General features: G+C 45.3%; 3 protein-coding genes and 2 non-coding genes across 6 annotated transcripts; 3 read left to right on the top strand and 2 right to left on the bottom strand.

Annotated features, from left to right (window-relative positions):
* Nucleotides 1-15,069: 15,069 nt before the first annotated feature.
* On the top strand, nt 15,070-15,143 carry TRNAE-UUC. The gene has a single exon. It is a non-coding gene; the product is annotated as a tRNA-Glu (tRNA).
* Nucleotides 15,144-16,274: 1,131 nt separating this feature from the next.
* On the top strand, nt 16,275-16,346 carry TRNAE-UUC. Its single transcript has one exon. It is a non-coding gene; the product is annotated as a tRNA-Glu (tRNA).
* Nucleotides 16,347-17,448: 1,102 nt separating this feature from the next.
* On the bottom strand, nt 17,449-22,184 carry LOC123428184 (3-oxoacyl-[acyl-carrier-protein] synthase 3 B, chloroplastic). The gene is made up of 8 exons (XM_045112368.1): nt 21,697-22,184; nt 20,723-20,871; nt 19,976-20,112; nt 18,895-18,997; nt 18,693-18,811; nt 18,457-18,521; nt 18,161-18,377; nt 17,449-18,078 (listed from the first exon to the last, which is right to left on the bottom strand). The coding sequence occupies exons 1-8, from the start codon at nt 21,891-21,893 to the stop codon at nt 17,857-17,859; spliced, it is 1,209 nt and encodes a 402-aa protein (XP_044968303.1). The 5' UTR covers nt 21,894-22,184; the 3' UTR covers nt 17,449-17,856.
* A 16,089-nt stretch (nt 22,185-38,273) lies between these two features.
* LOC123428185 (glutamyl-tRNA(Gln) amidotransferase subunit A, chloroplastic/mitochondrial) lies at nt 38,274-42,637 on the top strand. The gene is made up of 10 exons (XM_045112369.1): nt 38,274-38,894; nt 39,297-39,608; nt 40,222-40,401; nt 40,492-40,586; nt 40,659-40,734; nt 41,206-41,283; nt 41,374-41,467; nt 41,559-41,608; nt 41,984-42,097; nt 42,242-42,637. Exons 1-10 carry the CDS (start codon nt 38,352-38,354, stop codon nt 42,323-42,325), a joined length of 1,626 nt encoding a protein of 541 aa, XP_044968304.1. The 5' UTR covers nt 38,274-38,351; the 3' UTR covers nt 42,326-42,637.
* Nucleotides 42,638-43,085: 448 nt separating this feature from the next.
* LOC123428186 (V-type proton ATPase subunit D) lies at nt 43,086-48,861 on the bottom strand. 2 transcript variants are annotated; one of them, XR_006622508.1, is made up of 3 exons: nt 47,866-48,861; nt 43,442-43,572; nt 43,086-43,345 (listed from the first exon to the last, which is right to left on the bottom strand). XR_006622508.1 is itself a non-coding variant. In XM_045112370.1 (2 exons), exon 1 carries the CDS (start codon nt 48,699-48,701, stop codon nt 47,910-47,912), a length of 792 nt encoding a protein of 263 aa, XP_044968305.1. In that variant the 5' UTR covers nt 48,702-48,857; the 3' UTR covers nt 43,086-43,345; nt 47,866-47,909. The 2 variants fall into 2 exon arrangements, 1 of the variants encoding a protein (XP_044968305.1); XM_045112370.1 differs by lacking the exon at nt 43,442-43,572 and having other exon boundaries at nt 47,866-48,857.
* Nucleotides 48,862-52,944: the final 4,083 nt, after the last annotated feature.

Below are 52,944 nucleotides of genomic sequence, written 5' to 3' on the forward strand. Positions count from 1 at the left end.
CATTTTGGGGATACGCATTAGAAACTGCAGCATTCACTTTAAATAGGGCACCGTCTAAATCCGTTGAGACGACACCGTATGAACTGTGGTTTGGCAAGAAACCTAAGTTGTCGTTTCTTAAAGTTTGGGGCTGCGATGCTTATGTGAAGAAACTTCAACCAGAAAAGCTCGAACCCAAAGCGGAGAAATGCGTATTCATAGGATACCCTAAGGAAACTATTGGGTATACCTTCTATCTTAGATCCGAAGGTAAAACCTTTGTTGCCAAGAACGGATCCTTTCTAGAGAAAGAGTTTCTCTCGAAAGAAGTAAGTGGGAGGAAGGTAGAACTTGATGAGGTAATTACACCCCCTCTCGAACAGGAAAGTAGCGCAGCGCGGGAAGTTGTTCCTGTGGCGCCTACACCGACTGAATAGGAAGTTAATGATGATGATCATGAAGCTTCGGATCAAGTTACTACTGAACCGCGAAGGTCCACAAGGGCACGCTCCGCACTAGAGTGGTACGGCAACCCTGTGATAGAAATCATGTTGTTAGACAACGGTGAACCTTCGAACTATGAAGAAGCGATGGCGGGCCCGGATTCCAACAAATGGCTTGAGGCCATGAAATCCGAGATAGGAGCCATGTATGAGAACAAAGTATGGACTTTGGTGGACTTTCCCGATGACCGGCGAGCCATAGAAAATAAATGGATCTTCAAGAAGAAGACTGATGCAAACGGTAATGTACCCGTTTACAAAGCTCGACTTGTCGCAAAGGGTTTTCGACAAATTCAAGGAGTTGACTACGAAGAGACTTCCTCTCCCGTAGCGAAGCTGAAATCAGTCCGAATCATGTTAGCAATTGCCGCCTTTTATGATTATGAAATTTGGCAAATGGACGTCAAAACAGCGTTCCTTAACAGGAACCTTAAGGAAGAGTTGTATATGATGCAACGAGAAGGTTTTGTCGACCCTAAGGGTGCTAACAAAGTATGCAAGCTCCAGCGCTCCATCTATGGGCTGGTGCAAGCATCTCGGAGTTGGAACATTCGCTTTAATGAGGTGATTAAAGCGTTTGGGTTCATACAGGTTTACGGAGAAGCCTGTCTGTACAAGAAAGTGAGTGGGAGCTCTGTAGCTTTCCTCATACTATATGTGGATGACATATTATTGATGGGGAATAATATAGAGATGTTGGAGAGCATAAAGGCCTATTTGAACAAGAGTTTTTCAATGAAGGACCTTGGAGAAGCTGCCATGCTGTCCTCATACTATATGTGGGCTCTCTAATGTATGCCATGCTGTGTACCAGACCTGATATAAACCTTGCCATAAGTTTGGTAGGGAGGTACCAAAGTGATCCCGGTACGGAACACTGGACAGCGGTCAAGAATATCCTTAAGTACCTGAAAAGGACTAAGGAAATGTTTCTCATTTATGGAGGTGACGAAGAGCTGGTCGTAAAGGGTTACGTCGACGCTAGCTTCGACACAGATCCGGATGACTCTAAGTCACAGACCGGATACGTATATGTGTTGAATGGTGGGGCAGTGAGCTGGTGCAGGAGCAAGCAAGAAGTCGTGGCAGCATCTACATGTGAAGCGGAGTACATAGCTGCTTCAGAAGCGGCTCATGAAGGAATTTGGATGAAGGAGCTCATCACCGACCTTGGAGTGGTTCCAAGCGCGTCGGGTCCTATGACACTCTTCTGTGATAACACTGGAGCCACTGCCATAGCCAAGGAGCCCAGGTTTCACCGGAAAACGAAGCACATCAAGCGCCGCTACAACTCCATCCAGGACCATGTCTAGAGTGGAGTGATAGATATTTGTAAAGTACACACGGATCTGAATATTACAGGCCCGTTGACTAAACCTCTTCCACGATTAAAACATGATCAACACCATAATGCTATGGGTGTTCGATACATCACAATGTAACTAGATTATTGACTCTAGTGCAAGTGGGAGACTGTTGGAAATATGCCCTAGAGGCAATAATAAAATGGTTATTATCATATTTCCTTGTTCATGATAATCGTCTATTGTTCATGCTATAATTGTATTAACAGGAAACAGTAATACATGTGTGAATAAATAGATCATGATGTGTCCCTAGCAAGCCTCTAGTTGGCTAGCTCGTTAGTCAATAGATGATCATGGTTTCCTGATCATGGGCATTGGATGTCATTGATAACGGGATCACATCATTGGGAGAATGATGTGATGGACAAGACCCAATCCTAAGCCTAGCACTAGATCGTATTGTTCGTATGCTAATGCTTTTCTAATGTCAAGTATCTTTTCCTTCGACCGTGAGATTGTGCAACTCCCAGATACCGTAGGAGTGCTTCGGGTGTATCAAACGTCACAACGTAACTGGGTGATTATAAAGGTGCACTACGGGTACCTCCGAAAGTGTCTGTTGGGTTGGTACGAATCGAGATCGGGATTTGTCACTCCGTGTGACGGAGAGGTATCTCTGGGCCCACTCGGTAGAACATCATCATGAGCTCAATGTGACTAAGGAGTTAGTCACACGATGACGTGCTACGGAACGAGTAAAGAGACTTGCCGGTAACGAGATTGAACAAGGTATAGGTATACCGACGATCGAATCTCGGGCAAGTTCTATACCGACAGACAAAGGGAATCGTGTACGGGATTGATTGAATCCTTGACATCGTGGTTCATCCGATGAGTTAATCGTGGAGCAAGTGGGATCCACCATGGGTATCTAGACCCCGCTGATGGTTATTGGCCAGAGAGGTGTCTCGGTCATGTCTACCTGTCTCCCGAACCCGTAGGGTCTACACACTTAAGGTTCGATGACGCTAGGGTTATAGGGAATTGCTATACGAGGTTACCCAAAGTTGTTCGGAGTCCCGGATGAGATCCCGGACGTCACGAGGAGCTCTGGAATGGTCCGGAGGTAAAGATTGATATATAGGACGGATGGTTTCGGATACCGGAAGTGTTTCGGGCATCACCGGTAACGTACCGGGACCACCGGGACCACCGAAGGGGGGCAACGACCCCGGGACTTAAGGTGGGCCAAGTGGGGGTGGGAACCAGCCCCTAGGTGGGCTGGTGCGCCTCCCCACTCTGCCCATAGCGCAAGGGAGAGAAAAGGGGGGCAAACCCTAGGCCAGGTGGGCCTAAGGCCCACCAGATGGTGCGCCACCCCCTCCTCCCCCTTCTGGCCGCCGCACCCCCTAGGGTGGGAACCCTAGGGGTGGCACCCCCTCTCCCCTCCCCCTATATATATCGGGCACTTTTGGCCAGTGAGACACACGGTTTTTCCCTGTCTCTCGACGCAGCCCTGCTCTTCTTCCTCCTCCTCTCCGCCGGTGCTTGGCGAAGCCCTGCCGGGAGACCTCGTCTCTCCATCGACACCACGCCGTCGTGTTGCTGGAGTTCTTCCCCAACCTCTCCCTCCTCCTTGCTGGATCAAGGTGCGGGAGACGTCACCGGGGTGCACGTGTGTTGAACGCGGAGGTGCCGTTGTTCGGCACTAGATCGGAATCGCTACGAGTACGACTCCATCAACCGCATTCGAGCAACGCTTCCGCTTAGCGATCTTCAAAGTTATGAAGATGCTCTTACCCCTCTCTCGTTGCTGGTCTCTCCATAGGAAGATCTGAATATGCGTAGGAAAGTTTTGAATTTATGCTACGTTACCCAACAGCTCTTTTGGGTCTATTATGTTGTTCTATCAAGATCATGGTGTTCCCTTGTTCTATTTACTTGTTTGTTGTGAATATTGTCTATTTTTTCCATCTTATCGATTTTTTTGTCCCATTTTCCTACCGAAGTGCTGCCGAAATTTTCCGTGAATTCATGCTTCTTTCTCATATCATTCCTCATCGCCTTGCAACTTTCAAGGATCGTTGGTTTCACTCGTTTGTCAAAGAAGCGACTAAGTTTTTACCTCTTGTTCTTTCTCATCCTCTCCCCCTTTCATTCTTGGATCTCGGGGCGAGATCCTCTTATAGTGTAGGAGAGTTGTGACAGCCCGAGACCGACGTTCCAGAAGATTCCCCCTTTATTCCGTTTTCGTCGTGTGACTTATTTAATTTGTCGCATCATCATCGTATCATTCGCATCATCTGCATTGCATCGGCATCTCCGTTGCCGCCAGTTTTCAAACTTGCATCCGTTAGTAGTTGCCGGTTCTCGTCATTGTCCGTTCTGAGTCCGACCGCACTCGCACGCGCCCGCGGCATCGTTCGAAACCCTGTTTTAAAAGTGTGCGTAAAACTTTCTCTGATCGGGTGAAACTTGGCATGCGGTCGTAATTTGTTTTAGTTAGGTCGGCTGTCGAATTTCGTCGCGATCGGAGTTCGTCTGGTACCCGAACGGTCGACCGTAGCGGCACCGTATTCGGTCTACTGTTGGACGTTTGCCGGTGTCCTAAAAATCGTTGCCGCGCCGCCCATTTTCCCTCTCGTCTCCGGATGCCTACACTACACGGCCACGTACCCGTTCCCGCGTGCGGATTCGTTCGAATCCGACCGCACGGATGGATCTGGAACGAAAAACCGCTAAACCTAGCCTCCCTTTGCCTATTTAAGCATCCTAATCTGCCCCTAAAGGAAACCCTAGCCCCCTTTTTCCTATTTAAACAACCCCCTGCCTAATTTGGGCCTTCTCTAACCTCCCACCTCGCACTTCGTGCCTCCCCAGCCGGCCGCCGCCACTTGGCGCTCCCGGGCCACCCTGAGCCGCCGCCAGCCCAAGCGCGCGGCCTACCCGCGCCAGCGACCTGTCCAGCCTCTCCTCGCGCCGCCACAGCCGGCAGAGCCCGCAGGAGGCCCGCCCGGGCCCGAGCGCTCCACCTCCGCCCGTGCCCCGCAGCCAGCCATGTTGGATCGAGGGGAGTATCCTCTCGAGCGACCGTAGCCGCCGTGCTCGCCGGAGCACCGCCCGCCGGCCGAGGGCTGCGCCGCCCTCCTCCCTCCGGCCGTCTTCAACGTCGCCGGTCCCCGCAGCTCCAACCATCCTCGAGCTCGCCACCGCGCCTCCTGCTGCTAGATCCGGCGAAGACGCGTGCCGCCCCGTGCCCGTTTCGCGCCGTCGTCGCATGGATCCGAAGCGGGCAGGCCGGAGCTGCCCGTTCCCGTAGTCCCGCCGGCCGAAGCTCGCAGTTCCCTGCCGGAGCTGTGCCTGCCGTTGCCGCCAGCCGTCCTTGGTCGGGAGGACGAGGGCACGAGGACTGTGCGCCTGGGCCTCGCCCCGCGTGGGCCTGCTCCTCCCACCGGGCGGCCTCGCGGCCCAAGCCGGCCCCAACCGGCCGGCTCCTTCCAATCAGACCGGCCCAAGAGGCCCCATGGTTAGCCCCTCCCTTTTCCCTAATCCTCGCCCCCAGGCACACTTTAGTTTCAGGGCGACCACCATTCCGGCCCACTAGTATTCTATTTAGGGTTTTCTTTTAGATTAGTTATTTTCAGGAAATAGACATACATATAAACGCCCGTAACTTTTTAACCGTAATTCGGATCGCGATGAATTAGATATGGATTTCGTGTAGTTTTTCGTGTAGATTACGTTGGAGCAACTTGCATATTTGTTTGATTTAGTTTAGCGTGCCTAATGCCTAGTTTTGCGTGCTGTCTCGATAGGTTTATTGCCCGTAGTTATTTTTCGCGCGTGTCCGGGTTGCTCGTATGCCGTATTAGAAATGTCCATGTTTTAGGAACTCCATGCATTCTAGAGTAGTCATTTATATTTTTTGCGTGTAGGGATTGCCGCTAGTTTATTCTCCCGTGTATAGGTTATTTTCTCGCATTTAAGTGTCGCGATATTTTTGTGTTGCAACCCCACTTGTTTTACATGTTTTCGGGGCAATTAGTTTTAGCATTAGAGCAAGTTAGTTCGCGCGATATTTTGCCGTGTTGCCCTTTTTTTTAATTCGTAGGATTTAATCCGTTCTTCGTTTGACGGAGTTGTCAACTAGGTAGTTGTTCTTGGGTGTTTAGACTAGCCCCTGGTATTTTTGGTTAAAATAGAAATGCATGTTTAGGTGTGGTTTGATTGCCCTCAAGTTGCTAGAAATAGTGCTGATTTGGAGGTGCTGAAATATTTCTCAGTCTGGAATCTGTTATTATTTTGTTGCTGTTTTGTTTTTCTTCTATCTTTTGATCTGTAGCTATTTTGAGGTTGGTTCAATGGAGTTAGTTGTAACCCTCGTGTTTCTCTAGCATGCTGTAAATTTTCATGCCATTTGGAGTCCTGTAGCTATAGGTTTTTCTACTGTCAATATTGCTTCAGATCGAAAACTGCCCTTTCATGAGGTGTAATTTTCACTAAGTCTGAAATAGTGAGTGGGATGCCTTTTGTGACTTCTTTCCCTAGTGATCCATGATGCCATGCTAGTTGTTGTTAGTTGTTTGTAGTAGTGATTCTTGCCCTCTTCCGTGCCATGCCTTGCTTGAGCATATCGGAGTTGTGTAGCCGTAGTTGTGGGGCGTAGAAAATGCTATGTGGTTGATTTTGGCAGATTGTAGTGATTTCTTGATTTGCTCGTATCTTTTGAACCGTAGCTCTGTTTTGATCGTGCCCTACATGAAACTTGCTTAGAATCACGTGTAGTTTCATTTTCTCTTGCTGTTTGTATGTTTTGAAGTGCTCGTGACCGTCGTTGCACACATCTTGCATTCATGCCATCATATCTTGTGGTGCTTGTATCTTTTGATCCGTAACTCCGTTGGAGATGTTCTTTATGTCTAGATTGCTTGCCATGACGCGTAGAATCACGTGAACCTATTTGTTTTGCTGTTTAACAACCAATTAAATGCATTAGTTCAGATCTGGACAGAATTGTAAATTTACATGTGAGGTCGTTTCGGAAGTGCTATATGACATTTACGACCTCATTTAAAATGCCTAGATAGGTAGTTTAATTGCGCTTCACCTCTTGCCATGTTTAACCACATTTATTATTGCCGTGTATCTAATCGGGATAGAACTAAATAAATAAACGTGGAGTTTCGTCAATATGCAACTCGTTGCATATTGAACTTCACTTAATGTGTAGTGTTTGATTGTGTGAATTGTCATGCCGTGACTTGCATGTATTCAGCTATTCATGCATCATTTGTGTTGTGCATCGTGTGGTGAATTCCGTGTGTTGATTTGTGTTTCCGGTTTGCTTCGTCTCGATAGAGTTCCGCAAGCGTGTCGGATGTGAGGACTCGTTCGACTACGTCGGTTCGTCTGCTTCACGGAGGCATTCTTCTTCCAAGCGGGATCTCAGGCAAGATGATCATTTCCTCAAATACCATGATCATGGAGGCATTCTTCTGTCGTTATGTCTCGTTGCCTACCACATGTTAAATATCAGCCTCTCAACAATGCCATGAAACCTTCAACATGTTCGACCTAGCAAACCACTGATTGGCTATGTTACTGCTTGCTTAACCGTGTTGAGCGTTGCTAGTTGCAGGTGCAGATGCTTCCATGCGAAAGCATGGGTTCCTTGTTATATCACCATATTAATGCTATTTAACTTAATGGACCTATATACTTGGTAAAAGGTGGAAGGCTCGGCCTTTCTAGCCTGGTGTTTTGTTCCACCTTTGCCACCTTAGTTTCCGGCTACCGGTGTTATGTTCCATAAATGAACGCTCTAACACGATCGGGGTTGTTATGGGGACCCCCTTGATAATTCGTTTTAGATTAAGACTGGTCTGGCAAGGCCCACCTTTGGTACTACATTTGCCTAACACCTAATAAAATTGCATAGGGACTTTCCGGACCCCGAGGATAATTTAATCAACCCCCGGGCCAGTGCTCCTCATGAGTGTTGGTCCCACCTGAGCGATGTCCGGCGCCCCTCTGGTCACCCGGAGGTTTAGCGATCCCGACGTCTAGCTCATCCGCCGTGTCCTGAGAAAGAGGTACGCGACTCCTATCGGGATCGTCGACACATCGGGCGGCCTTGCTAGATTAGTTTTACCTTTGACGAGATATCTTGTGCATCGGGATTCCGGTGATGCTTTGGGTAATCTCAGAGTTGAGGTTTTCCACTAGGGAATCCGACGAGATCGCGAGCTTCGTGATTGAGGATTTCTATGCGGCTTGTGGTAATTTGTGATGGACTAGTTGGAGCACCCCTGCAGGGTTAAATCTTTCGGAAAGTCGTGGCCGCGGTTATGTGGCAACGTGGAAACTTTGTTTAACACTGGTTCTAGATAACTTGAAGTTAACTTAATTTAAAACATGCCAACTGTGTGCGTAACCGGGACTGTCTCTTTCGTGAGTTCTTTCTCCGATCGAGGACACAGTGGGGTTATGTCTGACGTAGGTAGGTGTTCAGGATCATTCATTTGATCATCAGTAGTTCACGTCCTTCATGCGTAGATCTTCCCCCTCTTATTTCTTGTACTCGTAAGTTTAGCCACCAAATATATGCTTAGCCGCTGCAGCAACCTCACCACTTAACCATACCTCACCCATTAAGCTTTGCTAGTCTTGATACCTTTGGAAATGAGATTGCTGAGTCCCCTGTGGCTCACAGATTACTACAACACCAGTTGCAGGTACAGGTAAAGGTTACTTGACGCGAGCGTGTTGATTGTACATTTGGAGTTGCTTCTTCTTCTTCTTCTTCTTCATCGATCTAGGATGGGTTCCAGGCCGGCAGCCTGGGATAGCAAGGATGGACGTCGTTCTTATTTTCTCGTTTGTTTTCGTCCGTACTCGGACCCTGCTCTTACTCTTGATGTTTATGTAATGTACTGTTGTAACTCTGATGTAGCTTGTGGCAAGTGTAAGCCAACTCTTTATGTATAACTCTTCTTTTCAGTACATGTACTTGTAATGATATTCAATCTTGCGACACGACGAGATGCGCTTCTATCCCTGACGAGGCCTTCGTGCCAAATTGAGGATAGGGTCGCATCTTGGGCGTGACAGCTGGTTAGTGAGGTTTTTCCGACCTTCCTTTTCCTCTCCGAAACGAAGATGAAGGATTCTAGGGTGCAAAATTTCATGTGGTCGCTTGGATATTCTGGTAGCTTTGCTGTTAGCAGTGCTGGTCTTAGTGGTGGTATAGCTTTGTTTGGGCAACAGCCATATACTGTATCTCTTAAGGGTTTTAACTCTCATTGCATTGATGTAATTATATCTACGGAAGAGTGCATTCCCTGGTGTGCACCGTTTGTTATGGTGAGCCTCGCGGTGACTTGCGTCATGATTTCTGGAAGTTGTTATCTCGGCTGCACTCAGCGTGGAAGGGATCGTGGATTTGTTGCGGAGATTTTAACGAGGTTTGATACGTCTCCAACGTATCTATAATTTTTGATGGTTTCATGCTATTATCTTGTCAAACTTTGGATGTTTTGCATGCCTTATATATATATTCTTGTGACTAACTTATTAACTCAGTGCCAAGTGCCAGCTCCTGTTTTTTCCATGTTTTTTACCCCTTTCAGAGGAGGATTTTGAACGGAGTCCAAACGGAATGAAACTGCCAAAAAGATTTTTTTCCGGAACAGAAAAAGATCGGAAAGCCGGAGAATCAGGGCGGGGGGCCACCAGGGACCCCACAAGACCTCATGGCGCGGCCAGGGGGGAGCCCGCGCCCCCTGGCTTGTGGGCTCCCTGAGGCTCCTTTGCCCTAGGTTTTGCGCCTATATATTCCCAAAAATTCCATAAAAATCAGGAGATCATCGAAAGTACTTTTTCCGCCGCCGCAAGCTTCTGTCTCCACAAGATCCCATCTGGGGCACGTTCTGGTGCCCTGCCGGAGGGGGGATTCGGACACAGAGGGCTTCTTCATCAACACCATGACCTCTCCGATGATGCGTGAGTAGTTCACCATAGACCTACGGGTCCATAGCTAGTAGCTAGATGGCTTCTTCTCTCTCTTGGATCTTCAATACAAAGTCCTGCTCGTAGAGCACGGTGTCGATCTCCTCCTCCCTCCGGCGGCGAAGGCGATGGCCGACGCGACACCCTGCTCGTAGAGCACGGTGTCGATCTCCTCCTCCCTCCGACGGCGCTACTGGTCCTCTTCCGCCTCTCGTGCACTCCGCGCCAGCAGCACGGGCAGAAGGCTATCCGCCTCCGTCGGAGGGAGGAAATCCTCCGGTCCGACGACGGCCCCGGCACGTCGCTCCAGCACCGCCTCGTCCTCCGGCTCCATCTTCACCGACGGGAGCTCTTCGAGCTCCATCTTCACCGGTGGGAGGGAGGAGGACGAGCGCGAGCTCGACGTCTCGAATGAGCTGCCGGAGAAGAAGCGGCCGCGCGCTGGTCGTACTCCTCTGTCTCGCGACGGAGGAGCGACGGCGACGGCGTCAAACCCCACTGGGTGTACCAGCGGGCGGCGCGCTTACGGACATCGTCGGATCTGACGCAACGAGCCCTCTCGGGGTCGTCGTTCCTACGGCTACCGGAGCTAGCCATCAAGGACGGTGGATTGGAGCGGCTACGCGGCGGAACGGAGGCGCGCGGCGGCGGATTGGAGGCGCCGGCGGTGAGGTGAGGGGGCTTTTCGTGGCGGCGGAGGGATAGGGTTTCGACCCGCATCCAGCGGTCGAATCCGCAGTTATACCGGTCGAGCGGTCGCGTTTACGGGCCACCGCAAAAAAAATACAGGTCGTGCCTCGTTTGCAGTGTCTGCTCTGGCAGGAAAAACTGCCAAAACCGTATAGTCGCCGGATTTTTTTGCGGACCGGCCGTTTTGCGGGGTCTGCTAGAGTTGCTCTTAAGGACTTCTCATGATTTGCATGTGCTGACTCATGATGTTGCTTTTGAGTATGTATGTAGTTGTGCAACTGTTCTCTAGAGCCGGACTTCGTATAGCACCTCGAATGCAATATTTTGTAGCGACTATTAAATCCCCATGTAGAGCCGCAAAAAACACCTTAAACCTTTATTTTTTTTCTATTTGTCGAATTTGATAATGAAAATAAACATCCGCGGTGACGATTTGATCGCCATGTAGAACCGCAAGATGCCAATTCTTTTTTTTTTTTTTCGGACCACGGAACACCTGCGACGACGATTAAATCGCCATGTAGAGCCGCTAGATGCCGACAAACATTTTTTGTGGATCTCACTGTAAAACGTTCGCGGCGACGATTAGATCGCCACGTAGAGCCGCGAGACGCCCCTGATTCAGTTTGTAGCTCAAGTCATGAAGCGTTCGCGACGATAATTAAATCGCCATGTAGAGCCGTGAAACGCCACGAAAGAAATATAAAAACACAAAAAAAGTAAAGTAAAAAAATCATATGCAACCTTCATATGATTTACTTACCATATGGCTGCACCATGGACGCCGGTCGCGAGGGAAAGATGTCGGACGAGAATTGAAGATGTGTGTGTATGTGAATGCTGGAGTGGAGATGATATGAAGTGTGTGTGTGATATGGTGAATGGCAGTGAGATGAGTGTGTAACGTCGTGTGTGTGGTGAGTAAACTCAACCTCCTCTCAGTCACTAGAACAACCGCTTTTATAGCCTCGTACCCCTCGGTTAGCCATGCGAGCAAATAGAAAGATAAACATGGGAGATTCACTTTGTCGTTGCCGTTAGTAACAAATCAAATCTTATCTCTAAATTCTCGGTGCCGTTGTGCAGGAAAAGCAACGAATTCGGTTCAGGTGCCCGTACTCATCTCTCGTGGATTTAGTCAAACTCAACTGATTGATTTTCCTTTTATCTCCAGCCGCCACACACCTTAATTTTATACCCGTTGGAATACATACACGTCCAGGTCCAGCTAGTATGAGGGATCGCACAGAGTTCATGCATGTTACACCAAACGTTTTGCATGATCGTTTCTTACCTATGGGCCCATGTATGCACACATGATTTATTCCATTGGCAAAACTGATTGATCCAATACTAATCCAATACTAAATTCATTTGATCAACACAAGTGTATTGCATTATCGTAAACTAAGGGTGCAAAATATGTTTCCATTGATGGGATATGGTGATTGTCTGGTTATCTCAAATAAACTAAAATAAAAAATAGTATATATATATATATATAGCACCTCATGGTAAAAAATGGAGTCCAACAACATTCTCCGGTGCAAGACTAATAGATCAGAGAGCATATAGGCACAATAAGTATTTAACAAAGTAGTCAAATGAATCTCAAAAGAATTAAAGAATATATATGATCATAAAGTGACAATTCACACAAAGAATAAGAAAAATCAAATGATAGGCGTGACTTGGTTACTATTCACCATAACAGCTCGGTTCATGGTTGTCGGAAAATTTGCAAAGAAATTTATTACAATATTAACAGTATGATGGTTATTATTTAGTTGATACAGTTAACCACATAGTTTAGATTGTATAATTAACCAATGTTTATTGTTATCAATTGTATTGTATATTAATGATCACTTTATTTATGCTAGCTTTAAATTAAGTGTTGTAACAGAAATGGTCTTCGAAATATTTTTGTGACAAATCCATAAATTATATAGGGAGTATACGTACATATTTGTATGTATGTGCATACATTCATGTATATTTTAGTTTCACTAAATATCATATTAGAGGTTTCTCAAGAATTATATCTAACTAATATCTTAATAGTGATTTGCAGAACCTTGTAGAGTATAAATTGTGTCATTTTGCCAATTGAGATTCGGTACTAAGTTCAACATATGCATGGTATTGAGCACCAATCACCAACGAACGCAAACATATATATCACCAATTCAGTTATGTATACATACAATTTGTTTCTAATGTATGCTCATCTAGATGTTTGATTTTGCCTGGCGTATACAAGAGCTCTTGGTAGTTTCTAAAGTAAAAGGTTGTGTACAGATTAAACATAGAAGTCTAGTTAACATGGATTTTAGTACAACCTACATGATGCCTATCAGAGATAAACTAGCAGTCTAACTAATCTATCGCCTATCAAATTGGTTGTGACTATGATGTGGTGTAGATTTGCTCTTACAAAATTAGGACTTTATTTACATATATATTCACATAGCCGTTCGCAAACAGATGTCGCATGTGTCATCTCGGGAATCATGCTGACTCGCACCGTAATAAACTTGTTATGATTACACAGAGAACTGAAATAATACAAAGGGTTCGCAAGACCTTAATAAAGTGACTAATATTGTGCCATGATAATGGCTTGACAAAAAAATTACAGTGGAAGACTAAGCACGGGCTCCAATGGCTAAAGGATGGAGACCACTCCACACGGACCTGGCTGGACTGCGGCCTAGCAACTCTCTTCTTGACTCCATGCTAGATGTTGGTTCCTCTGCTATAATCTGGCTACAACAACTAGTCAGTGAATAAAAAGTATTCTCAAGACAAACCAAGGATTACAAAACAGAAAACAATGCATACAAGCATGGCCATCCTAAAATCCAACCAACAAGTGCATCCCAGCAGAGGCCACTAGTGTGACTTATACTGACTTTGCCCATAGTGTGGACATGGTTACTCGAATAGTTTTAACTCTATAAAGGTCGCACAATGTACCCATGCGACAAAACATCTCTACAAAGATATCTAGACAAGATAGACCCTAAGCTCATACTTCCCACCAGAATACCGGTAAAGTCTCCAAACCTTATCCCCAGAGAGAAGACTTGGTCATTTCCACTTTGCAAGAGTGGTTATCAAATATCCCCTTGACTCAAGACTCTATCAAGCTCTCAACTTCACGGGGCCAAGCCTAATCCACATGTTCAATTTATGCCTTTGCCCGCACCCAGCCACATTAATGAACGCGCTCATAGTGGTATACCTTTAGTAAGAAAATATGACTTAAGACTCTACCAGGACCCCCCATAGAATTACATGGTCAAACTATTAATAATCGGTTGAGGGGCACTAGGACTTAACCTCATCGGTGAAGGAGTGATAACACATCCAAACTCCAACATCGCAAGATCATATTCCAACTCCAGTATCACAAGATCACTCCATTGGTTTAATATAACAAGTTCCAAGCATTGAGCTTGGCCAACAGTTTTAGCATGTGACATAATAACTTTACTTGCACAATTAAATAGCATGGCATAATTCTCAACCAGCAAACCATTAAAGTGATTAACACCTACTAATTCAATATGTAATGAAGTCATGTCCTTCCAAAATCAAACCATAACCATATCAACATTTATAGAATAAATTGTACCGAGCTTTCTCATAAAGGAAGGCACAAACAACACATGGCATGTGAAGTAAATATCATTGAAATAAATATTGAGTCTTACCACTCCACCACGCAAGATCTAGCATTCTATCATCAGCAAAATAATAACTATAACTTCGCAAGTAATCACATGACCAAAATGCTCTCAAATAAATAACTACGACCAACATGGCATATGCATAAAAGTGCTAAAACTCCAAGTATACATGTTGGTCCTTTCTTGACAATAAAGAAAGAAAGCTTTTGCATTAAATGCTATAAGCTTTTGCATAATATCATACATCGTCTCCTACCTCGCATGCGCAAAGCAGAGGGGACAAAGGCGATGTGCGGTGATGTGCAGCGACGAGCATCAATGATTGAAATCGCTAAAAGAAAATTTGAACAAAAAAAAGAAGAAAATTGGGTTAAGTTGGGATCAAACTTGGGTCGGGGTTTAAGGCTCGAGCAAGTGGGCTGCTTGCAGCCTTGTGGTACATTAGCCGGTCGCTAGGTAATAAATCAAAGTCCAGTGCAACGACTTGTGAAGGAAAAAATGAATCTTTTTTTTTCATTTATGGATGGCATAGTAGGTAATTTGTGATTATTTCAGAGACGAACAGACAAAAGCACTAATCTTTTTCTTAATAGATATAGATTATATTGTTTAAATCATGATTTACGGTATGGATTTGCAGTAGCCAAGTCGGAACAGGTGTGCGGCATTTGTTTCGCTAGACACCACATATGCAAATCCGTTTTAGGGGAAGCCACAAACTGTTTTTTGTAGTCCGGTATTATAGCGGATCTGCTTAGAGTTGTTCTGCAGAGATGTTGGTGTGTGCACGCACGCGTCCATTTACCCAGGTAATAAGGCTGTCAGAGTCAACATTTGTAGTACAGGACCTCTGCAACTTAGGACTTCCAACATCGAACAGATCACTAATCCATTGTCGTCCAGCCCGGTTAGGATACCTGGCTTTCACCCAGGCGACCCGGGTTCAAATCCCGGCAATGGAGTATTCCTTTTTGCATTTTTGTTTCTAAAAATGTTCTTGTTTGTTTCGACTAGCGTGACGGCAGTTAGAAGGACATGGCAGCGGTTTCCAGTAGGCCTACTCTGCTACTCATGAATGGCCCAACATCCACTGCCATTTTGTTCCTTTATTCATTGCCATTTGATGGGAGCCATAGCATGGATCGCAGTTGGACGGAATTACCAGGCAAAGCATCGCCAAGGAGGCCCGTGAACACTTTGCAATCTACTCCCTTCGTTCCTAAACATAAGATTTAAAAAAAAAACTATAGACTATATATAAAGCAAAATAAATGAATCTATACTCTAAAACGTTTATATACATCTACATGTAGTTTATAGTAAAATCTTCAAAAAATATATTTCGTTAGGGTCCTCACATTCTCTTGCCATCGGCGCGCAACGTCGTCGCTCGTCGGCTTGCAGATGCAGTACCGACCCGCAAGGGAGGCGTGGCCGCAACGGAACAGTTTATTTACCTTCTCTTGTTAGGCTCTGTTTGAAACCACAATAGATTATGATAATCTGGATTGTAAAGATAGATTATATAATTTGGTTTATAAAAATAATCTAGGTGGGCATTATTTAGGGACAGATTATATAAACTGTAATCCAGATTTTACATTGCATAATGACATGTCTTTCCTCTGTTTTCCTTTAAAAAAAAGAGGAGGGTGTCGGTGGCAGGAATGTAATTATCTTCAACTTTATAAAGGTAATGGTCATTAGGAATTCATAATCTGATTTTAGCTGGGGTAGAGTAGATTGTGAGTTTTTAATAATCTGTCCATTTGATTTTTATAATCTATACAATAATATGTTCTCTTTGAAGACAAAATAGATTATAAAAATTAGATTATATAATCTAAGTGGTTCCAAACAGGGCCTTACGCTGCTCTGTATTAGAAGATGAAGAAAAACTGTCTCGTTGCTAAAAAGTGCAGCAGATGATACGTGATTGTTTGAATTCACGAAGAGATGTTGGAGGTGAACAAATACCGTTAGGGTGCCCATTTCATTTTGTTTCACAAATTTCAACTGGACTGTGGTGCTGAACCCGCCACAAAGGGTGGTAAACTACAATATGGTAACTTCGACACGCGTGTCACCAGTAATCCATTGTCGTCCAGCGGTTAGGATACCTGGCTTTCACCCAGGCGACCCGGGTTCGATTCCCGGCAATGGAACTTTTTTTTTTTGATTCGTTTTTTTCTAAAACAAGCGTTCGTTTCTTCTTCCACTGTCCTGTGTTCACTGGAGCCCCGGAGTTTTATATCTTGGGATTTTATCATTTATGCCATCAGTTGTATCCTATTGTTTAGTTTTGTCATTGAAAGTACAACTGTTTAAAAATATTATCGCTTGCTCAAAAATGACATTAAATATTTCAAAAATGTCATCGTTTAATTAGTTGCCTACTTAAAAATATCATTAGACATCATTATTGTCCGTTGACCATGTTATATGACAAAAATACCCTAGACTCTATGTCTGCTCTCTCTATCTCATATTGATGAGTGTGAGCATGCGCCTAACAAAGTGATGGTATTTTTAGCATATTAAATTCTTAGTGGCAAAACTGAATAATGAAACATAATCAGTGGAATAAATGATAAAACTTATTTCTTTTGTTTGCAAAAACGATTTACTACCTTTGTTTAGCAATAGCACCCATCCAAATTTCATCAATTATCAACAATTCTGCTCCCTCCATTTCTAAATATGTACTCCCTCCGTTCTTAAATATAAGTCCTTTTAAAATTTTAATTAGAAAACTACATACGAAACAAAATGAGTAAATATACACTCTAAAATATGTCTATATACATCCGTATGTAGTCCCTTAGTGAAACCTTAAAAGACTTATACTCCCTCCTTCCCAAAATAAGCGACTCAAGTTTGTACTAACTTTAGTAACTCAAGTTTGTACTAACTTTAGTACAAAATTAATATAAAATTGAGTCACTTATTTTAAGACGAAGAAAGTATTTAGGAACGGAGGAAGTATCTTCTTAGAGATTTCAATATGAACTACTCCCTCCGTTCTTAAATATAAGTAGTTTTAGAGACCTATATTTAGGAACTGAGGGAGTATATACAAAACAAAATGAGTGAATCCACAACAGCAGTAATAATATGCTGACAGTTAGCACATGACAGCAATCTCCCAGTAGAACTAGCTGATGAGTTTCACGCGCCCCTGGACTCGGCTTTTGCCCAATATTCATTGTTCTTTTGCATTGTTATTATTGACAGGAGCCATAAAACTGATCACAATCCAACGGAATCTCCAGACAAAAAACACCTTGCTAGGAAGGCTCAACAACAACTTACAATGCAGTATCCTCCTTCCAATACCAGCTAAATTTCCAATTTCCACCCCAGATGCAAAATACTCGAGCATGCCACTCAAAAACTACAGAATACAATCCAGACTCGCTGTTGGCTAGTAAGTACAGTAGTGATAGCCACGATGACAGCTGATCTGTGTAACGGGCCAAAGGAATAGATGAATAAGGCAAACTGCCACTGTTCATGTGCAAGAAAATACGACGGACGGTGATATAAAAGAAAAATGCCGGACAGGCTAAGGGTAGATGACCCCGCAGAGGCACGTAGGCCTAGGGCCATATGGAGGCAAAAGCTTTGGAACCGGTGTTTGGTATGCTGTGCTAGTTCGCCGCTCGTGATGACTGATTAGCCCCATTTGACAATAGCCGAACCCCAGGTGAGTCCAGCTCCGAAACCAGATGCTGCAATGATATCGCCCGTCTTCACCTTCCCGCCACGAACAGCCTCGTCCAATGCTAATGGGATGGATGCTGCACTGGTGTTGCCGTAATTAGCAAGGTTTGAGATGACTTTTTCCGATGGGATGGATAACCGGTTGGCAGCAGCATCGATGATCCGCTGGTTAGCCTGGAACGCGGCGAGGGTTGGTTAGATCGATGCTTCAGGTCAAAGAGTTTCCAATTTCAATAGGATAGGATAGGATACTCACTTGGTGTAGCAACAGCCAATCTATACTGGAGGCAGGTAGGCCGGCTTCCTCTAGCGCCTTTTCGATGGACTGTGGCACGCAACGTACAGCAAAGCGGAAAACCTCCTTTCCATTCATTTCAATGCAAGAAAAGTTGGTCTTCTTTGGTGGGAAGCCAGGGACACCATTGGTCTTGGATAAGATGGAGTCAGCGTTCGACGATGAACAATGCAGGTGCCTACATAAGTAATCAGCAAACATAAGAAATTGACCTACTAGAAATGTAACCTCAACACTTCTTTAGAAAGAAGGCATACTTTTGCCCATGGCCATCGCTTTGCACACAGAAACCTAGCAAACCATCTTCATCAGCATTGCAAGACTGCAATATTGAGGATTAAAAATTAGACAAACAAACTTGCAGAAGGATTTTGCAATCCCTGTAATACAATAAACTGCAGCGTCTTACTGAATAGGCTATACAAAAAAAAAAGACTACAGCAAATTGAACCATGGAAAGCAGACCCACATTTCAGCAAGAAAGAACATATACCTGGACCAAAACAGCACCAGCAGCATCACCGAAGAGGATACATGTACCTCTATCTGTCCAATCCACATATTGTGAAAGAGCATCTGCCCCAACTACAAGGACATTTTTAATACCTCCACCTACAATAGTGGCAGATAGTAAATTACTAATCCAACAAGGTGCACAATAACAACCTCTTGTAAATATTTAATAAAGGAATTACCTTTGATAAAACGAGTAGCTGTAATTAAACCAACAATGAACCCACTACAGGCAGCGGTGATATCGAAGCCAAATGCATTTGTGCACCCCACCTCCGCCAGCACCTGTTTTCATTTCATATCCTGATGTTATTTATGCAAAAAATGGGCATATAAAATGCATAAGGCACTAGGGCAGAGTGGCAATGATGATTAGAACAACTAGTTTACTCGTAGTAAAAAACATTAACAGTACTAAACAGAGAAAAAATGAATGAAAATACAAAAATGGAAAGACCATTACATAGTTTATATATTATTTGATGACTACATCATTATCAAATATAGGCTGCTCCACAAAGTATGCCAGTGAAACATTTTTAATTTTGACTATCAAATATAGGTATGTACTAATAACTTACAAGTACGAATATAGTCATCATGAATGAAACATACTATCATATATATTCGTTGTCATGCATTACAGCATACTTCCATAGAAATCACTTTTCTCCGTTCTAAATACATCTCATTCTAGTTTCTGGGTTTTGGTTCCGAAATACATGCCAATTTACAAGTTTGGGGCAACTACTGCGGTACTGCCATTTTTTTCCTTCGCATATCCAACATTCATTAATATACTAGATTAACACATAATACCCAACATTCATAAATGAGCTAATTATGGAGGCAAATGTAGTGTGTTGCGTACATGCCTTAGTTGGAGTGCCTAAATTACAACCATTCAGCAACAGAGATCATACTTTGCTACCATGCCTTAGTTGGAGTGTCATACTCTGGAGACTACGAGTACTGAAGTGAAAAAAATTACAGACAGAGAGTATTATAGTTTAAAAGAAATTCCTCAGATAAACTTAACAATAAGATAGTACCATTTCTACCCAACTTATGATATACAGTAAAAGGAACAGGAAAATATTCTCAAGCATGAGATGACTCGCATTAAAAGCAGGAATATGCAGTCGCTCAAACATAGCATTGTTGTAAATAACATTTGTTTCCACAAGTATGACAACTACTGTATTCTAGAGAAGGCATGGATGACAACTAATAGAATAATTTCATAGATGTGCATAGCCATACCCGACCAGCACCTCCAAAGAGATCGTCTGGAGTAGATGTGCAAAAGAGAACAAGGTCAACATCTTCAGGTCTTACTTGGGCCATCTCAAGTGCCCTTTGTGCTGCCTGTACTGAAAGCCCTCCCAGTGTTTCGCCCCCTAATACATTTGAAAAGAACAAATTACTCATGAAACATAAACAAATGAAATATCTCTCCAAAACAGAATCATTGTGACTCCTAAGCTTTCTTCCACAAAATCTGACACTCTGCTACCTGCCTACTTACACAGTGGGGCCAACTCCCACCGATGTTATTCACATCGTTTTATAATTAGATATGTGCATTGACTTAAAAAACATGTAAAAAGCGGAATACGTAATAAGCCATCTAGGAATTAGGTAAGTTGCCAAGATATAAATTTATTAAACGTTCATATTTATTGTTCTAAATTAGTTCATTTATTATATTTACAATAGCTCATGTCCACATCACATGGTATTGCAAGTCATTAACCCTGAATGCAAAAGGGTGCTTTGTGACAAATGCCAATTTACAATTTATTAATAGAATCGACGTGTGTTCATTAAACTACTTCAACCATCAACAACGATGTGACACACATATCATCTAGAAGTTGTCACCTAGCTAAGAGAAAATAAAAGAAATACTCAGAGCTAACCAGTATACACGATGCCAGAGGGACCACAATTTGCCTCAATCAGGCTAACTTAGTGAAAGAGGAGGGAAAGGAGTGTAATAGAAAATACCTGAAAGAACCCGCCTGTTCCGAATCCCAGTCCGTGCTGCGATCCATTCATCAGACGTTTCAACAAATTTTGAAAGGTCATCATTTGAAATACTAAGTGATGGAGTGGCCGATCCGCTTCCGATGAGCTTTGAACCCATGCCAACCACCCTGCAATTCCTCACGGACATTAAGACATTTTCTACCATGGCAAATTCTAAATCATATGTGTCAACAATAATGGTGATGAGTGACGACCCCAGCGATACAGTTGGATCCAAGACGCAAGCAACAGCGTTGCAACACTGCCTACTGCACAGTGAGCTACAAAAATAGCATCATCTGCCAGCGCATTTATGAGCAAGCTGGGCAGATCCCCATCCATGGTCACGGAAACCACGAGCTGCCATCCGCACAACGCTATGCATGAGGGCGACCTATTCTGGTGACACTAGCGAGCTGAGGAACATTGGCACCATCACTGTAGGACCAAAGGGCAGAAGCTTGTAAACAGTGGTGAGCATCCGATCTGGCTACATAGAACTGCTTCGTTTCGATCTTAGAATGTCCGTGTAAACCCGTAGCAGTACCAGAAGGAAGGTCTCAGAGCCCCCCTTCCGCAGCGGGAGCCAACCCGGCCTAATAAATGCGAAGCGGCCGCAGATAAGGGTAGATGAACCTCCTACCGGAAAGCCACTCGCCCAATAACCAAATCGCATAAACCCAAGCCGAATCACGTACAGATCAACTGAAAATGACAAAATCTCCTCGGAATCAGACAATGAGGATATGGATTATGGACGAAAATCCTTGGTGAACGAACAGCGCAAGCATCCCGCCTCTGGCGCGAGGACTCCCTGAACTCATGTTAACAGAGAGATTGGGGAAGCGGAGCGGGAGTGGTCACTGACTGATTCGCATCTCGGCGCGTCGCCATTGCAGGTAGTGGTAGTGAGGCGCGTGGGTGGGTGGGTGGGGGCAGTGGCGTGGCAGTACCTGGGGAGGCGGGGCCTGGGCGCGGAAGGCGCGACGACGCTGTCGTCGACGGCGGAGGCGCAGCACCGGAGCTGCGCCGCCACGGATGCCGTGGGCGGCGGGGATCGGAGGAAGCCGGGGCGGTGGCCCGCGCGCGCCCGCGCGCAGGGGAGCGCGGCCGCGGCCCGCGGCGGCGCTATGCCCGAGGCGGCCACCATGGCGCGGGCGGCCGGAGATCTCGCTGCGGCGGCGGCGGCGGCGAGTACGAGTGAGTGGGGAATGAGTGCAGGAGGGGGGTGGGTGGGGGAGCACGGGTCGGCGGGGGCGGGCGGAGTGGATATAGGGGCGGCGGCGGTGGGAACGGTGGGCGGTGGTGATGGTTGCGAGGTGGGTGGGGCCGCGGCAGGGGGGTGGGGGGAGGGGGAGGGAGCTTCGAAAGCTCCGCCCGGAGTCGAGGGAGGCCTTTTTTTATGGGGAAGGCGATGCGGGCTGAGGCTGACTGACACACCCTATGCGGGCTGGCTGGGGGTTGGGGTTGGGGTTGGGTTGGGGGTGGGGGTGGGGGGTGGAGCACCCCACGCCGTTTTCCATTTGTTCCGCCTAGTTCTCGACGGAGCGGTGCACGGCCGGATCGTCCGTCGGGGATATCGACTGGAAAGGGGAAGGGAAAGGGAAAGAGGTCTGCGCTGCGGGGAAGTGAGTCCGACGCGTACGTGCGGAGCGCCGCCCATTCTAGGCTCGTGCGCGCCGGGGTACCGTGTGACCGTAATCCAAGGACCCCCGCCCACGTAGCGGCCCGTGGTTCGCCGGTGTGCTTGGGTCGGCACGCCGCCTCTCTCCGTCCCTACTCGCCGGACTCCGGATGCATCGATGGCGATCGTGCCTAGTACGTCCCCTTTGGCGCCGAGCTCCTCCAACGCCGTGATGACTCTTAATGTACTCTCTTCGTCCTAAAATTATTGTTTTATGTTTGTTTAAAAATAGATGTATCTAGATACTAAAGCATGACTATATACATTCGTATCTACACAAATCTAAGGCAATAATTTTGGAATGAAGGGAGTAGTTGTTAATCAACTCGTTCACGAAACACGCGAGGCGTGGCAGGGCGAGGTGGACGACGGATGAGTAGCGTGTGGAAACATCCCACCTTTTCAGGTTTTAAATAGTATGTGAAAGATAGTTGAGGGTCTCAATTCTTCTTCGATCACGAGGTACGATTGAACTTCTCACTGCCATATCATGACATTTTATATGAGCCTTAAAGATCTTTACCGATTATTTAATTTATGGGTTCAACACCCATCTAATCTATAGTTCAACGAGTTTTCAAACTTTGCACCATTTTACTTCGCGCAGATTTTATACGCCTTATTGTCAATCGCATTTCTAATCTATAGTTCAACGGGTAGGGTATTGGTCGAGAAGGCTAGAGCTCCACTTGTCGATCGGCATGGTCCATGTATTTAGCATGTCACATATGAGTTGCACACCTACATAAAAGTGTTGGTTGCTTCTTGACTGAAGTTGGTACACAATATGTTGGACTTAGGATGAAGACGGTTATACACCAATGCATGTGAGAACCATGAAGGTAGTAGAAGAGCTATGAGGTTATCAATTATCCGGTTAACGAAAGTAATGTCTTAATTCAGAACCATAAATGAGAATTCTATTGTTCGAAAGATATTGATTTGCTATGAGTTACAATACCGGTATCACCCTATTTGGGAGTGGTGTATCAAAACTTGAAGGTTATCCACAGTGCTAGGCGAGAATTGTGGATGTATAAGGACTACGAGTTTTCGGTTATCTGATAAAATGAAATTAAATGTCTTAATTAAGAATCATTAACAACAATTGTATAGTTCAAATACTATTGACTTGATAGGGTTATAAAGGGAACCGCTAGGCATTAGGCTACTGATGCCTAGCATTTTATCAGACTACTAGAGAGGCGTTGGATTGGATCACATGCACCCGTTGGATAAGCAATACACCTTCCGTTTAGTGTTCCCAAAACTGAAACTAGTTAATGTTGATTACCTATGATTCCGACACTAGATTTTAGCAGGTTGATTGCTAGTCCTTTTAACGCGGGTCTCTAATATATAGCATGTAGCTTTCTTCCATATAAAATTATAAATATATGCTTCCTACACATAAGTCGTTGCTTTCTTTTATGGATTGCTTTCTCAACGCTTCAAAATCTGCAGTATGTGAAACGGTTGCATGTGGCAAACCGGGTCCATCTGATGCATTCATGTTCTATTAATAGTGGAAGCATATCAATTCATTTTTTGCTTCTATCGGCTAGCAAATTTGTTTCCATATCAATTGTATGTTATTTCAATTTTGTTCAACATGCCAATTTATTTTGAATCATCTAAGCTCAATGCAGATTCCTTGCCTCCAACATTACAAATACATGCTTCCATCAAACATATTTTTTACCATCGTTACAAAGTCTTTCAAACAAATTAAATAGAAAATTGTCCTCAGGATCTGGTGTCTGCATCCAAATAAATAGGAATTTGCTCTACGGAATTTGGAATTTGCATCAAAATAAATAAGTATTTGCATCCATAGAATTTGGAACCTGAAACATCATTTCTACCATTGTTACAGACTCTTATAAACAAATTAAATTGGAACTTGTTCTCGAAAGAATCCGGTATCTGCATCCGAATAAATAGGAAATTTGCTTCCAAAGAAGTTGGGATTTGCATCCAAAGAAATGAGTATTTGCATCTATAGGATTTGGAATCTGAATCGAAAGAATTCAGAATTTGCTTTCTTGCAACAAAACAGATGCCTTGCTTCCACAGATATATACTTTGCTTCCAAATAATTATGTTACCATTTTTACAAACTAGAAAAATTGCTTCCATACAAATATAGAATTGTTTCCATCATAAAGAAGAAGAAAAACTATATCATTATCAAATAACACGGGGAGTGCTTCCGTGGTGATGATCATGCGTCCCTGTTGAATATAGAATTTGCTTCTGTGATGGTCAGTAAGCTCCACATCATATCTCCACAAACAAACCGATCGACGATGTGCCAGGCGTGCGCAGGGGTGAGTCGGAGTGGATTGTCGTAGTTCTCATGGACAGGGCTCAAGCTCATTGTGTCTGCAGTATAAACATATCCAAGAAACAAATAAGAATGGTTCATCAATCTTTGAAGGAAAGTTTCTGTACAAGAGACTAATGAAGCATGAGAAGCAAACCACTCTGTACAAGACTTTGGTAGAATTAGCAGTAGCATGGGGTGAAGGTGGAGCCTCATTCAGGGCATCACATGTTGCCATCTACATGCGCTCCCTCGCCTGCCATGCGAGGACCACACATAAGTTTACACACATAAGCCATCGGACATGGACGGACAAGGATGCACCACGGTTGGTGGAAGAGGGAAGATGGTGCTGCTTCTTGGTGGAGCATGCACGGGGTCCCCGCTACAAAACAGGCAATGGAGAAGGGTAATAGCGGCATGGCCGCCGGATGGCGGAAGAGCGCACCACGGCGCATTGTGAACCGCGGCAACGGCGCGTTGTGTCTCACGGGCACATGGACGGAGGCTGATTCATGGCGGATAGGTGAGGGCGACGAGGGGATCGACGAGTTCGGCGGCACCGGAGCAAGCGAAAGAGATGAGGATGAGTGAAGAGTGGGTTTGTTGAAGATGAGAATAATGCGGGAGGGATTATGGGAGAGGGTGTCGCGAGAAAATCGGGATTGACTGTTTTGCGAATGTGTCGAAGTGGGATGCATCCTGGACCGTGAGATTTTAGACAAATCGATGGCATGCGATTGGTCTGACGAATAGCTCTTACCAACCGTGTGATAAGAAGCGTTTTCCAGTTATAAATAGGGATGGACCCAAGTATACGAATGGCCCATCACAAGGTCGAACCCCATCAAGCCCGAAAGATCATGGATGAAAGGACATCACATTTGACCCATAGGAACAGGAGCCCGAGATAAGAAGGACCAAAGGACGACTCGTGGTCTGGATAAGTCTTTATAGTCAAACTGACACCCCGTGATGGACAGGACCCAACGGTCGACAATCAGGCAGATGGGGTCACTTTTGGGTAACGTAGCATAAATTTAAAAAATTTCCTACGCATGTTCAGATCTTCCTATGGAGAGACCAGTAACGAGAGAGGGGTAAGAGCATCTTCGTACCTTTGAAGATCGCTAAGCGGAAGCGTTGCTAGAATGCGGTTGATGGAGTCGTACTCGCAGCGATTCCGATCTAGTGCCGAACAACGGCACCTCCGCATTCAACACACGTGCAGCCCGGTGACGTCTCCCGCACCTTGATCCAGCAAGGAGGAGGGAGAGGTTGGGGAAGAAGTCCAGCAACACGACGGCGTGGTGTCGGTGGAGAGACGAGGTCTCCCGGCAGGGCTTCGCCAAGCGCCGGCAGAGAGGAGGAGGGAGAGGAGCAGGGCTGCGCCGAGAGAGAGATAAAACCGTGTGTCCAACAGCCCCGAGTCCTCATCTATATATAGGGGGAGAGGGAGGGGGCGCAACCCTTAGGGTTCCCACCCCCAAGGGGTGCGGCAGCCCCAGATGGGAGAGGGGCGGCGGCCAGGGCAGGGAGGAGGGGTGGCGCACCCCTCTGGTGGGCCTTAGGCCCACCTATGCTAGGGTTCCCCCCTTCCCCCTTTCTCTGGTGCGCATGGGCTGGGTGGGGGGCGCACCAGCCCACCTAGGGGTTGGTTCCCTTCCCCACTTAGCCCATCTAGCCTCCCGGGGTCGTTTCCCCCCTTCGGTGGTCCTCCGGGACCACCTCCGGTGGTCCCGGTACGTTACCGGTGACGCCCGAAACACTTCCGGTGTCCAAAACCATCCGTCCTATATATCAATCTTTACCTCTGGACCATTCCGGAGCTCCTCGTGACGTCCGGAATCTCATCCGGGACTCCGAACAACTTTCGGTAACCTCGTACAACAATTCCCTATAACCCTAGCGTCATCGAACCTTAAGTGTGTAGACCCTACGGGTTCGGGAGACAGGCAGACAGGACCGAGACACCTCTCTGGCCAATAACCATCAGCGGGGTCTGGATACCCATGGTGGCTCCCACTTGCTCCACGATGATCTCATCGGATGAACCACGATGTCAAGGATTCAATCAATCCCGTATACGATTCCCTTTGTGTGTCGGTATAGAACTTGCCCGAGATTCGATCGTCGGTATACCTATACCTTGTTCAATCTCGTTACCGGTAAGTCTCTTTACTCGTTCTGTAGCACGTCATCGTGTGACTAACTCCTTAGTCACGTTGAGCTCATGATGATGTTCTACTGAGTGGGCCCAGAGATACCTCTCCGTCACACGGAGTGACAAATCCCGATCTCGATTCGTGCCAACCCAACAGACACTTTCGGAGGTACCCGTAGTGCACCTTTATAGTCACCCAGTTACGTTGTGGCGTTTGATACACCCAAAGCACTCCTACGGTATCCGGGAGTTGCACAATCTCACGGTCGAAGGAAAAGATACTTGACATTAGAAAAGCATTAGCATACGAACAATACGATCTAGTGCTAGGCTTAGGATTGGGTCTTGTCCATCACATCATTCTCCCAATGATGTGATCCCGTTATCAATGACATCTAATGCCCATGATCATCTATTGAATAACGAGCTAGCCAACTAGAGGCTTTCTAGGGACACATTGTGATCTATTCATTCACGCATGTATTACTGTTTCCTGTTAATACAATTATAGCATGAACAATAGACGATTATCATGAACAGGGAAATATGATAATAACCATTTTATTATTGCCTCTAGGGCATATTTCCAATAGTCTCCCACTTGCACTAGAGTCAATAATCTAGTTACATTGTGATGTATCGAACACCCATAGCATTATGGTGTTGATCATGTTTTGCTCGTGGAAGAGGTTTAGTCAACGGGTCTGCAATATTCAGATCCGTGTGTACTTTACAAATATCTATCACTCCACTCTGGACATGGTCCTGGATGGAGTTGTAGCGGCGCTTGATGTGCTTCGTCTTCCGGTGAAACCTGGGCTCCTTGGCTATGGCAATGGCTCCAGTGTTATCACAGAAGAGTGTCATAGGACCCGACGCGCTTGGAACCACTCCAAGGTCGGTGATGAGCTCCTTCATCCAAATTCCTTCATGAGCCGCTTCTGAAGCAGCTATGTACTCCGCTTCACATGTAGATGCTGCCACGACTTCTTGCTTGCTGCTGCACCAGCTCACTACCCCACCATTCAACACATATACGTATCCGGTCTGAGACTTAGAGTCATCCGGATCTGTGTCGAAGCTAGCGTCGACGTAACCCTTTACGACGAGCTCTTCGTCATCTCCATAAACGAGAAACATTTCCTTAGTCCTTTTCAGGTACTTAAGGATATTCTTGACCGCTGTCCAGTGTTCCGTACCGGGATCAATTTGGTACCTCCCTACCAAACTTATGGCAAGGTTTATATCAGGTCTGGTACACAGCATGGCATACATTAGAGAGCCCACGGCTGAAGCGTAGGGGACATAACTCATCTTCTCTCTATCTGCTGCCGTGGTCGGCGATTGAGTCTTACTCAATCTCATACCTTGCAAAACTGGCAAGAACCCTTTCTTTGAGTTTTCCATATTGAACTTCTTCAATATCTTATCAAGGTATGTACTTTGCGAAAGACTTATGAGGCGTCTCGGTCTATCTCTATAGATCTTGATGCCTAATATGTATGCAGCTTCTCCAAGGTCCTTCATTGAAAAACTCTTGTTTAAATATGCCTTTATGCTCTCCAACATCTCTATATTATTCCCCATCAATAATATGTCATCTACATATAGTACGAGGAAAGCTACAGAGCTCCCACTCACTTTCTTGTACAGACGGGCTTCTCCGTAAACCTGTATGAACCCAAACGCTTTAATCACCTCATTAAAGCGAATGTTCCAACTCCGAGATGCTTACACCAGCCCATAGATGGAGCGCTGGAGCTTGCACACTTTGTTAGCACCCTTAGGGTCGACAAAACCTTCTGGTTGCATCATATACAACTCTTCCTTAAGGTTCCTGTTAAGGAACGCTGTTTTGACGTCCATTTGCCAAATTTCATAATCATAAAAGGCGGCAATTGCTAACATGATTCAGACTGATTTCAGCTTCGCTACGGGAGAGAAAGTCTTTTCGTAGTCAACTCCTTGAATTTGTCGAAAACCCTTTGCGACAAGTCAAGCTTTGTAAATTGTTACATTACCGTTTGCATCAGTCTTCTTCTTGAAGATCCATTTATTTTCTATGGCTCGCCGGTCATCGGGCAAGTCCACCAAAGTCCATACTTTATTCTCATACATGGATCCTATCTCGGATTTCATGGCCTCAAGCCATTTGTTGGAATCCGGGCCCGCCATCGCTTCTTCGTAGTTCGAAGGTTCACCGTTGTCTAACAACATGATTTCCATCACAGGGTTGCCGTACCACTCTAGTGCGGAGCGTACCCTTGTGGACCTTCGACGTTTAGTAGTAACTTGATCCGAAGCTTCATGATCATCATCATTAACTTCCTCTTCAGTCGGTGTAGGCGCCACAGGAACAACTTCCTGCGCTGCGCTACTTTCCTGTTCGAGAGGGGGTGTAATTACCTCATCAAGTTCTACCTTCCTCCCACTTACTTCTTTCGAGAGAAACTCTTTCTCTAGAAAGGATCCGTTCTTGGCAACAAAGGTTTTACCTTCGGATCTAAGATAGAAGGTATACCCAATAGTTTCCTTAGGGTATCCTATGAATACGCATTTCTCCGCTTTGGGTTCGAGCTTTTCTGGTTGAAGTTTCTTCACATAAGCATCGCAGCCCCAAACTTTAAGAAACGACAACTTAGGTTTCTTGCCAAACCATAGTTCATACGGTGTCGTCTCAACGGATTTAGACGGTGCCCTATTTAAAGTGAATGCTGCAGTTTCTAATGCGTATCCCCAAAATGATAGCGCTAAGTCGGTGAGAGACATCATAGATCGCACCATATCTAATAAAGTGCGATTACGACGTTCAGACACTCCGTTGCGCTGCGGTGTGCCAAGCGGCGTCAGTTGTGAAACGATTCCACACTTTCTTAGGTGTGTGCCAAACTCGTGACTCAAATATTCTCCTCCACGATCAGATCGTAGACATTTAATTTTTCTGTCACGTTGATTCTCAACCTCACTCTGAAATTCCTTGAACTTTTCAAACGTCTCAGATTCGTGCTTCATCAAGTAGATATACCCATACCTACTCAAATCATCGGTGAGAGTGAGAACATAACGATAACCACCGCGAGCTTCAACGTTCATTGGACCACACACATCAGTATGTATTATTTCCAATAAGTCGGTTGCTCTCTCCATTATTCCTGAGAATGGAGTCTTAGTCATATTGCCCATGAGGCACGGTTCGCATGTGTCAAATGATTCAAAGTCAAGAGACTCTAACAGTCCATCAGTATGGAGCTTCTTCATGCGCTTAACGCCGATATGACCAAGGCGGCAGTGCCACAAGTATGTGGGACTATCATTATCAACTTTGCATCTTTTTGTACTCACACTATGAATATGTGTAACATCACGATCGAGATTCATCAAGAATAAACCATTCACCAGAGGAGCATGACCATAAAACATATCACTCATATAAATAGAACAACCATTATTCTCTGACTTAAATGAGTAGCCGTCTCGCATTAAGCAAGACCCTGATACAATGTTCATGCTTAAAGCTGGTACTAAATAACAATTATTAAGGTTTAAAACTAATCCCGACGGTAGATGTAGAGGCAGCGTGCCGACGGCGATCACATCGACCTTTGAACCATTCCCGACGCGCATCGTCACCTCGTCCTTGGCCAGTCTCCGCTTATTCCGCAGTTCCTGCTTTGAGTTGCAAATGTGAGCAACGACACCGGTATCAAATACCCAGGAGCTACTACGAGCGCTGGTAAGGTACACATCAATAACATGTATATCACATATACCTTTAACGTTGCCGGCCTTCTTGTCCGCTAAGTATTTGGGGCAGTTCCGCTTCCAGTGACCTTTTCCCTTGCAATAGAAGCACTCAGTCTTAGGCTTGGGTCCGTTCTTTTTCTTCCCGGCATCTGGCTTACCGGGCGCGGCAACAACTTTGCCATCTTTCTTGAAGTTCTTCTTACCCCTCCCTTTCTTGAAACTAGTGGTCTTGTTGACCATCAACACTTGATGCTCCTTCTTGATTTCTACTTCTGCAGACTTGAGCATCGAGTACAACTCGGGAATGGTCTTCTCCATCCCTTGCATGTTGTAGTTAAGCACAAAGCCTTTGTAGCTTGGTGGGAGAGACTGGAGGATTTTGTCAATTATAGCATCATCCGGAAGTTCGACTCCAAGTGAAGTCAGACGACCGTGTAACCCAGACATTTTGAGTATGTGCTCACTGACAGAACTGTTCTCCTCCATCTTACAGCTGAAGAACTTGTCGGAGACTTCATATCTCTCGACACGGGCATGAGCTTGAAAAACTAGCTTCAGCTCCTGGAACATCTCATATGCCCCGTGTTGCTCAAAACGCCTTTGGAGCCCCGTTTCTAAACTGTATAACATGCCACACCTGACCAGAGAGTAGTCATCACTCCACGCTTGCCAGACGTTCAGAATGTCCTGGGCTGCTGCGGGAGCGGGAGGGTCACCTAGCGGCGCATTAAGGACATAAGCCTTTTTAGCTGCTTCAAGGATGAGCTTCAGGTTGCGAACCCAGTCCGCATAGTTGCTACCATCATCTTTCAGCTTGTTTTTCTCTAGGAATGCGTTGAAGTTGAGGTTGACGTTGGACATCTACAATATTTATAAAGACAACTTTTAGACTAAGTTCATGACAATTAAGTTCATTTAATCAAATTAAGTATGAACTCCCACTTAAATCGACATCCCTCTAGTCATCTAAGTGATACATGATCCATGTTGACTAACCCGTGTCCGATCATCACGTGAGACGGACTAGTCACCATGGTGAGCAACTTCATGCTGATCGTATTCAACCATACGACTCATGTTCGACCTTTCGGTCTCTTGTATTCGAGATCATGTCTGTACATGCTAAGCTCGTCGAGTCAACCTAGGTGTTTCGCGTGTGTAAATCTGGCTTACACCCGTTGTATGCGGACGTTAGAATCTATCACACCCGATCATCACGTGGTGCTTCGAGACAACGAACCTTCGCAATGGTGCACACTTAGGGGAATACGTTCTCGAAATTTTAAGAGGGATCATCTTATTATGCTACCGTCATTTTAAGCAATAAGATGTAAAACATGATAAACATCACAATGCAATCATATAGTGACATGATATGGCCATTATCATCTTTGCTCTTTCGATCTCCATCTTCAGGCATCGAATGATCATCATCGTCACCGGCGTGACACCATGATCTCCATCATCATGATCTCCATCATCGTATCTCCGTGAAGTCGTCACGCCAACTACTACTATCACTACTACTATAGCTAACCGTTAGCAATGAAGTAAAAGTAGTAAGCACATGGCGTTGCATCTCATACAATAAATTAAGACAACTCCTATGGCTCCTGCCGGTTGTCATACTCATCGACATGCAAGTCGTGAAACCTGTTACAATAACATGATCATCTCATACATCATACATGCAACATCACAGCTTTGGCCATATCACATCACATGTCAAACCCTGCAAAAACAAGTTAGACGTCCTCTAATTGTTGTTGCAAGTTTTACGTGGCTGATTTGGGTTTCTAGCAAGAACGCCTTCTTACCTACGTGACAGCCACAACGATGATATGCCAAAGCTATTTACCCTTCATAAGGACCCTTTTCATCAAATCGAATCCGACTAGAGTAGGAGAGACAGACACCTGCTAGCCACCTTTATGCACGATGTGCATGTCTGTCGGTGGAACCAGTCTCACGTAAGCGTACGTGTAAGGTCGGTCCGGGCCGCCTCATCCCACAATACCGCCGGAAAAGAATAAGACTAGTAACGGCAAGCAAATTGACAAATCATCGCCCACAACTTTTGTGTTCTACTCGTGCATAGAATCTACGCATAGAAAACCTAGCTCTGATACCACTGTTGGGTAGCTTAGCATAAATTTAAAAAATTTCCTACACATGTTCAGATCTTCCTATGGAGAGACCAGCAACGAGAGAGGGGTAAGAGCATCTTCGTACCTTTAAAGATCGCTAAGCGGAAGCGTTGCTAGAACGCGGTTGATGGAGTCGTACTCGCAGCGATTCTGATCTAGTGCCGAACAACGGCACCTCCGTGTTCAACACACGTGCAGCCCGGTGACGTCTCCCGCACCTTGATCCAGCAAGGAGGAGGGAGAGGTTGGGGAAGAAGTCCAGCAACACGACGGCGTGGTGTCAGTGGAGAGACGAGGTCTCCCGGCAGGGCTTCGCCAAGCACCGGCAGAGAGGAGGAGGGAGAGGAGCAGGGCTGCGCCGAGAGAGAGATAAAACCGTGTGTCCAACAGCCCCGAGTCCTCATCTATATATAGGGGGAGAGGGAGGGGGCGCAGCCCTTAGGGTTCCCACCCCCAAGGGGTGCGGCAGCCCCAGATGGGAGAGGGGGCGGTGGCCAGGGCAGGGAGGAGGGGTGGCGCACCCCTCTGGTGGGCCTTAGGCCCACCTATGCTAGGGTTCCCCCTTCCCCCTTTCTCTGGTGCGCATGGGCTGGGTGGGGGCGCACCAGCCCACCTAGGGGCTGGTTCCCTTCCCCACTTAGCCCATCTAGCCTCCCGGGGTCGTTGCCCCCCTTCGGTGGTCCCCCGGGACCACCTCCGGTGGTCCCGGTGGTCCCGGTACGTTACCGGTGACGCCCGAAACACTTCCGGTGTCCAAAACCATCCGTCCTATATATCAATCTTTACCTCCGGACCATTTCGGAGCTCCTCATGACGTCCGGGATCTCATCCGGGACTCCGAACAACTTTCGGTAACCTCATATAACAATTTCCTATAACCCTAGCGTCATCGAACCTTAAGTGTGTAGACCCTACGGGTTCGGGAGACAGGCAGACAGGACCGAGACACCTCTCTGGCCAATAACCATCAGCGGGGTCTGGATACCCATGGTGGCTCCCACTTGCTCCACGATGATCTCATCGGATGAACCACGATGTCAAGGATTCAATCAATCCCGTATACGATTCCCTTTGTGTGTCGGTATAGAACTTGCCCGAGATTCGATCGTCGGTATACCTATACCTTGTTCAATCTCGTTACCGGTAAGTCTCTTTACTCGTTCTGTAGCACGTCATCGTGTGACTAACTCCTTAGTCACGTTGAGCTCATGATGATGTTCTACTGAGTGGGCCCAGAGATACCTCTCCGTCACACGGAGTGACAAATCCCGATCTCGATTCGTGCCAACCCAACAGACACTTTCGGAGGTACCCGTAGTGCACCTTTATAGTCACCCAGTTATGTTGTGACGTTTGATACACCCAAAGCACTCCTACGGTATCCGGGAGTTGCACAATCTCACGGTCGAAGGAAAAGATACTTGACATTAGAAATGCATTAGCATACGAACAATACGATCTAGTGCTAGGCTTAGGATTGGGTCTTGTCCATCACATCATTCTCCCAATGATGTGATCCCGTTATCAATGACATCTAATGTCCATGATCAGGAAACCATGATCATCTATTGACTAACGAGCTAGCCAACTAGAGGCTTGCTAGGGACACATTGTGATCTATTCATTCACACATGTATTACTGTTTCCTGTTAATACAATTATAGCATGAACAATAGACGATTATCATGAACAGGGAAATATGATAATAACCATTTTATTATTGCCTCTAGGGCATATTTCCAACAGTCACCCGGTTGTCCTACTATTCACCCACAATGTCACAAAGGCAACAATTACCCAACGACGGTATAATCTAGTTAAATAGCAGTTACTAACAGTAATAGACAGGAAACAATCGTCCACACCTAAGCCATGAATTGCATTAATACCAACTCATTAAGTACCCCACATAGCGCACTCTATATAAGTTGAGAGAGGGCATCGTGTTGCAGGGTGAGCATACACACACGTTGTACCTTAGCAAGAGCTAATAGCACCACATGAGTAGTGTATTACCTCCACCGGAGAGGGCCCGAACCTATATAAATCCTTGTGTCGTGTGTGTTTCCATCTACACCGTTCAATAGATATGATTACCTCTTCATAAACAGCCTTGTAGTATTGTTAAGATTATAGCCACAACAGGTTACATTACTTCTATAACCCTATATGGGAATACCGTATCCAAACTCGAAGGTTATACACCAACATGAGAATTTTAGGGTAGAAGAGCTATGAGGTTTTCAAATATCCGGTAAATAAAAATCAATGTCTAACCGAGAACCACAAATGAGAATTGTATCATCCGAAAGCTATTGATTTGTTAGGTGTTACAATACCTCTATCATCATGTATGTTATACCGTATCCAAAAACAAAGGTTATACACCAACACAGGGTGTGAACTTTGGATGTAAAAGAGCTATGCGGTTCTTCGTTGTCCGGTAAAAGAAAGTAATTGTCTCAATTCAGAGCCATAAATGAGAAGAGCCGTTCGAAAGATATTGGCATGTTGTATCCAAACTATAAGGTTGTACACAAACGAGGGTGGTGATCGTGGAGGTACTCACGCTATAGATTTTCAATTATACGGTAAATGAAAGTAAATGTCTGCATTCAAAATCATAATGATAATTGTATCATTTGAAGGCCACTGTTTTGTTAGGAGTTGCAAGAACACTTTAATCCTAGGTTATACACCAACACGGGGTGATAACCGTGGAGGTGGAAGAACCGTCAGATTATCAGTTATGTAGTTAGGGAAAGAAAATATCTTCAACTTAGTACCTTACATAAGAATTGCATTGTTCAAAGACTATTGGTTTATTACGAATTACAATGTCGTTATCTTCCTATTTGGGAATATCGTATCCAAACTAGAAGGTTATACAACCGCAGGGTGAGAACCGTGGAGGTGGAAGAGCTATGTGATTCTTAATTGTCTGGTAAACAAAAGTAAAAGTCTTAATTCATAACAGTAATTGAGAATCGCATCGTTCAAAGGCTATTGGTTTGCTAAGGGGTTACAATACCGCTATCATCCTAGGTGGGAATAATGTGTCCAAACTAGAAGGTTATACACCAACGCAGGGTGGGAGACGTGGAGACATAAGACCTACGAGATTATCAATTATCCGGTAAATAAAAGTAAATATCTTAATTCAGACCCATAAATGAGAATTATGCTCGAACGCTATAGCTGTTTTAGGAGTTACAATACTGTTATAATATTATTTGATAATATATTGTATTCGAACTAGGTGGTTATACATCAACACTGGGTGTGCACTTCAGAGGCAGAAGGGTTATGCGATTCTCAGTTATTCGGTAAAACAAAGTACATGTCTTAATTTAGAACCATAAATGTGAATTATACCGTTCAAAAAGGCTATATGTTTGTTAGGAGTTACAATACCACTATAATTCTATTTGGAAATATTGTATCAAAATTAGAAGGGTATGCACAAACGTGGGATGAGAACCATGGAGGTAGAAGAGCCATGAGATTCTCAATTATCTAGTAAACGAAGTAAATGTATTAATTCCGAAACATAAATGAGAGTTGTACTATTTGAAGGTTATTGGTTTGCTAGGACTCACAATATCGCCGCTATCATCCTATTTGTAACTAATGTATGCAAACTACTCTCTCTATTCCTAAATATAATATCTTTTAGAGATTACACTATGGATTACATACGAAGCAAAGTGATTGAATCTACGCTCTAAAATATGTCTATGTACATCCATATGTAGTTTATAGTGCAATGTCTAAAAGGTCTTATATTTAGGAACGGATGGAGTATAAGGTTAACACCAACGCGGGGTGAGAAGTGTGGAAGTAGAAGAGCTACATGACTTTAAATTGTTCGATAAATGAATAAAATATCTTAATTCATAACCACAAACAAGAATTGTACCATTCGAAGACTATTGGTTTGTTAGGAGTTACAATGTCGTTGCCATCCTATTTGGGAGTATAGTATACAAACTAGATCGTTAGGCACTAACTCGAGGTGAGAACTATGGAGATAGAAGAGCCATGCAATTCTCAAATATCCGAAAAAACGGTAGTAAATGTATTAATTCAAAACCATGTATGAGAATTGTACTATTCGAAGGCTATTGGTTTGTTAGGGGTTACAATACCTCTATCATGAAATAGTGTATCCAGACCATAAGACTATACACCAACTCAGGATGACAATTGTGGAGGCGGAAGGGCGCACATCTCAATTATCTCGTAGATGAAAATGCATGTCTTAGTTCAGATTCATATATAAGAATTGTACAATTTGAAGGCTATTGGTTTGTTAGTAGTTATACGATCCCACTATCACCCTATTTGAAATACTATATTCAAACAAAAGCGGGGTGAGACCTCTCGAGGTGTAAGAGCCACGCTATTCTTAATTATTACATAAACAAAAATAAATGCCTTAATTCAGAATCATAAATAAGAATTGTACTGTTTAAAGGCTATTGCTTTGTTAGGAGTGGATGTACGTTGTCATTCTATTTGAGAATATTGTCCAAACTATGTTATACATAATCACGAGGTGGGAATTGTAAAGGTAGAGGAGATATTTGATTCTCAATTATTTGATAAACGAATAGGGCTCTCTTAATTCATAACCATAAATGAGAATTGTGTCGTTTTAAGGCTATTGGTTTGTTAGGAGTTACTACATTGTCATTTATTTGGGAATATTGTATCCAAACTATGTCATACACAAACGCAAGACGGGAATTATGGAAGTGCAAGAAGTATGAGATTCTCGGTTATTCTACCATCGTATTTGAGTTATGGACCGATGCGGAATGAAAACTATGAAAATAGAAGAGCTAGGAGGTTCTTTTCCGAAAAGTGAGATCTTGCGTCAGTTGTCATAGCTGTTCTTTGAATAAAAGATGATGAGATGGAAAAAAAGTTAAGATGAAGTTCTTACTTCCATCTTTCTAATCAATGTGAAAATGACACTGAACAGAGCCCTAACTAACTGTTGCAACAACTTTGAACAAGAAAGAAACCGTTCTCCATCCAACTGACTACAACTATTAAGCAAGCAAAGCGAACATTGTTTGCCGTATGTGTAAACCGAAACTTTTCTTTACACTAATATCTAGCTCATATTAATTAGAGAAAATGTTAAAAAGACGGTTGAGCGAACCATGATTGTCTTAGCCATTTTTAGAAAAAGATCGGAATACATCTTGTCCTCTGTGAATCATGCTTTAGTCGTAACTTTTTTTATCTTAAACGAATGCAAGCTTAATTTTAGCCAAATGTCTCATAAATTTGTCTTGATCAATCTGAAGATTTACACCAGGGGCACTTCCGCTGGCCATTTACCACCGGCAATCTTCGTGGGGCTGATTAATCGGACGCCCAGAAATCGTTGACCTTCCACGTGTCCTCCATCCAACCATTGATCCCCTCCCACCCAATCCCCAAATCCACACACCAGCCCTCCCCACGCATCCAAACCCCAAACCCCCACGCGCACCGGCGTTCGCCGGAGAATCTCCCCGCCGGCCGCCGCCATGCCGCCGCCTCTCCAGGCCCACCGCATGCTCCTCTCCCACCGCCGCACATCCCCCATACCTCGTCGCCGCTTCACCGCGGTCTCCTCCCTCTCCTCCCCCCCCGCCAAGACCCTGGCCCCGGGCCCGACCCCCTCCTCCATCCTCTCCATCCGCGAGTCGCTCCTCTCCGGCGAGAGGACCGCGGCCGACATCACCTCCGAGTACCTCTCCCGCCTCCGCCGCACCGAGCCGAGCCTGCGCAGCTTCATCCACGTGGCCGACGCCGCCGCCGAGCGGGAGGCGGAGGAGCTCGACCGGAGGATTGCCTCGGGTGGGCAGGATGCGGTGGGACCGCTCGCCGGGGTGCTCGTGGGCGTCAAGGACAACCTCTGCACCGCCAGCATGCCCTCCACCGGCGGGTCGCGGATACTCGACGGGTTCCAGCCGGCGTACGACGCCACGGCCGTGCGGCGGCTGCGAGAGGCGGGCGCCATCGTGGTGGGGAAGACTAACCTCGATGAGTTCGGCATGGGGAGCACCACCGAGGGCTCTGGGTTTCAGGTTTGGAGCCTCACCGATCAGATCCTGTATGCTGCTTTGTCCAAGTTCGTTGAAGTTTGCATCATCTGAGAAAAGTGCTAAGAATGGTAGTAGATGCGTATTTATTCTGGTTCCTCGAGGTCAATAAAATCAAATTCGGTGCCTTAGTTTGTACATATATTGAATTGCAAATACATGCTGCCAGTGTTTAGTTCGTTGAGGTCAATGAAATCAAACCTGGTATTCGGCGACTTAGTTCATATACTGAATTACAAATACATGTTGCAGGTGTTCATTGATGTGAATGGAACTTCTTGCTGCTTCCAACTTTCTTAAACATATCCTCTAGTTTCCCTGTTGCATAATAATTACGGCCCTATGGTATGACATGACATTAACGGATAACACTGATATGGTATGCAGGTGACCACAAACCCTTGGGACGATTCGCGCGTGCCTGGGGGATCCTCAGGTGGTTCTGCTTCTGCGGTTTCTGCTAGACAGTGTGTGGTGTCCTTAGGGAGTGACACAGGTGGAAGTGTGAGGCAACCGGCATCGTTTTGTGGTGTGGTAGGGTTAAAGCCAACTTATGGCCGGGTATCTCGTTTTGGCCTCATGGCTTATGCTTCATCACTGGATGTTGTGGGATGCTTTGGATCATCAGTTTTTGACACTGCAACCATATTGTCTGTCATTGCTGGCCATGACAAAATGGATTCAACCAGCAGCTCTCATGTAAGAACCTGAAACTTCACCTTAATGTACATCTTCCATATTTTTTGTTTCAGTCCAGATATGTTTTCATCTAATTTAGTTGGGAACCACTTACACTTCCCTTAGTTCAGCCAGTTAAGTAACTATGACTAAGTAATAGCCTCTTAGCATGTATCCATGTGCGAAACAAGAAAACATAAATCATATGACTAACTTACCGGAGCAAGACCTTATCTTCCGTTGACAACTGTCATTCTCATTATGGCGGATTCTCTTCTTGTACGTTTCCTTCTCATGAATCGTGATTTTGTGCGTCGGTTGTTTGATGCACTTATGGTGTTGAACTGTTGGTAACCACTGTGAAATGCCATTGCCCATTTACTTTGTGAGGGCAGAAGGACTGCATATTGTTGCCCATCTCAAACATATAAAATGCTAATGCAATTCACTATGTGTAAGAAAAAGTGCAAGGCACGCTTGTAGTGTGTTTTTTACAAGGCATTAAAATTCTTGATCTATTTTGTTTTGGATCTACATTTATGCAAGCGGATCTATAGCCAGTAGATCTCGAAACAAGAAGGCAGTAAGCATGTCTCATTGCTGCTCAATCTGATCTCTCATATCACTTTCTCAGGATGTTCCAGACTATAGATCAGACTTGGCATCTCTAAGTTTACTAGAATCAAAACCATTAAATAATGTGAGAATTGGGATTATCCAAGAAACTCTTGGAGAGGGTGTGGATGCTGGAGTCATATCATCAATCAGGGCTGCTGCTTCGCATCTGGAACAGCTAGGATCGGTGGTGGAAGAGGTTTGTTGCTTCTCTTTTGCTAGAAAAAGAATAAAAATAAATAAAAATGGATATAATAATCAATGAACTATTCTTTTCAATGCTTTTCAGGTTTCGATGCCTTCATTTTCTCTTGGCTTGCCAGCATATTACATATTGGCCTCTTCTGAAGCCTCATCTAATTTGTCACGCTATGATGGCATCAGGTGGTACTTGAACCTCCCATTCCAATTATTTTCAATCTATAAATATTTATGTTCTCGAGAACTCATTTTCAGGTATGGGCGGCAGGTTTCGGCTGATGACTTGAATGAGCTCTACGGAAATTCCCGGGCTAGTGGTCTCGGTCATGAGGTACAGTGCCTCCACCGGGCCACCCCAAGACGCTTCTCCATATTTCTCAGTATCTGTCCTTATTGTGATTAAATGATCATTAGTACTATGGAAATGAAAGCATAGAAAGCTATCACACCTGTTAGTTGTGTATATATGAGTTTAGAAAGCTGATTTGATCCGTCATCAAGCAGAGCTTTCAAGTTTAGTGCCGGTGAGTACATACATTCATAAATGAACTACCATGCTAAGCTATGTAACCCAACAAACTCTGCACATGTCAAGTCAGTGGCACCATGCTTGTTGGAATGCTAAGTGTATTGACATTACGTGGTACGTGACCGCTGAATCTGTAATACCTGAGCAAGGAAAAATAATAATAGTTCTGCACGCAATGTTTGGTACTACTTAAATATTTTATCTTTTATAAGTGGACAACAATAATGGTTTGCGGTAAATCGCATGAAGTATAATTTTGATTGCTCTTTTCAGGTCAAAATGAGAATTTTGATGGGAACTTATGCATTATCTGCTGGATACTATGATGCATACTACAAACGAGCGCAACAGGTAACCATAGGAATAGGAAGGTGGCATCCAGTGCAAATTTGCATTTTGATCATTTTTACCTCTTAACTGACAAAAATTACACTGTAGTAGGTGAGGACGCTGGTTAAGAAAAGCTTCGAAGAAGCTTTGGGCAAATACGATATTCTTATTTCACCTGCTGCTCCATCAGCAGCCTACAAGATAGGTATGGTATTATCTGCCCTGTCCTCCCTAAAAGAAGTATGGTCCCTTCCCTTTCTTTCCTTTCACATTGATAACGTGAGCCTTGTTGGCAGGTGAAAAGACAAATGATCCATTAGCTATGTACGCCGGAGACATCATGACGGTAATAAATTGTTGAATGTGCAATTTTTTTTATGTATAACTGCAGACTTATAACTGTTTGCTTTTGTTCCAAAGTAACACTCCCTCTGTCCAGAATTACTTGTCGCATAAATTGATAAAAATGGATGTATCTAGAACTAAAATACATCTAGATACATCCATTCCTATGACAAGTATTTCCGGACGGCGGGAGTAGTAAATTAGTGATGTTGCCTGCCTTATCGTGCACCTTTTAGTTCTTGCAAAGATAGTTTATCATATTGGTAAAGCTGCCAGCTGTAGTTGAATTCTTCCGCTGTCATTTTGCGTGTGTTAAAAGTTATCACGTTAGTGAGATCTCATAGAGCGCAGTGCAAATCTGATATGACTGATGCAGGTGAATGTTAACATGGCTGGGCTTCCTGCATTGGTTGTGCCTTGTGGATTCGTCGAAGGTGGGTCTGCGGGTCTCCCAGTCGGACTTCAGATGATCGGATCTCCCTTCAGTGAGGTAAAATATATTTGCTATTGCCGGCTTGAATGACATAGCATCATTCCAGGACTGGAGCGCAGTTCCCCTTTCCAGTTATTTCTACAGGCTTTCTTTCATCAAGCGATTCAATTGATGATCATTTTTCTTCTTCATAATTTACAGGGGAATTTGCTGAGAGTAGGCCACATCTTCGAACAAACGCTGCAGGATCTCAGCTTCGTTCCACCACTGGCGGCAGATAACTAGCGCCTTTCTTCGTGTCTCGTTCAAGCGGTTCCTAGGGCTGCGTGGGTTTTAGAGGCCCCTCTTTTCATTCATTCCTAAAGTTTTGAGATATATTATTTCGTCGTTGTATGGCGAGGAAACTGGTTGTACGCAATGCGTGAGATTTCCCATTGTGGGAGTGGTTGGGGACAGAGTCTGAGACGGCATGTGCACATGTGCAATTCCTGCAAGCCAACAGCTGCGTCGCCCACATTCGGTATCGGCCCACGTCGATGGTATATTTTTTGTAATCCTGGTTCACATCAATGGTATTCTGCAAATCTTTTTGATTGATTGACTGATAACAGTGCAAGGCTATTCATGGCTTCATGTGCATCACACGTTCTGTAAACGATCAACCAACGGAACATGTGCTTTCAACTGTATAGGTTTGACGTCGGCAAATAATTTTGCAATTCCTTTTGATTTGACTGATAATAGTTCAAGCTGTTCATGGCTTCACAGCGTGACGATCGGTGGTCCGCCCGCTCTTCTTTGAGATGAGTCGGGCTTGGGCAATATGTGCTTTCAACAGTCTTTAGCACGGTATATGCGTTGAAAATAAGCATCAAAAGTAGGCAAAAGCTGTATAATAAATAAAGAAGACAAAAGTGTTGATGTAAATCTTATTTTACCTGCAAAAATTCAGAACTTGGTGTTATTTTGTTTAAAGCCGTAATGCAACAACTATTTCCCTCCAAGAATACATAATGCACACAACCAGAAAGCAAGCCAAAATCCAGATACACAATGTCTGAATAAATATATATGTAACTAAAGCGAGCGTGCAGGGAAATGAAATACAGTACAAAAGAATTTACTACTGCACATAGCCACTAGTTTCACCAGCAAATGTTTGGTTTCCAAAGTACAGAAGAGAGATTATTTTGTGTCTTGGGCCACAAATCAGGCTGCACACAGCCTGCCTGAAACAAAACCTCCGCCACTCTATAAACAGATGCCATTCTGGGGCTCCAGCACCACAACTTATTGTGTCCACCGCTGCAAGGAGAAGAAGAAATATGCCGTTAAAGAGACTGAAACAAAATTCGAGCACCATGAGAAGGAACATGTTACAGAATCACAAAATTCGAGCACCATGGCAGAAATGCACGTCTACTCCGGCCTTCCCTTGCTTTTCAGCAAGGTAGAGCGAGGATTCCTTTCTTAGGGAGACCCAGACAGCAAGTAACGCTAAGAAGGGGAAACAAAGTTGCTCTATGTTGCTCCTGCACTTGATAGGGAGACATATCTCAGCAACAGTATTGTGGTATTACCGACAGCCTGCACTTATGTGGACACAAATAGAGAGTTCCAGCAAATAGGGCTTTAACTTTATTTTTTGCTATGAAAAATGGGCCACATTCAATCAATAAATCCATACAGTTAAAAATAAGACTTGAGTATGGTGACTAACATACATTTGCTTTCTAAATATACAACTTCAGATCCTTATAAACAGAGAACTTAATGGTTCAGTCAACCTAACGGAGGGAGTTAACCACTGGGAGCTAAATATATCTCGAATTGGAAATTCAAGGATCAGCCTATAGTGTTGCCCATATGCACACGTACCGCACTGAACATGCACCCTGAATACCACTTCTCACAATCAGTCAGGAATGATGCAAAGAAAAATTATTGGCTTGATGCTAGTGTTGCTTCCCTCCCCTGCTCTGAGATCTAACTCCAGAAGTGGTTACAAACAAGCTATATGTATCTTGGATCTAATCATGGGTACTACAGATTAAGCTAATTTTCTGAGAAGCATAACCTCTTCCATATATGATATTATGGATTATTAGTACATCATTTGATCAAATTCTCAAGCCATTTGGTCTGAACAAAGAGATAAAGGTGATACATCTGAGGGTCTTTGACTTTCTCATCCTGCAAATGACTTCCTGAATGAGGTTAGAAATATTTTGTCTATCCAATATGAATATTTGTATATATAGGAGAATTGTGGTTTTCTCTTTTCTACCATGTGATGTGCTAATACGTTTGTAATGTGTTGTCACACTTGTTGGGTTAACAGCATGCCACATCTGTTTTCTTCTGAGGAGGAGGAGCACATCCTATTTGACTAATCTATATGCATATTTAGCCTTCCCACGTGTGGTTATCCTGAATCTACATGTATCTAGAAATGGGTCATCATCTAACAGACTAGGCTAATTTTTAAGATGCATATCATCCTTCGACAAGAACTAAACTTGCCTGTTCTATATCTGCGAAGTTTTCTGCACATAACTCGCTTGTGTGTGTGTAGCCGGCCTTCTCTTTTTCTACTGTGTTTTGAGGAGCACATGGAGCTAGTTTGTTACCTGACTTTGCTAATTTGTTTATGATGTGCCACCCATCATTGATTTGATAGTATGCCCTATCATCCAATATTTTCTATGGTTACTGTGTCAAAATAAGATTATGTTGACTAGCGATAACCTGAGGAGGGGGATCCCTAAGCCTTTAAAACGTAGCCATTGGCCCATTGCATAGAGATTAAGGTCCAGTTCTTTTGCTGGCTTCTAGAATAAGCTGGAATAAGCTGTCCCCTACCCAGCTTATTCTAGAAGCCGAACCAAATTTGTTTTTTTAGAAGCCTACTAATTAAGACTTGAGTAGTATACTTTTTTTTATTGGGCTTCTAGAATAAGATTGGTAGGGGGCAGTTTATTCTAGAAGTTAAAAAAAGTCACCAAAAGAACTGGCCCTAAGTCTGTGAAACATCTGTTTTTTGATTGCATACTAGCACAGCAGCTGTCAGCTGATGTTCAAACGCTCTTTGGGTTTGAGATTCCTGATTTCGAGTCTTTGGTTTCTAAATGGCTTTGCAATAAGAAATTTGATCACTCGAATGCGATATCTGCTTCAACCCTGTGGGGATTGTAGCTTTTTAGGAATGAGATTGTGTCTAACCATAGCGCATGGTTGAACAAGAATCTGCAAAACTGGAGTATTATTTTCGGGATCCAGGAATGTACGATGCTGGATGTTTATTCAAAACACCTGGTGAGCATGCCCAGGACTCCTTTGCCGCTGGATACAGCTGGGCGATCTTTTGTTTGGGGCAACCAGCTTTTAATTTCCATCAACTTGTTTCCTTTTCATGATATATGAAAATGTTTTTCCTTTTAAGTGTGTAGTTTGTGAACCTTGAACCTTTGCATCTTTGAACATGGTTTCATTTTGTATGGAATGGAACCGGGGATATATCCCCTGATGGTCTAAAAAAAATACCATGCCCAATTCTGATGTTCCAAGGAATGCATCGTAGGTGACTAATCTGCCAGTGAGCCTAACATCTAAAGACCACTTTTTTGGATGGTAGCAATTACAGTAGAAGTTAGAGCACAGAAACAAGACAAGAACAAAGTATAACGCTGATGGAATCTTATTGGCTAGTGATCTAATTACTAAGATAAGTTCAGAACCTTATCAAGTTAACAATTTTTTGAACAAGGTACCACAATGCAAAGCTAGCAATATTTCTAGGTGAATAATGCAAAGATTGAGGACAATATAATGAAGCACACGCTTGTGATTCCATATGTTGTTTATGTTTGTAGTCAATACTATGGAACATCTGCTTTTCTGTACTGAAGAGTTGAGTCTTATTTTGCCTAATTTATATGTATCTAGGAGACCAGCCTTCCCCTAGTTCCAGGTGCAGTTATCCTCAATAAGCACAAGTATCCAGGCTAATTTTAATTTCTATGTGAAGCATAACGTTCTTCGATAGAAAAAATGTGCATGTCTGATATTTGTGGAGCCTTGCACATCGCCTGCTGCCCCCCCCCCCCCCCCCCAAACCCCAAATGTTAATATGTGTGTGCCATTAGTAGCCGGTCCTACTGTGTATTGATGAACACATGGAACTAGTTTGTTGCTGATTTGCACTTCACAAATTTGTTTATGATGTACTATCCTGTTTACTGATTTAATACCATGCCATATCCTGATTTCCTGAGGAATGCATCATAGGTGACTAAGAAAGAAGACAAGAGAAAAGTTTAACACTCAAGAAATCTTATTTAGCAGTAGTGGTTTAACATTGGAAGTCTAGAGCCATATGGAGTAAACAAGTGTTTGATAAGCTACCCTAAAACAAGGCCAGCAGCTTTCTAGATTAATGTGAAGATTGGGGATAATATAACAAAGCATGCACTTGTAATTCTATATGTTGTTTATGCTTGACAGATAGCCATCCAAGAAAACTATTGTTCCCAAACCGTAATCCTTGTTCAATACTACAACTAACTAAACTAAAGTACTAGCAGGATTTGTGGAAGAAAGCATCACAGCTAACACATCTATCTACAAAAGGTTTCTTCTAATCCTAGATCCACAACATGTGCACAAGACATGAACGCTGCTCACCCATTGTAGGTGACTAATCTGCCAGTGACCTGATGCAATCATCTAAAGACCACTTTCCTTGGATAATTAGCACTTGGAAGTTAGAACACAGAAACAAGACAAGGACTAAGTATAAAGCTCATGGAATCTTATTGGCTAGTGATTACTGACATAAGTTCAGAACCATATTGAGTTAACAATTGTTTGAACAAGCTACCGCAATGCAAGGCTAGCAATATTTCTAGGTGAATAATGCAAAGATTGAGGATAATATAATGAAGCACAGGCTCATGATTCCATCTGTTGTTTATGTTTGTAGTCAATACTATGGCACCTCTGTTTTTTCCTTCTGAAGAGCGAATCCTATTTGACTGCTGATCTATATATATCTAGGAGACCAGCCCTTCCCCTAGCTGCAGGCGCAGTTATCCTGAATTTGTGAGAAGCATAACGTTTCTCAACAGAAATTAAGACAAGAGTAAATTTATAACGCTCAACGCTCATGAAATCTTATTGGCTAGTGGTTTAACATTAGAAGTCTATCTAGAAACTTATGGCGTAAACAGTTGTTTGATAAACTACCGTGATGCAGAGTTAGCAAACTTTCTAGGTGAACAATGTGCAGATTGAGGATAATATAATGAAGCACGCACTTGCAATTCTATATGTGGTTTATATTTGACAGACAACCATCCACCTAAGAACTATTTCCCCCAAAACCACAATCCAAATCCTTGTTCGATACTACAATCGAATGAACTAAATCAGCAGCATCTGTGAAAGTAATGCTTGGCTAGCAAACTTTCTAGGTGAACAATGTGCAGATTGAGGATAATATAATGAAGCATCCACCTAAGAAGTAAGAACAATTTCCCCCAAAACCACAATCCAAATCCTTGTTCGATACTACAATCGAATGAACTAAATCAGCAGCATCTGTGAAAGTAATGCTTGGCTAGCAAACTTTCTAGGTGAACAATGTGCAGATTGAGGATAATATAATGAAGCATCCACCTAAGAAGTAAGAACAATTTCCCCCAAAACCACAACCCAAATCCTTGTTTGACACTACAATCAAATGAACGAAATCAGCAGCATCTGTGAAGGAAAGCATCACAGCTAACGCATCCTAGATCCAAAACATGTGCACAAGGTAAACTCACCGATTGAATAATAATTGGAGAGCAGGGGTGACGATGAGATCAGATCAGAAGATGATGTCTTCGTCCTTGTCGCCGCCGCCAACCAGTATGTTGGTCGTGGCCCCCATGGAGACGCCCCTCTTGAGGGCGAGATCCTCGGCGAGCTGCTCCTCGGCGAAGAGCTTGGCCGCCATCATCTGGCGCTCGACCTCCCTCCTCTTGTAGCCCTGGATCTTCTTGAGCCTGAAGAAGTCCTCGCGCTCGAGCTCGTCGAGCTCGCCCTTGATGTATGTGATGGTGTTCTCGAGCCTGGGCTTGACGACGTTCTCGAGGGCGTTGACGCGGCGGTTGGTGGTCTTGATGGCCTCGTCGAGGGTGAGGAAGGAGGTCTGGAGGGAGGCGAGCTCGACGAGCACCTCGATGGCCTTGACGTGGGCGGCGCGGCAGGCGGAGACCTGCTGGCCGCCGCGCGCGAGGCCGGTGAGGCTGGGGGAGGAGGCGCCAGCGGGGTCGACGAAGTGGGTGAACTTGGGCAGCTTGACCCCGGCGACGTTCTCCTGGTGGGAGCGGACGCGGAGCGAGGCGGAGCGGACGGACTGGAGCACGACGTGGCGCACGCCGTCGCCGGCCACGTACTTGGCCTCGGCGAGCGAGAAGGAGGAGGCGCGCATGGCCTCGCCCATGGACTCCTTGGTGGCGACGATCTTCTTGAGGATGGCGCGGAACTGCACGGTGAGCGCGTCCGACTTCTTCTTGAGCAGCGCGTGCCCCCGCGTGGCGCCGATCAGGCGCGCCTTCACCACCCCGAGCATCGTCACCGTCGGCACCACGTTCAGTCTCTGCGTCTGCCCCGACATCTTCTTGTCGCCGGAGATCTGAGAGGAGGAGGAGGAGGGGAGGCAGGAGACAGGGAGGAAGGGGAAGGGGAACGCGGAGGAGATAGGGGGAGATCACGATTCTTTAATATTGTGATTGTGATGACAAACAAATACGGTACTTGGATCGGATGGGATCGAGACACCTCTCCGTGTCCGGTTCGTTCGTGTAGCCGGCTGTGAAGGCCTTACTCAAAGACGACGGATCTAGCTGCACAACAGATGATGGGATGAGGAGATTACCAGCTAATCAAGGACAGTAAAACCGAGTCTAAAACGAGTCCTCTTACCAATTTGTGTTTTCGACCGTCCGTTTTTATGATGTGGGGGTTTCTAAGACCACCTTCATTGTCGGTCCAACTTTAAGCCGTTTTTGCGGCCGAACGGACATGTATGGACACGTAAGGCGCGCGTCCTTGTCCTCCTCCGAACCCGTCTGTCGGGAACATGACCGCCCCACCTTTTCTTCATTTTGCCTCAAACTCTCCCACGCTCCCTCTTTGCTCTTCATCCTCCATCATGGACGATGACTCGATGAATCCCAGCGGGCCGACCGCGGTCGCACGCCCTGCGACGAAGAAGAGGGCTCTCAGGAAGCCTCAGTCGGAGCTCATGCTAAGGTGAGGAGGCCACCGTTGCCAAGGTGCACGCCCTCCTCCTGTTAGGGTTGTGCCGACCCTCGTCGACCATTTTGTCGGTCGCTGCCATGCCCGCGGCCAACATAGGCTCGTTGGTCGTCCGTCCTCCGTAGCACCGTTCCAATAGCGCATATGTCACGCCCGAGGCATACCCCCCCCCCCCCGCGCGCGCGCTCCACGACCATGGCCAGACAAGGTTCTCCACGTCCCTGGACTGCAGTGTGGTCGCTCCGGCCACGCCCGCGGGCGTCATCGACCTCAACGTCACCCTGGGTTACAGTGCCGGCGGCCAGCCATCCGACGGGATGCAAAGGAAGCAGCCCCGGTCGTTCCCTTCGGCGACCATGGGCACCGCCTGCGGGCTGTTCGACGGGATGCCAATGCCAATGTCGATGGCCGACGACCCTGACTACGCGACGTTCATGGAGAACATCATCTTCGAGGGCGTGGTGAGGCCTTCCACGTCGACGGCCAAGGACCAACTTTCGATCCCTACGCGACCCAAAACCAGGACGACCGAGGCCACTATGAAGACACTCCATTCGTCGACGATGATAAAGATGAGGACGACCATGACAATTCTTGGCACGAAGAAGACTTTTATTGTGAAGATGAGGAAGAAGAGGTCGACATTTCGGCAGAGCCATTGGTGTTCATCGACGAGCTCATCCAAAGGGCCGAGGCATAAAAGAGGAGGCAAAGCATTCGCTCGGGATCATACACTCAATCTCTCCCTAATAATAAAGCAAATACGGTTTCTGTCGTCTGTCGTGGCATTTTTGCAAAAAAGTCCCTCCGTTTTCGGTTAATCAACCCGCAGTCCTTTATTAAGTGAGGAAAACGTTTCTTCCGTCGTGCATCTTTGCGAAAACACCCTTTCGTTTCTTCTAAATAAACCCATAGTCCTTTGCAGCCCTCCCTCCCCTCCCCCTCCCCTCCACCCTCCGCCCCCGCCCCGCCTCCGAGATCCGGCCACCTCCGTCCTCCGTACCCCCAGCACGCCTCCTCCGTCCGCCGCCCGGTCGTACGCAGGCCGATCCGCCGCCGCGTCACGATAGCGGGCCCCGCCGCAAGCGAGCAATGGACCGGGTCGGCAGCGGCGAGAAGCACCTCGAGGACTGCACCGTCGCCAAGTTAGTCACCCGGCTCTCCCTCCCCTGCCTCCTGCCTTGTGATTCTTGCTGCCGCTTCGGTCACGATCGATGTGGTGCCTGTCTAGGTGTGGGATTCGCGGGCGCCTGCTAGGTGTTCGTTGAAATGCTCCAACGGCAACAATTCCACGCTCTTCTCTATTTTTTCTGTTTGAGGGGCAGAGACGTCAGGGTTTCTTGATCCATGCTATGATGTCACAACATACTGTAGAATCAGAAATGGTGTCGCATTCACGAAACCTCAGCTTATGGACATGGTACGATGTAACCTTTTCCCGAGAGTAACTCATGGATGTGAATGTGATTTGGGCATTAGGCGCACTATGCCTTTAGTTGCTCTACTGCCATATTCCTCAACCATCACCCTTTTTTTGGGTACATCCTGTGAGAAGTGCACTGGCGTATGGTCACATGCTATATATTCGGGATGTTCACATGCTATATATGTGAGAAGTGCTAAGTGTTTGTTGAAATGCTTGAACGCCACGAATTCCCCACTCTCTTTTGTGTATTTTCTTTGACAGGCAGAGACGTCAGAATGGCACAAGCCCCATTTCACTTTTCCTGCCTGGCTTGGATTTAGCAGTGGCTCGGGGGTCGACATTTCCGGATGCTCCTGGCCCTGGCCCTGGCCCGGCGCCTCATCCCCATCGACACTGACTGCGCCGCCGTTGCCGTTGGCGTTCCCAAAGCTGACCGGCGAGCAGAATGTGTGCTGATATTTAGACACCGGTGAGAGCAATCATATGACAGGGTGCGTTGAAAAGTTTGCCGAGCTGGATCATTCGGTGAAAGGCATGGTAATGTTTGGTGATGGTTCCTATGTAGAGATCTGCGGAAGGGGTTCAGTATTGATGCAAAACTCAGACTGAAGAGCATCGAGTGTTAACTGACGTGTATTTCATCCACCAAGTAATCCAACTAGCATCAACTATACGATGTAATTAACACAACTAGCAAACCATATATACCAATCTGAGGTTTTCCGACAAAGATTGAATACACGAGATGAACTAGGTTGGAGATTAGATGGTGCTGGTGAAGATGTTGATGAAGTTTGATCCTTCCATGAAGGAGGAAGCGTTGGTGATGACGATGGCTTCTATCTCCCCCTCACATAGAGGAATTCCTCCGGCAGAATCGCTCTGCTCGAGAGCAAAAGGGCCTCTACCCAGGTTTCTGCCTAGAGACGGCGGCGCTTCGTCCCGAAAGTTATGTCTTGATTTTTTTAGGATAAAACACACCATATAGGAGAAGAGAGGCGTCGGAGGGCCAGCAGGTGCCCCACAAGCCATCAAGGCATGGCCTGGGGGGCGTGTTGGCTTGTTCCCAGGTGGCTGCCCCTCTCTGGTGTATTTTTGGCCCAATAATTCTTATATATTCCAGAAAAAATCTCCGTGAAGTTTCAGGTCATTTGAAGCAACTTGTTTTTTCTACCTTCTTCTCGGTTTCTTGGTCCAGAATTCCAGTTTCTAGATACTTCCCTCTTCATAATGTACCTTGCATATTTAGAGAGAAAATACATAAGAATTATATAATAACAGGGAATAATGGACAATAATAAGACAAATATCAATAAGGATTCATGATGCAAAATGGACGTATCAGCCGCCGCCGTGAACCGCCGACCGATGAAGGAGCTCCGCTTACCTGTTCGTTAGTGCTGATGCGCGTCAGTGGGAAAGCTCGAAAGGGGTGATAAGGGTGGTGGGCTTTTGGTGGTGAGAGGATGGGGCTAAATAGGGTGAACCCCCCCCCCCCCCCCGCTGGTTTGTTGGAGACGCACACGAGCTCACGCCATGTCCCTGTTCGCACGAGCTCAGCACCGCGTTCCCCTCCCCTGACTCGCACAAGCCTGGCTCTGGAGAAACTACTGATCCGTACATAGGCATGGGCGTGGCTAGGAGTGTCGTATAGTTCGTGTTGTGCAAGTCGAACAGTGTAAGCAGGCCAACCAAACGACCCGAATCCTTCCCCCATAAACCTGGTTGGGCCTTATGCAGGCAACCAAATGAACCCATATGTGCTCTTGCATGCTCCCAAGAAAACCAAGTAATAAAGAAAAACCTCACGAGCAAGGAACGGTTCGATCCCGAGCCACCTCACACATGCGCACGTGTTGGCCGAGTTGGCGGGGTCAAAAAAGAAACTCACGAGGGAAGGGCTTGATCCCGAGCCAACTGCTTACCCTGCTTCAACAAGCACGAAAAAAAAAATCAACAATACCGAAATGTTTTTTTGTGCGCAGCAGGGCACTTGCTCCAGCAGGCGCCGCAAAATGGGGCGCGATGTTGTCGCTCCAGCAGACGCTGCAAAATGCAGCAAGCGCAGACGCGTGTCTAATAGCATGCGCGAGCAGCCAACCACAGTATGTAAAAAAAGACGACAAAAGAAGGGAGAAGTCATATCTTGTAGGCACTTCATCAAGCACCTTGT

Source organism: Hordeum vulgare, chromosome 2H (assembly GCF_904849725.1).
Source record: "Hordeum vulgare subsp. vulgare chromosome 2H, MorexV3_pseudomolecules_assembly, whole genome shotgun sequence".
NCBI classification, from domain to species: Eukaryota; Viridiplantae; Streptophyta; class Magnoliopsida; order Poales; family Poaceae; genus Hordeum; species Hordeum vulgare.

Coding starts and splice junctions, on each gene's coding strand:
- LOC123428184 (XM_045112368.1), bottom strand. CDS start 21,893: ATGGTGGCCGCCTCGGGCATAGCGCCGCCGCGGGCCGCGGCCGCGCTC. Junction 18,998..19,975: donor TCTTTGGAGGTGCTGGTCGG/GTATGGCTATGC, acceptor AAATGAAAACAG/GTGCTGGCGGAGGTGGGGTG. Junction 18,522..18,692: donor CTGGTGCTGTTTTGGTCCAG/GTATATGTTCTT, acceptor TCAATATTGCAG/TCTTGCAATGCTGATGAAGA.
- LOC123428185 (XM_045112369.1), top strand. CDS start 38,352: ATGCCGCCGCCTCTCCAGGCCCACCGCATGCTCCTCTCCCACCGCCGC. Junction 40,735..41,205: donor CTAGTGGTCTCGGTCATGAG/GTACAGTGCCTC, acceptor TGCTCTTTTCAG/GTCAAAATGAGAATTTTGAT. Junction 42,098..42,241: donor TCGGATCTCCCTTCAGTGAG/GTAAAATATATT, acceptor CATAATTTACAG/GGGAATTTGCTGAGAGTAGG.
- LOC123428186 (XM_045112370.1), bottom strand. CDS start 48,701: ATGTCGGGGCAGACGCAGAGACTGAACGTGGTGCCGACGGTGACGATG.